Source organism: Triticum urartu, chromosome 6A, assembly GCF_056163025.1.
Source record: "Triticum urartu cultivar PI428250 chromosome 6A, HENAU_Tu73, whole genome shotgun sequence".
Classification (NCBI taxonomy): domain Eukaryota; kingdom Viridiplantae; phylum Streptophyta; class Magnoliopsida; order Poales; family Poaceae; genus Triticum; species Triticum urartu.
The window spans coordinates 539,152,512-539,224,600 of NC_141878.1; the positions used below are offsets into that span (position 1 = coordinate 539,152,512).

General features: G+C 44.7%; 3 protein-coding genes, 1 long non-coding RNA gene and 2 pseudogenes across 5 annotated transcripts in view; 3 read left to right on the forward strand and 3 right to left on the reverse strand.

Moving 5' to 3' along the window:
- Positions 1-5,741: 5,741 nt before the first annotated feature.
- On the reverse strand, positions 5,742-8,667 carry LOC147966145 (uncharacterized; annotated as a pseudogene).
- A 16,708-nt stretch (positions 8,668-25,375) lies between these two features.
- On the reverse strand, positions 25,376-28,333 carry LOC125543422 (uncharacterized). Its single transcript, XR_007298432.2, has 3 exons — positions 27,713-28,333; positions 26,940-26,990; positions 25,376-25,671 (listed from the first exon to the last, which is right to left on the reverse strand). It is a non-coding gene; the product is annotated as an uncharacterized LOC125543422 (long non-coding RNA).
- Positions 28,334-30,662: 2,329 nt separating this feature from the next.
- Positions 30,663-34,057, reverse strand: LOC147966146 (uncharacterized; annotated as a pseudogene).
- Positions 34,058-35,564: 1,507 nt separating this feature from the next.
- Positions 35,565-36,742, forward strand: LOC147966147 (putative inactive poly [ADP-ribose] polymerase SRO2). The gene is made up of 3 exons (XM_087530736.1): positions 35,565-35,751; positions 35,843-35,985; positions 36,671-36,742. The coding sequence occupies exons 1-3, from the start codon at positions 35,565-35,567 to the stop codon at positions 36,740-36,742; spliced, it is 402 nt and encodes a 133-aa protein (XP_087386862.1).
- An 18,304-nt stretch (positions 36,743-55,046) lies between these two features.
- Positions 55,047-55,679, forward strand: LOC147966148 (uncharacterized). The gene has a single exon (XM_087527914.1). The coding sequence runs from the start codon at positions 55,047-55,049 to the stop codon at positions 55,677-55,679; it is 633 nt and encodes a 210-aa protein (XP_087384040.1).
- A 15,075-nt stretch (positions 55,680-70,754) lies between these two features.
- The window catches only part of LOC125555953 (uncharacterized), a 3,472-nt gene continuing 2,137 nt past the window's right edge, over positions 70,755-72,089 (forward strand). The window contains exons 1-3 of one of the 2 annotated variants that reach the window (XM_087528679.1): positions 70,755-71,025; positions 71,247-71,434; positions 71,920-72,010. In XM_087528679.1, coding sequence (XP_087384805.1) covers positions 70,866-71,025; positions 71,247-71,434; positions 71,920-72,010 — 439 coding nt within the window. In that variant the 5' untranslated portion in view covers positions 70,755-70,865. The remainder of the gene's footprint in view (positions 71,026-71,246; positions 71,435-71,919; positions 72,011-72,089) is intronic. The other variant, XM_048718756.2, reaches the window with a different exon arrangement.

A 72,089-nucleotide genomic window follows, 5' to 3' on the forward strand; every position in this document is an offset into this window, starting at 1 on the left:
ATAAACTGAGCGGTCAACTTCACCAGAAGATATCAAATATATTGCCGTACTTGAATCAGATTCAATTGCAACAGGCAAATCAGACCTTTGTGTGGCAAGTGATAACCCTTCCATGATCCCACATAACTCAGCTTCTACTGGATCCCTCCAGGAAAATAGTGATCTGCACGCCGAAAAGATGATCTTGCCCTCAGAGTCACGAAGAATCATACCAGCACCAGCATCGTCGTTTGCTACAAACGAGCCATCAACATTCAATTTTACCCAGCCATGAGCAGGCGGTCTCCATCTAGGTTCAGAGATCGCTTGTTGTGGGGTGGTCGCCGCCCTGCCTTGCTGATCAAAAGATATGAACCCCTTGCCTTTCGTCGGGTCCATCTCTGAATTCATCTTGATACCAATTAGTCCATCCAAGTACCTCCTCATAAAGCTCATCGAGGATTCCATGACTGGCGTTGGCTTATGATGCACAATTTCATTACGAACATACCAACTCCTCCAAAAGATGAGCAACACTTTACTACGATCAATATCACATAAGGGGTCGAGCACATGAAGAAGCCATTCCTCACCGGTGTCCACGAAGGATTCAATTGCTGGCAATTTCCACACTTTAGCCATTTCTTTGTACAGATCCCACCCACGTTGGCATCTTAAGAATGGGTGGAAATTGTCTTCTACTTCCGTTCCACACATCGGACATCCGCTTACCAGTTCCAGACCAATTTTGTTCTTGTTCTTCCAGGTTGGAAGGGCATCCGTCGCCAGTCGCGAAGCAAAATTGCGGATCGTTGGTGGCACTTCACACTTCGAAATGAGTTTCCAGCACTTTTCCCACCTGAGCTCGTGTTCGGTAACGTAGTAATTTCAAAAAAATTCCTACGCACACGCAAGATCATGGTGATGCATAGCAACGAGAGGGGAGAGTGTGATCTACGTACCCTTGTAGATTGACAACAGAAGCGTTAGCACAACATGGTTGATGTAGTCGTACGTCTTCACGGCCCGACCGATCAAGCACCGAAACTACGGCACCTCCGAGTTCTAGCACACGTTCAGCTCGATGACGATCCCCGGACTCCGATCCAGCAAAGTGTCGGGGAAGAGTTCCGTCAGCACGACGGCGTGGTGATGATCTTGATGTACTACCGTCGCAGGGCTTCGCCTAAGCACCGCTACAATATTATCGAGGACTATGGTGGAAGGGGGCACCGCACACGGCTAAGAATATGATCACGTGGATCAACTTGTCTCTAGGGGTGCCCCCTGCCTCCGTATATAAAGGATCAAAGGGGGGGTGCGGCCGGCCAGGAGAGGGCGCGCCAGGAGGAGTCCTACTCCCTCCGGGAGTAGGATTCCCCCCTTTCCTGGTTGGAATAGGATACGGGAGGGGGGAAAGAGGAGAGAGAGAAGGAAGGGGGGGCGCCGCCCCCCTCTCCTTGTCCTATTCGTACTAAGGGGAGGGGCGCGCGGCCCAGCCCTGGCCACCTCTCCTCTCTTCCACTAAGGCCCACTAAGGCCCATATACCTCCCAGGGGGTTCCGGTAACCTCCCGGTACTCCGGTAAAATCCCGATTTCACCCGGAACACTTCCGATATTCAAATATAGGCTTCCAATATATCAATCTTTATGTCTCGACCATTTCGAGACTCCTAGTCATGTCCCCGATCCCATCCGGGACTCCGAACTCCTTCGGTACATCAAAACTCATAAACTCATAATATAACTGTCATCGAAACCTTAAGCGTGCGGACCCTACAGGTTCGAGAACAATGTAGACATGACCGAGACACGTCTCCGGTCAATAACCAATAGCGGAACCTGGATGATCATATTGGCTCCTACATATTCTACGAAGATCTTTATCGGTCAGACCGCATAACAACATACGTTGTTCCCTTTGTCATCGGTATGTTACTTGCCCGAGATTCGATCGTCGGTATCTTAATACCTAGTTCAATCTCGTTACCGGCAAGTCTCTTTACTCGTTCCGTAATACGTCATCTCACAACTAACTCATTAGTTGCAATGCTTGCAAGGCTTATGTGATGTGTATTACCGAGAGGGCCCAGAGATACCTCTCCGACAATCAGAGTGACAAATCCTAATCTCGAAATACGCCAACCCAACATGTACCTTTGGAGACACCTGTAGAGCACCTTTATAATCACCCAGTTACGTTGTGATGTTTGGTAGCACACAAAGTGTTCCTCCGATAAACGGGAGTTGCATAATCTCATAGTCATAGGAACATGTATAAGTCATGAAGAAAGCAATAGCAACATACTAAACGATTGGGTGCTAAGCTAATGGAATGGGTCATGTCAATCAGATCATTCACCTAATGATGTGATCCCGTTAATCAAATAACAACTCTTTGTCCATGGTTAGGAAACATAACCATCTTTGATTAATGAGCTAGTCTAGTAGAGGCATACTAGTGACACTCTGTTTGTCTATGTATTCACACATGTATTATGTTTCCGGCTAATATAATTCTAGCATGAATAATAAACATTTATCATGATATAAGGAAATAAATAATAACTTTATTATTGCCTCTAGGGCATATTTCCTTCAGCTCGAGGTACTGGTAGAAGCTAAGTTTGCACCATGAGCTTCCTGAATGGCAAACTGATATGCTAACTTGACTGTAAAAATTCCAAGTTTACCCAGTCCCCAAGAAATCGCGTCCTCCTCCAATCTAGGAGATGCCTGTATTTTCATGATCTCCATGACATCTGCACTCAAAAAATACTGTCGCGGTACCTCTACATTCCAAGACCCATTAGAATTAAGAAGGTCTGAAACAAAACGAATACGGCATCGGCCCTGTAGCGATATTGGTTTGTACGAAAAAGGCATTGGTATCCAGTTGTCCCTCCAAACCCGGATACTCTTACCATTTCCCACCCTCCATATCAGCCCTTTCTTCAACAGATCAAGACCATGGCTGATAGCTTGCCATGACGAGGATGCATTTCCTGTGAAGACCGTATCCTCCAGCTTGCCATATGGATAATACTTTGCTTTAAGCACCTGGGCGCATAGGCTCTCCGATTTACTTAGTAGTCGCCATGCTTGACGAGCCAACCAAGCTTGATTAAACATCCGGAAATCCCGAAAACCAACACCCCCTCTGTCTTTGGGTTGGAGAAGATGATTCCAACATTTCCAATGCACTTTACGCTTACCTTCCACTGACCCCCAATAAAAATTCCTCACCATTCTCGTGAGGTCATCACAAACCGAATACGGAAGTTTGAATACACCCATAATATAAGAAGGCAAGGACTGAGCCATTGATTTAATTAACACCTCACGGCTAGGTTGAGCTAGCAAGCCGTCACCCCACTGAATGAGGTGTTTTGTTAGACTTGCTTGGAGATTCTGAAATCTGCCCTTGGACATGCGGCCCTCCGGGGTCGGGAGGCCAAGATACTTCTCCTCAAACACCATACTGGTAACATTCAAAGCATCATGAACTTGAGCCTGAGCTACTGCAGGACAGGCGCCACCAAAAAATAAGGAGCAGTTGTTATAGTTTAGGTTCTGACCTGTAGCCGCACCATACATCTCCAATGTTGCCTTCACATTTTCAGCCTGGGCTCTTGAGGCCTCGAAGAATAACAAGGTATCATCAGCAAATAATAACTGGGATAACACCCAGAGCTCTTCTACAAACTTTAACCGGAGTGATTTCGCCCATGGCCACCTTGTTCTTCAGAATAGTAGAAAAACCATCCGCCACAAACAAAAATAAGAGAGGTGAGAGTGGGTCACCTTGCCGAAGACCACTTGACGATGCAAATGAATCTAAGAGGGTTTCGTTAAGTTTGACAGAATATCTTACCGACATGACACACGTCATTACCCAATCAATCCATCGATGAGAGAAACCCAGCTTTTACAACACCTGTTTCAAGAAAACCCAATCCACTCGATCGTATGCTTTTAACAGATCAAGTTTATATGCACACAAACTTTTTATAAGATCCTTCTCTTGTTTAATATAGTGAATACACTCAAAGGCCACTAGAGCATTATCAGCAATCATCCTCCCTAGAATAAAAGCACTCTGTTCTGAAGATATTAAGTTGTCTAACAAAGGCCTCAGCCAATTGACCAAGCATTTGGAAATAACCTTATATATAACATTACATAAGCTGATAGGCCTATAGTCAGACATCTTTGTGGGGTTGGGGATCTTAGGAATAAGAACAATAGACGTGGAGTTTACCCCTTCAGGCATAATCTGTTGAGGAACACAGTAATTTCAAAAAAAATCCTACGCACACGCAAGATCCATCTAGGTGATGCATAGGAACGAGCGGGGAGAGTGCGTCCACGTACCCTCGTAGACCGAAAGCGGAAGCGTTTAGTAACGCGGTTGATGTAGCCGAACGTCTTCGCGATCCAACCGATCCAAGTACCAAACGCACGACACCTCCGCGATCTGGACATGTTCAGCTCGGTGACGTCCCTCGTACTCTTGATCCAGATGAGTGCTACCTCTTGAGCACTTGCGTTGGTTTTCCCTTGAAGAGAAAGGAGTGGTGCAGCAAAGTAGTATAAGTATTTCCCTCAGTTTTTGAGAACCAAGGTATCAATCCAGTAGGAGGCTACGCACGAGTCCCTCGCACCTACACAAAACAAATAAATCCCCGCAACCAACGCGATAAGGGGTTGTCTATCCCTACACGGTCACTTACGAGAGTGAGATCTGATAGATATGATAAGATAATATTTTTGGTATTTTTTATGATAAAGATGCAAAGTAAAATAAAAGCAAAGAAAATAACTAAGTATTGGAAGATTAATATGATGGAAGATAGACCCGGGGGCCATAGGTTTCACTAGTGGCTTCTCTCAAGAGCATAAGTATTTTACGGTGGGTGGACGAATTACTGTTGAGCAATTGACAGAATCGAGCTTAGTTATGAGAGTATCTAGGTATGATCATGTATATAGGCATCACGTCCAAGACAAGTAGACCGACTCCTGCCTGCATCTACTACTATTACTCCACACAAGCATGCATCTAGAGTATTAAGTTCATAAAAACAGAGTAATGCTTTAAGCAAGATGACATGATGTAGAGGGATAAACTCATGCAATATGATGAAAATCCCATCTTGTTATCCTCAATGGCAACAATACAATACGTGCCTTGTTGCCCCTACTGTCACTGGGAAAGGACACCGCAAAATTGAACCCAAAGCTAAGCACTTCTCACATTGCAAGAAAGATCAATCTAGTAGGCCAAACCAAACTGATAATTCAAAGAGACTTGCAAAGATAACCAATCATACATAAAAGAATTCGGAGAAGATTCAAATATTGTTCATAGATAAACTGCCTCTATTCAAGCACCGGTTCAAGGGGGGATTTGGTGTGAGGGAGAAGAGGGGCGAGAAAAAACTGCCTCTGTTCTTGCCTTCGGTCGCCGCCAGGGAGAGGTTGGGGATGGGTGGGCAGGGGCAGAGCCAGGATGAAATGCGAGAGGGGGCAAAGATGTAGTATAATTTTTTTTCAGAGAACTATATACGAACTAATGGCTAGATCACTTAAAACCCCAACCACACAAGCACATATATAGTGTGTAAGAAGCAAAGTCATATATTTCACGAATATACTTACAAAAAGTTCATTCCCAAAGTAAATGTAAACTAACCACTTAAGGCACAAAAACTCGAGAAAATCAATATGTTGTTCCTTTTTATTCATACGCCCCAAATTTCTAAGCTTCAAGCTGGATGAAAAAGAAACATCTTTAAATATGAGAGAATGTAAATACTGATAAATAAATAAAATAAGCTTGAGAACATTACCTCCTTCCGTTTCATCCCACGTCGGCTTTTCGCATGAAAGCGTTTAACTATCACCTCATTAGTAATATTATCTAGCATTTCCTTTTCTACGAAGCAAATAAGGCTATTGCTCAAATAATCATCACCCGTCTTGTTACGTAAAGCATTCTTCACGAGCTTCATTGCGGAGAAGCATCTCTCAACAGTTGCAATGGCAACAGCAAGAGTCAGTACTAATTTCAAAAGTCGATAGACAAGAGGATAAGAAAAGTGCTTCTTCGCAGATACCATCAGTTTAGCCAGATCATTGATAGTTTCCAAGCTAGCAAATCTTGTATCATTGCGTACATTATCTATGTACAGGCAAAGCTCCTTCTCAATATGCTCCAACTCAGTATCACTAAAGTCATTAGGATAAAACTTAGCCAACTTCAACAACTTCTCATGATCATAGTGACTAAACTGACAGCTTGGGCTGAAAGCAGACATACGACAAAGCAACTCATTGTTTACCTCATTGAATCTGCGATTTAGTTCTTCTGCCAATAAATCCAAGACAGCAAAAAAATCAACTCTATAATGATGCTCATTATTAATGCCAGTCCTCTGCCTTGGCTTCTTTGGATTTACGTACTCCTTTTCCATGTCCACAACTGAGATATCATTCTTGTCGCAAAAAGAACATACCTTGCTCAGGAGAGAATTCCATCCATGTTGAGATCTAAGCTTATCTAGCTCTCGCTTAACAGATTCCACATATGATATAGCATTTACAATGTCCATATCCTTTCTCTAAAATGTTTTTGACAGCCCATTTGTTAAAGCTAATATAATCATCATCATGTGTAGAAAGAATGCAGAATCAAATGACCGGAAATATTTTAGAAGACCACTGGCTTGACGTTGCTTAGTAGCATCCGAGCCCTCTTCCTCCACATACTCTAGAACTTTTACCACCGAGGTAAACATCTTCGACAAACTTGACAAAGTGGTATAGTGAGAATTCCATCTTGTATCTCCTGGTCTTTGAAGAGAAAGCTCCTGGTTTAATCCGGACCCTGTAGCAATCTCTCCCTTACCAATTGCTTTCCTCACTTCTTCTCGATGGTTCTCTCTAAGTTTATCCTTTCTCTTGCAAGATGATCCAACGACATTCACCAATAATGATATCATATCAAAGAAATCTCCAACATCAAATATCTTTTTTGCAATGGCCACAACAACCAAGTTAAGTTTATGAGCAAAACAATGTATGTAATAAGCTGAGCTGTTCTCCCTCATAATCTTGGCTTGCAAACCATTAAACTCACCTGCCATATTACTGGCCCCATCATAACCTTGTCCTCTCACTTGTTGTAGACTCAAGCCAAGCTTTGCAATTATAAAATCAATTTTAGACTTGAGATAAGCAGATGTTGTTTCCTCCACATGAAGAACACCAACAAACCTCTCATTTGATAGACCACATGTATCTACATAGCGTAGAACCACTGCCATTTGCTATTTGTCGGAAACATCACGACATTCATCAACTAATAAGCTGAACACGCCATTGTCAAGCTCCTTCAAAATACAACTCAATACTTCTTCTGCAAAGCACTCAGTAATATCCTTCTGAATTGTTGAAGATAGTAACTGATTATTAAGTGGAGCATTTTTGAATGTTTTGGCTATAACATCATTGTGCATAATTGTATAATCCATCAGCTCCCTGTAGTTACCTTTATTTGTACTCTTTTGACTCATCATGGCCACGAAAAGGTTGTCCTTGATGCAACAAGTATCTGCATACATCAATTGCAGCATTTAACCAGATAAGATGCTCATTCTTCTCAAGGTCGGTCTGTTTATACAAGGCTACAGGAATTGATTGTTCTGTTCTCATTAGATCCTCACATTTCTTTAGTGCCTTGTTATGAAAACTATCACGATCGCCCACATGAGTTGCAAAACTCTCTATTGCCTTCTTCCAGTTGACAAAGCCATCAACCACAAATGCATCATGGCCAGGTTTGTTACCTTTAATGTTGTCCCTAAAGAAATAGCAGTACAAGCAATATGCCTCGTCCTCTACCTCACTGTACTCTAGCCAATTACGATGCAGATCCTACCATTCGGGATTAAAATACCGCTTACTCTTACCAATCCATCTCGGTTTAAACTTGGAGGGACAAGGTTGATATGCCCCCAATGCCAGGTAATTTCTCCTAATCTCCTCATGCTGATTGACATTAAAATCTGTAAGCCTCTTCCTTTTAGATGGATCCCGAGTAAGCTTGTCCAGATCAACTATTTCAGGCATACTACCAGTCGTCGACTTTGCAAAAAATCTCTCCATTAGCTTTCCTGTCAATGCCAAATAGTTGAACAGTAAATAAATCATAATACCAGAAGGTGAAATATCACCATAGGCTTTCTTCTACTCCAACGACTTCAAACTTGTTCATACAAAATTAGTAGATTTAGGCGTTTAGCAAGGTTCAGTCAACCTAATTATCAATTCATACATTACAAATTTACAATCTATATATGTACACAGGATATTTGATACATTTACTACTGAACAAAATAAAGATATAGAAATTAGAAGAAAAAGGCCAAGAAAACTGAACCTAGGGCTTACCTTGATTGATCAGCGCGACAGCGTCCACAGATTCTTTCCTGCCGGTGCAGAACGGCCGGACCCGAACGACGTGCACCGTGCGAAACTGCGAATCAAGGATGGCCGCCGGAGTGGCGTCGTGTAGTGTAGGTGCCGCGTACAACCGTGGACTACAAGCGTCGGCGGCTTCGATGCGTCAATCAGTCAAGGCGGCAGGCGGCGAACTCGTGATCTCCTGATTTCCCGAAGGCCATGTGCGTTTCCAGTGAATTGGGCAGCAGCCTGCTCGTATTCTATTTAGCTGGGCTGCTGGGCTAGCTATTATTTCCTATACATGGACGTGGGCTTGAAATATATGACAAAAAACTAAGAGTAGAGGGGGCAAACACCTTGAGCTGAGCGGGGGCAACATTGGACATATTGGGCCTGGTATAAAAGGGCCCAAAAAACGAGTGGGGGCATTCGCCCCCACAACCCAGTAAGTAGATTCGCCCCTGTGGGTGGGCTGGGCCCGCGCGTGGTGTTAACCTACCAGGGCCAGATGCCAGGGTCCTTGGCGTCTGGCCCCTTTGCCACGTCAGTAGGTCAACGGGCAGTCGGGCAGTGCGGGCCAGGGGCCAGACGCCATGGTACCTGGTGTCTGCTTCGGAACCCAGACGTCAGGAATGTTGGCGTCTCCTAAAGAGGTCAGAAATATTTTTTTTCAAAACGTCAAATCATGATTTTATTAGCTCTTTAGGTCGTAACAATAATTTTGTCCTAAGTGTAAACGCTCTCTGCATGCTTCAGTCAAGGGAGCTTAGCTAGCTCTCAGTGGACAGCTAGAGACAAGTGTAGTCAGTCTCCGTCCAACCGTTCCAACTGACTGTGGCCCGACCGGCAAATCGTTGAATGATCGGATATTGAAGGTGTCAGGTCTCTTAGGGCATGGCCGCCTCAGGGTGATGCCTCACATGCCATGTAGAATCGGATATGACGTAAAGTAGGTTCAGATAGGGAAGTGGGATCTTCTCCAGGAGGCGGATGCTTGAAGAGAAAAAGTGTGGTCCGGTGACAAAAGCTGAAAAGGTTGGAGTGAAAAGTAAAGATGCATGTGTACTAGAGTCCTTATTTTTTATTTCTTAATGATACCCACTAATGATAGCTTGCATTAGAGAGAAAAAATTAATGTAGATGCTTTAAATTATTTTTTATCATGGGGCATATGTATCCATATGTCATTATTATACATGCCCTTAAGGTCATACACTCACATTGACTGACAGCGTCACACGGTCAAAAGCGTCAGAATTCTCAAAAGAAAAAGTCAGGCCATCCCAAGACATCCAAAAGTAGTCATTTTCTACTATTAGTTTTTCACTTCTAACACTGGTCACTGGTCAAGCACCGGGGACAAGAAAGTAGCTAGTGCGTGCAGTGCAGGTTGTACTTGCATTATAAGGAGGTGGTTTTTTTTTCTACCATAAAGATTTAGCAAGTATACTTCACTGAACATTCTATGATTTAGCAAGTATCCTGCACATAAAATTCTATGACAAGCGCAACTAAGCCCAGTGACATGGTCTAGGCTGAGCTCTTCTTGTGTGTGTGTGTGTGTGTGTGTTTCCATTTTCTTGTGGCTTTCCATTTTCTTGTGACACGATCGAGTAGTTAACTCGAAGATTCACGACGCGTACTTGAGAGTTGAGACGCGAGTCCCAGTATACGCGTACCATGCAAAAGGAGAATAAATGTTACTACCACCAAACTGTTTTATCTATCTATAAAAGCTTGCTGCAGGCACTCCATCCATGGAAGGGCATAAAGCTAATTAAGGTTACAAGTCAGAACGACTTGGAGATTCACTCAGAGTAGACTCGAGTGGCTGCTCACACTGGCACAGTCCCACTGGACACTGAGCATGAGTTCACACTTCAACTTGGACTCAAGCTAAAGTCGTCGTCTCGTCGCCCCCGTTGAACTGCTAGCGAGGACCCTTTTCTACACGCTGTCAAGTCGCCGCGCGAGCCTTTCCGTGGTCTCGCATGCGCTTTCACTTGCTGCTCCTGTCATGAGACGCCGATGGAGACGCCAGTTTCTTTCTGCTACTAGTATAAATACAGGAGCGTTGGGTTGGAGGGGCACCAAACCCACAGCTCCTTCCGCCCCTTACCCAGTCGAAGCCAGCAGCCAGCTTGTTGCCATCGAGTTAAGTCGTGCGTTTCAGCGGAGAAGAAGAAGGATGCCTGACCACAACGGGGTGAAGAAGGGCATGTGGGACTTCCTCTGCGGCTGCTTCTCCCCCACCAGCACCAGAGATTGATCGAGATGATCGGTGGATCGAGCCGCGCGCCGCTAGGTACTGATGGTGATGGACCGTGTTGTGTTTGTCTTTGATGTAGAAGTACGTTGTTAGCTTAGCTGACCCTCAGTAAGGTAGCTAGGCATGGTTTGCTGATGCTGATGCATCCGTTTGTTCTCCAGTCGATTGGTAATCTTGTTTGTAGACTTGCAGATCAGTATCGTCGTGTGTTGTTTAGCTAGCTTCTTCTGCTCATCTTCTGTTTCTGTCGTGTAATGATAACTCACTCTTTTTCCGGCAGACATGTATTGGTTCAACTCGGTGCATTTCATGATATAAAACATGTTACTGTATTTACTTTTGTTTTGACTGCTAGAGCCACTACAAGAAATATGTTAACTTGTGACCTTTTCTTAGTGACCCTGAAAGAATTGGTCATAGATCTATGACCATTTCAGACCAATTGGTTAAAAGTTGTTCGGGGACTCCAAAACCTAAACTATAACGAAAATTTTGGTCAGAAAGGTCGTAATTTCCTTACACGAAATGATCATAAAGCAGATAGCACTGGTCTGCTGCCTTATTTCTAGCTGATCATGACCAATATAGATGGTCATAACCTTGTAAATTGTGGTGGGTTGCTATGACTAGGCGCCACCTCATCAGTTTTGCCTATGTGTCATGTCCATGTGGCAGTTTTTGCCCTAGGTTGTGAAGCAACCTATATTTCTGTCATTCCCAAAATTCCCAAAAAAATCTCATAAATTCTTTAGGTCGTATATTCATCAAATATGTAAAAATCCTTCCTTGCCTAGTTCAAAACTAATTCAACAATATTCATTTTCCTATTCTGTTCACAACAGCACTTTATGAAGGAAGTGCTATTTATATATTCTTGATTGTCCTTGGAATTTTTGGGCACTCTTTCCTATCCAAATTATTACCGCATGACAAAATTCAGCTCCACTTGCCTAGCAAATCTTCCTCGGCAAATTTCCAAAGTTTTTGTCCACCTAGAAGCATTGTGAAGGAAGTACCTTTTTTATATATCGAAATGACATGAAATTTATACAGTTCCTTCATATGCCCAAATTATCACCCTCCTCCAAATTGCAGCTCAGTCAAATCATCTATGTGAACCCAGGTTTAATTTATATTTTATGGCCAAATTGGCACGTTGCAAAGCAAGTGTTATCTAGACCCCTCCTATTACCCTCAAACTTTTCGGGCACTCTTCCATACCCAAATCATTGCCACATGATAATATTCAGCTCAATTTTCCTAGTAAATCTTTCTCAGGAAATTTTCAAAGTTTCTACCTCGAGAGAAGCTTTGTGAAGTAAGTACTATCTAGGCTTACCCAAATGATCTGAAAATTTACCAGCGCATGACCATACCTATGTAACTTACCTACACCAATTTTTAGCTCATTTCATTCATCTAATATCTCTCACTAGTTTTCCCAAGTTTCTGTCCATAGAAGAGAATTGTGAAGGAAGTACCACTTTGGCATGTCCAAATAGTATCCATTTTCTACAGTGCTTTCCTATGCCCAAATAACCATCCTCCACCAAATTCCAACTCAATCCATTCATTATTTTGAGCCCACCTTCAACATTCGTATTTATGTCCAGTGTGGTACTTTGTAAAGCAAGTACCACCTAGGCTCCTCCTTTTGAGGTGAAAATTTGTGAAGACGGTCTTCTTAGTAACTGATCATCCTCAGCCAAAACTCACACCCATTAGCCATGTGCATTTCCCGTACCGCAAATCAAACACTTGGCTGCTTATTCATGTTTGAGCATCGATCGGTCTCCTCGTGAGAATCTTATGTTGTGATTTTCTTCCTAGCACCTACCTGGGGAGTGCCCAACCCACTAGACATGCCTAGGCCGCCCAGAACACATGGCAACGCCACGGTCACGCGGTGACCACGCGGCGGGCATGTGAGCTTACGCGCTCTAGAGTTGGGGCCCTCGGCCACCGTCCAAACCTCGATGTCTCACCATCAAACTATGTATTTACGATTAAATAGATACTTATTTACCTAGAAATGATTTTTGGAAAAAATAAATAGCAAACTATGAGGCAGCTGCAGTTCAAATTTGACCCGCTTCCAGCTGAATCGGCGGGAATTTGTCTTTTTCACCAGAGGTGGATCAAAACTTTTGGCACCCAACCATTTTGTCAATTGTGCACTAAATATGTCCTAATATTTTATAAAATTGATTAGGTCCAATTTTGCAACGAATATATGGTAGGTCCTTCACAAAAAAAACTCATTTCAGGCACTCAGAAAATGGAAAATGGTTTTTTCGTCCAAAAAAAATGAAAACTTCCTTAGGCAACATTGTTTGGAATTCTAATATGCACCCTTGTGCACAATATGAGATCATTTGAACAAACTATGCCATGAATGTGGCCATAAGATTGAGCGTTTGGCTTGAAATCCATGAATCTTCACACATGATAGCTCATTTCTGAGAACACTTTTTTAAAATAATTACCGTATTACAGGTTTATTATTTTTTCTGGAAACTTGGTCACATATAATGACACAATGCGAAGATTTTCCAATTTTTTGATTTTTTTTTGAATTTTTTATGCCCGTTTCAAAATGCGGTCAAAACAGCGGGCTTGACCGTTGTAGCTAGTGGTTGAATCTTGGAAAAAATTTGATATTTCTCTGATTAAATAGATACTTATGTACCTAGAAATGATTTTTGGAAAAAATAAATAGCAAACTATGAGGCAGCTGCAGTTCAAATTTGACCCGTTTCCTGCTGAAACGGCGGAAATTTGTCTTTTTACCAGAGGTGGATCAAAACTTTTAACACCTAACCATTTGGTCAATTGTGCATTAAATATGGCCTAGTATTTTATAAAATTGATTTGGTAAAATTTTACAAAAAATATTTGGTAGGTTCTTTACAAAAAAACTTATTTTAAGCACTCAAAAAATGGAAAATTGTTTTTTCATGCAAAAGAAATAAAAACTCCCTTTGTCATTGTTGTTTGCCAATCTAAGATGTAAAGTTGTGCAAAATATGGCATCATTTGAACAAATATTTGATAGGTCTTTCATAAAAAAACTCATTTTGAGCATTGAAGAGTGAAATGAAAAATTTGTATGTAATCAATCATGACCAATTTATATGGTCAAAAAATCTGCAAATTGTTTGATGCGCTCTGATTGGTCCATAGGCATATCACGCGGATCATGCCTCAACCACCGTTGGATGCTTCTGGATCCAACGGCAGCCCTCACCCCCTCACCCTCTCACCCAAACCCTAACTTCCACGATCCACTCTCCCCCTCTCGTCCCACAGCCGCCACCCCCCAACCCTACGTCTCAATCTCTGGATCCCCAACCACCCAGCCGCCACCATCCTCCGTCCTCTCCCCCAACCCCGATAGCCGACAACCCCTCTCTCCCCTTCTCTCCCACGGCCGCGGTCGAATCCGCGCTCGTCCCTTCCAGATCGCAGCCTCCACCTCCTCCCTTCCAGATCGTGGCCGCCACCTCCCTCCGACGGAGCTCCCCGCCGTCCATGGCCTCCCCCATGCGCTCCCCAGATCCGTCTCGATCCGCCTCCCCCTCGACTCGAGCCGCCTCCACCCACCTCCTCCCTCTCACTCCGCCGCCCGCCCGCACGTGCCCGACCGTCCTCTCCCCCGCGACGAGCGCCGCGCCAAGGAGCGGGGAGGGCAGCCAGGCGGCCGGAATGCCCGCGTAGAAGCGCCCGCACCCGTCGCTCGACGCGGACGACGGCCACGTCCAGGAGGAGGAGGTTGTCGCTGTCGCCGGGGCCGTCGGCTCTGGCATGGAGGGCGGCGGCGCTAGCGTCCAGAGGGCGGCCAACAGGTGGACGGCCTCCAAAATCCTACCCACCTCCACCCCGCCAGCCATGGCGCCGCCCCCACCTCCGGTAAGCACCCCCTCCCCCCGACCCAGCCTCCTACCCCGCACTGGCCCTAACCCCGTCCCCTTTCCTCCCCCCTGCAGCTGTAGGCCAGCAGCAGCGCCGGCTCCACAAGGTGGCGGCCGACGGCGACCTCGTCCGCTTCAAGAGTACGCCCGCGCCTCCCTCTCCCCATGCTGGTTTTCTGCTTCGGTGTTTGTTTGTGCTCGATCCTGATTTGGGCGTGATTTTTTTTCCCGTCGGGCATCGCGAGCGCGCTGGACGGCGGGAAGGGCCGCGTCAAGGAGGCGGTGGAGGCCGCCAAGGACGGATGATCCGGGGCGCTTCACGCCGCTGCCGGCCACGGGAGGATGCTGGTGTGCGTCTACCTGGTCGAGAAGCTTCGCGTGAATGTCAATGCCGGAGACAACAAAGGTGCTTTGTTCGGCCTCCTCCTCTGTTTTCGCAAACTGCAGAACACCAGCGTGCCTACAAATTGAAATTGGTGCCTCACAAGCGACACAATCAGTAGGATGAAACAGACTGCACTGATGCTTTATTTTTGCTGCATCAATCATAGCGCCACATGTGTGTTCTCTTCATTTTAGGAGTAGGAAGTGATGCCCCTTGCTTGTTTAGAAGCATCTGATGTCTGTCACCAACTTGATCTAGTTTTATTAGTATGTAGTTTGAACTAGCCTGTGTCAAGTTTTATTAGTATGTACTGGAGTAGTAGTTTGAACCATCTTCAGTGGAGATGGCACCTACATACGTATAAACTAGAAACCAGGAATGACCTATTCCAAAAAATACCGGAAAATGGGCTTGTGTTTCGGTCTTTATGCCCAACTCCAGCCTGTGTTTCAGTAATGCACAACACTATTTGCTATGACCAAGCTGCAAAGCATCTGCATCACAAAACCGCTAGCTGCATGCATGTACATGCATCTTCTGAAATAGAGTGATTGGTTTGAATACAAGTGCAGAATATATGCAAATGGGTGCTAGCTGTACATATTAATTGACTCTGTCCAGTGTCGATTTCTTCAGTGTACTACTGCTAGTGTTGACTGAAAATGGATTCATTCCTTCTTACGCACTGCACTGTACTGTAGTATAGGTCATTTTCGAATTAATACTTCAAAATTTATTAGTATTGGAGGATTGATTGTTTTCAAATCAATACTCCTGGGCATCATTCATGGATGTCTAGTAGTCGACATACTTCTGGTTCCATTTAGTGTATGCAGGTAGCAGCAACTTAAGTGTAATGGAGTTGTTTTGTTACTCTATGCCTACTTTGTTAGAGTTAGCATCATCTCCTTGTCGTTTATAGCATAAACGCCTTCACTATTCTTGCTCTGAACCTCTGATCCTCATACTGATTGTATTTGTCTTGATGGAATTACAGGCAACATGGTGACTCTAGTGCAGGCAGCGTTGGCCATCCTCTTCAAGGCTGTGTTTAGGTGATTCCTCGGGTAGCCATGACACTACTCTGGCCGATTTGCCAGGCAGAAGCCCATAATGTGGACTCCTCCATGGAAGGTACAATGCTATTGACTTCATTTCTACAAAGAAATCTTAGGCAATGCTTATTCTTAGCTGCAAATGCAGTGCTGCTTCTTTAGAATCTATCATTCGTTATGGAATTCATTATAGAATTTGGTGCGTTGTACCATCAGTCACAGCTGCTGAGTTAGCCAGTTAGGTAGTAGTACATGACAGTGAACGGCTCAAAAGTATTTCTGTGTTTGATGCATGGCCTATCTTAATTCGTGCTTATACATTCTGTTCTGTTTTACCTAACTTATATTGGAAGCTGATTATTCTATAAGATGGATCTAACCATCATTAAGTGCACAAGTTTTCAGGACAATTCGCAACTGCATTTAAAAGTTCCAGTGGGAGTTATACATGTTTTCTCATGATATTGGAAGCTGATTATTCTGTTTTTACAATGTTTTGCAGAGTTCAACTTCTCAGAGTGCCGGAGACTCGCAAGACTATCTTACGTAAAGAGCAGGCTATGGCCTTTGCACGTGCAGTAGCTGCTGGGTTTGATATAGACAACCTGATATATTTGATCTCGTTCGCAGAGCATTTTGGTGCTTCATGCTTGATGTAAGTACGACCTTCTTATGGACAAAGTAGTATCATGCTTGATGTATCGGATCTTTCCTTTGGATATGGCTTATATTCCTCTAGCTGATGTGAACCTGAGGCTGTTGATTAATTTGCGCTGGCCTCCTGATTCGTTCTGGCTAGTGCTAGTTTGTTGCTGGTTGTGCTAGTATGAAGCTTCCGGCTGAGTTGAAGCAAGTCAAAGTGTAGTACTATTTCTAAGTAGGAAAAATCAATTAAGCTAGTTGCATTAGTAAAAGGCGTGGGTGAGGCTTCCTTTGCTTCGGCCAATAGCACATCGAATAGTAACATCACATGTTGGCCCAGTCATATGAGAATGCAATTAGGAGAAAGTTATATCAGCAAGTTACTGTACGTGTTAGAGAAATCAGTGTTGATTTATTTGTTGTTCTTTTTTTTCTTTCTAATTTTTGCATGAGAGCAAACTGGTGTAGCTAGCTGGACTATGCAGCCATGAATCAGGAAGTAGCATATTCAGTTTTGCTATTAGAAAATAAATGTATTAAAAACTTTAAATTTGTCTGTTAGAGATAGCAGTATTGATTGTACCTGTTAAACAAGCATCTATTCTTCCTGGAATGTTTGTCTATCAGCTAGTATGATGGCATATTAACATCTTTCTCAGGGTGCTAGAGTCACATACTCTTGGGTTCCATGTTAAAACAAACTGATGGCTATATATCTTAGTAATATTAAACAAAGCTATATGGCTTATCTTTCGAGTTTTCCAATGCCATCTAATCACTTCTATTTTGTTCCTAAACATTTTGTTCTGTAACATGCAGATGCTGGGCTTTCATGTTTCTTCGTGAGCATCAAGACAAAGAAGTGGAGGAAGAATAGTTCTAGCTCATTGGAGCTAGTTCTGAGAGTAATGAAGCCCTGTGTGTTAAATGATCTGATTGTACACTTGTGGAGCTTGTTATCTGATTGTAAACTTGATGCTGATCACACTTGTGGAGCTTGTTATCTGATTGTAAACTTGATGCTTGTTATCTGATGTAACACTTTGATGGTTGATAATATTTGAAGTATTATGTGTGTTTTGTGTGCCAATTTAAATACTAGGTATTTATTTGCGTTCAATTAAAAAATTGAAGAATATTTCCCTCACGGCTAGGACCCAGTACTAGAACCTGACAATGGGGATGCACCTGACTAGTGAACCCACTTTATAAAAAAAAGAAAAAATAAAACTATTGAGACAAAAGGCCATGGCCCAAAACTAAAAAGGCTGCAATGTTGGGCTTGGTCCATGAAGCTGACAAAAAATTCATAAGAAAAAAATACATTAAATGGGCTGAATTAATGGGCTCGGCCCATATAAACACCGAAATGGACCGGGCTGAATCTTGTGCCACATCAGCTTGCCACGCTGGATGCCTACGTGGCCTGGGGAGGTTGCTAGTGACCAAAACGCCACAGTAGACGTATTTTGGTCATAAACGTCTACGACCATTCTAGAAGAAAGATCGCTATAGTCAGTTTATGACGGCCAGCTTTTGACCTTATGTTTTTGTCACAAAAAGGTCACAAATAGAAATTTGTGACCATTCAGTGACCAATAGTGGTGGTCACAAGTTGACATATTTCTTGTAGTGAGCATTGCCGCTCTGTATATGTCTCACGTCGGATCGCCGGTGACGGCCGGTCCCTTTGCGAGCGACATGGATTTGTTGCGCCTGCACTACACGCGCGTAGCCTCTGGTCACGACCTTCGCAAACGTGAACACGAGAGTCTCAGATGCTCAGTTAAACCATTTATATTGGCGGGAGTTGCTTGGCAACTGGGTTCTGTTTCACGCTATTTTTCCATTGATGTCAGACAAGAAAATGACACCTTCTATACTTCAGTTTCCGTGCGACTTGGATTGGATCCACACCAGGAAGGCTGGAACATTCCATATACCTACCTACCTGGTCGCCGGCGGTACTAGCTAGGTAGTTCAAGTTAACTGATTGGACACAAAACGACTGGCAGACGGTGACCGTCGGCCACACGACCTCGCACCCTTGCTTGCCTGTAAATTGCGCCGTACATGCACTGGACTGAACGGCTGGAGCTAGCCACACAAATAGAAAAGGCAAAACACAAACACGTTGACTTGCAGAAGGAAAATGCAGGCTGCATACACCTGAGAAGCTCGATCGATACACTTTTCGTGGGTTTTCCCCGGCTAAAAGTGTGGATGCACACACGTTCGTAAATAGATACAAGCAGTGCAGAAAAGGCCGAAAGCAAACGAACATTACAGAACTGGAGAAACAGAAGACAAAAACCCCAGAAGCCCAGCGCCCGCCGGACGTACTTACTATGCATTTACCTGATTTCACCCCTGAAAATGGCGTGAAAATGTCTCTACCACGCGGCCGCGCGCCTATTTATACACGTAACACGTCCTCCAGTCGAAGTGTTCATCTGCCACGCTGCGTCCACGATCCCCTTCCCCCTCCATGAAGCATTCTCTTGTCTGTCCCTCCATGGAGAAGGGGCACGACGTTGAAGATGGGAAGAAGAAGAAGAAGAAGCAGAGCAAGAAGCCAAGTCCGAGGCGTGGCGGAGTCATGCAGAGCATCGCCAAACTGCTCTGCTTCTGCGGTGCTTCTGCGGAAGGCTAGAAGAAGGCCATGGAGCAGCTGAAGCTGGCACGCACGATAATTACGGTTCTCTATTTGTGCATGCATGTGTGTGTACCGTGGGAAAAAAATTCTGTGGGTACGGGTTGTAAACTCCTCTCCGTGCGTACCCAGCGCAAAAATGCTACACTTACGGGGCTGGGGTTACAGAACAAAGTTACGGGACGACATGTGTCAATAAAATCAACTGCACACCCTGCATTTAACCGTGGGGCCAGGCCCATGATTAATCCCTATGCCACCAGCTCAGCCCCGTAAGAGTTTTCCGTACAAATTTCCCGTAAGTGTAGTATCTCTCGTACCCAGCGTGAGATCAAGCCACATGGTCCACCTCGCCATCCGACGATCCGCTCCCGTGCGTTGGCTTCCTCAGCTCGAGCAACTCCTATCGGCTCCAGGAAACAAGCCGCAGCCTCTGAAACTTCGGCTCGGGGACTGGCCGCAGGACCGGCCGCATGATCCCTAATCCATCTAGACCAGAGTCGCCGTCGCATCCTTTGCCGCAATCTCCGCCGCCGCCGCTGCAGTCTTCTCCGTCGTTCTTCACCAGCTGATCGTCCGCTTCCGCTGTCATCTCCTTCGTCCGCCGCCTGCCCCTATTCTGAGTTTCTGACACGGGATAGAGGGAGTGCGGCCGGCAGCCAAACGACGCAGGTACGTCTCCAATCCCCCTTTTCTTCTGCTCGCCGCTGCTCATATTCTCTCATGTTGATTTCTTTTTATTTCTCATGTCAATCTATTTTGTTCTAGTGGAAGTGGTCAGCATTAACAGTTAATTAATCACTGTTCAGTATCTTAGCTGCCAGGAACCGTTGATGTCAGCAGAACAATCGTTGGTCTCACCGTGTACAATGTCTCCTCCACGTTTATCCCGGTCAAGCTGCGATGGCATGGATAATACATACATATACTTCACTGTCTAAACTCAACAAACTTGCTAATTCATTCTTTGCAGAAGGAAGTAGGAACCACTTCGGCATAGGAAAAAATGAGACTGACAGGAAACCATTGGAGATGATGGAATGTTTCCTGATTGCTTCTTGTTCGAGTACATCCACAAGGCGCGAGAAGCAGGGAATAATTCAAAAATGGTCTCTTTCTGTCAATTGATTTCACGCTAATGAATGTTGATGTTGTGATTTTCTCTAATTCACGGCGCGTGAGCTATGGTTTGATAATGTAAGATAACTTGGGATCTGTACAAGCAGCCAGAAGGGGCTTTGTTGATCAAGTGTTAACATCTAGAACAAGCTGAAGCTTTAGCTATAAGACATGCTCTCAACTTTGCAGCAGAAGCATGTTTTCAGAAAATGGAAATTGCATCAGAATGCTTGACATTGATCAACAAGATGAAGGGCGCAGAGCAAGACAACTCCCATAGTAGTTAGCGTCATAATTGATGATATCATATGTATAACCGTGATATTTGTTCTGTATATTTCGTCACGTAAATATGTCTTGTAAGGAAGCAGCTAATGTTTTGGAAAAATCAACCAGACATGATGTAGCTTCCTGCTGGTATAATGAGTACCCTGAGATTGCGAGGACCAATTTATGCAAATAACAGAATTTCAATGGATGAAAGCTAATGAAATATCCATCTGACCCCTTTCAGAAAACTGCATGTGTTATCTAGATGTCTTTATAAATGTGTAGTTAAAAATTTCTGATTTTTTCTCTTGTTTCTCAGATTTGCTGCCGGAAGAAGAACCACCATGGTCATCCTTGGAGGCCACGGTGTCAGATTCCGCCATGGCCACTCCCAACCTTCTCCACAGTAGTGTCGTTTCAGACCTGCGGCAGCCCGATCCGCGGCTGCCGTTTCGATCCGTTCATGGGATGAGAGGACGCGTTCGGCGTGCGACGGAGATGACTACGGTTTCGTCCGCTGCACTGAGCGCCGAGCCGGCGAGCTGGGCCGCTAGTCCCATCGTGTAGATGACATTGTTCCGGTCGCTCAGCCATCAGAAATCCACGATCAAATCCCCGCTGCACCGAAGAAGCAGAAACAGCAATCCTCATGCGTATCTGTTCAGATTTCAGAATCAATCACTGCGTAACTCACGGGAGCCGGGATTGACTAGTTTTGGAGCCGAACGCTGGGCTACCGAGTCGAGCGAACGAACGGAACGAGCATCTGAGGAGAGGATCGTCGGATGGCGAGGTGGACCACGTGGCGTGATCTCACACTGGATACGCACAGAGAGGAGTTTACAACCCGTACGCACAATTTTTTTTCCGTACCGTGTGGTCTTCTTTCCTCTTTTTGTGCATTAGTTGCTGTTGTCGAGGACCCTCTGGAGCTACTACTACTACTGTTATGATGGATTGTCACTGTGTTTGAATTTTATATACTTCATGTAACACATGTAATCCGAACGGCATTGGTAATGTCTTGGTTGGTCACTTCCAGTAGCATGTTTGTTGTATTTATGTTGCTCCCATACTCTGTTCAGCAATGGATTGATTTGAACTGGCCTACGACCACTGGACTAAGAGTCAGCCCACGAGTCCTACAACCATGGCACCTGAATCCATCATTTGCACCGACGTGTCTTGCTATTCATTCTTTTCTTTTTTTGCAAATCGGAAGCAAGCTGGGGGAGGGTTACGGGTGTCCGGACCGCCGACACATAGGATCTCTGGCACCCCCGGCCCACTCAAATCCATCTCCCTTCACTTTTCTGCACTCCATCCTTGCTCCCCCTTATTTTGAATCCACACCCTCCTCGTCCTCCGCTACTCAGGCATCCTCAAACGTCCACAGCCCCATGAACGCGCATGCCCGCCTTGGGCAATGCCCCCGTCCCCAGGATCCCTCGGCAGCCAGGTACCCTTTGTCCCCCTGTGGACGACGTCCATGGTGGACACCATGCTAGACAGGTATTCAGCCGAATGCCATTGAGTTTTTGTGTTGAAATTTTTGTTGCTCTCTAGAGTAATTGTCTAGTCTACCACTAGTGACAACTATGCTATTAGTTAGCAATCAAGGCCATCATCCATAGCCGAAGGGTTATTACCTTTAAAAGGAAAAAGAAAAAATTTAGCACACAACTCACATGACAATTGCATTTTTTTATCGTATGCAAGAACAAGTGCATAATAGTGGAAATTTGACAGACTTTCGAAAAAAGGAACGCGTTTATGGCATTGGTATTACCCTTAAAGAAGAAATAAAATTAAACCAAAAATAAAACAAAAATAAAAAATGAAGTTTTCCGATAAAGAATGAACTAGTGACACTGAAATTACCTTTACGGAGAGAGAAAATAAAAAATGATAAAAATTCCACATAATGTACCTAGACATTGCAATTTTTTATAATATGCAAGAGTAAGTATATAATTGTGAAATTTCATAAAAAAATTATAAGAAGGAATTAATTAGTGGCATTGATATTAATGTGAAGGAAGAAAGAAAATGAAATAAAAACTACAACTAAATAAAAATAATGAGGTTTTCTAGGAAAGAAATAATTAGAAGCATTGGTATTGCCCTTTAAGAACAACGAAAACAAGAAAAAAAAACTTGAATAAAACTTGCACACAACTTTGCACTGAAATTGCAATTTTTAATATGCAAAAAATAAGCATATGATCATGCAATTTTCATGCTCACATACTGTATTGTATTTGTGTGTATACATTTCTGTTCATCCAACATGCCAAAAATATCCATTAAAAATGAGTAAAAATAAAAAGAAAGAAAACATATATAATAGTTCAATTAAATTTCACATGAGGATGATGATTAAAGGCGGAGGCAGACCTATAATATGTGTAGTTTTCTAAATGAAGAAAATAAAATAAAAACTAAAAAAATCAAAATAATGAAGTTTTCTAAGAAAGAATGAATTAGTGGCATACCCTGTAAGAAGAAAAAAGAAAAATGAAACAAATAATGCCATGCCAACACTGTCATGTTGCCTAGAACTCTGCGCCCGACGACTGAGCTCCTGTGTCTATCACCCTCCCGAGCATTTTCATGTGTCCCTTGCCTCTCCATGCCTTCGAGAAACTCCTCGTGCAGTGTTGCTTCACTTCCCTCTCCACTAGGCCTTAAAACTACATGAAACGCATCCACCAAGCTCCATTGATGCAGCTCTACTGACATCCATGTCTCCTATAAATAGGACCCCGGACAGAGCCTTATAGCCCTTCATTCTCAGACTTGGAGCCTCTCTGTATCTAATCGCATTCTTCGAGCAATTGCTCCCTGACTTTGAGATCCTCCACAGCATCCGACAAAGCGTGCATCACCATGAGAGCAGCGTAGGCTCGCTTCTTCTCTCCTTTCTCTCTATTTCATTAATGTGCATCTTCCTATCGCCTTTGCATGTTCAAAGTTGTAGCCAGTACGGGTTAACGACGACAACCAAGCTTTGATGCTGCTCTATATATACCGCTTCTTCTGGCGCCTATGATCTCAAGAGCAAATAATCTCCATTGACACTCACTTCATCTCCTTCCTCTCGATGTGCGTAACACCGTTGTTCACCGCCTCGTCCCTTGTGGCGTCCACAACCCTGAAGTTGAGCCATGCGACACCCATCTCCAGCGATCTTCTGTCCTCTTTGGTGAGATTTTGACCTCATAATTTCTCATGTGTCCGATCTTCCGTCTGTGGCTAGGATAAGATCAATTAAAACCCGCAAACGGTTGTGCTCTCCTGGCCGTTGATCCTTAGATCAACGCTTCCAGTTAAATAACTTAACCAAACACATACCGTCCAATTAGATTGTGCCACGTTTCACTGCTTATATTTTCATTTTTTTTGATGATTTTTTTGTAAAGTTCAAATATTCATACGTTCATTTTGTTTGGCCAAATTTGAAATTTTTGATATCCCTATGATCCTTGGGAAGTCTGCAATTCAAATATATCCTTTGATCACCCATTTGAACATTTGAAATAATCCAAACATAAAATATGCATTTGGGAATATTAAGCCATATCTTTTTGTCAATAAGTCCTATCAAAATATTTCTAGTGATTTTATGGACAAAAATCAAATTTGAACTAGAGGTATATTAAAAAATGCCCAATATTGGTAAATGCATACCATATAGTCTACATGTCATTTAATGATACCATGAAAGTTTAATAGGTTTCAGACAACGTTCATTTTTTCTAAAAATTAGAAACAATCAATTTTACACAATTATAATTAAGCTCGTGTGTTTGAATTTTCAAATATACATATTTGAAAGTACCAAACTTTTGTTTCCATAGACCTAAATATATGCTAACTACCTTATTTAGGATCTTTCTTCCAATCGTTGGAAAATTTAAATGTATTTATGGTTCAAATTTCAAGCATTTATTGAATTAGAAATAAATTTATTAATAAATTTTCCAAAATATAGCAAAAAATGAAACCTATAAAGTTCAAACCATTTTTCACACAATACCAATAATAAGATAACACACTAAAATCTAAAAAAATACCTACAAATTGGAGTAGTTGCGGGCAAGCCTTATGTGATTGCCACTTGTGAAGTAACTACGAGTGGCGGGCATGTGCAAGTTGCACACCACTAATAATTATGGCCAAGATCTAACCTTCACTACAAGAAACTTGTTAATACATAACAGTCCTTGTCCGTCACAGATCAGCCAAAATCCGTCATGCGTCCAAATCCTTGACGGATTTGAAATCCGTCATGTATATCGCATTATAATTTGACACTGTACCTTCCATGACAGATCTTGGCCGTCATGGATCTGCCCCAAGCCCGCCAAGCCCAAACTAGGCCATGACGGAACAAACTGTCACCGATTTGCATGACGTGGATGCAACATGGACCTGACAAGGCGTCTACGTGGATCTGACGTGGATACGAACATGGCCCATGTTGTAACCAGCCCAATTAAGGATTTGGCCCAATAATTTTGGTGTACAGTCCAACCGATAGCTGTTTATCTTTGTCATGTCCTGTTTTTTTAGTCCAACCCATAGGCCTTTTTTGTACAGCCTGTTTTCTCGATACAACACAATTTACAACACGACAACCAAATCATATATTCCTTAAAAAATAGCAATTGTTTACATGACAATACCGATTTCCAACAATCTAATCTGATTTGAAAAAGCAAAGCTTAATATCAAAACATCACAAGCATATCTAGAAAGCCCTATAAGTATTTTTTTAAGAGTGAGTTACATGACTTGAAAGAAAATGCACTACTAGCTGATTTTTTTCTCCAACACCAACGATTGTAGGCAGCTAACCGGACCCAAGAAATCCTGCTAAAAATCTTCAATCTCCAGTAACACGGATTAACTGCCAAACCTGTGTAGAATCAGAAGACAATCAAAATTATAATAAGTTATAAAAGTAAGCTCCCAAATGAATCCAAAGAGTAATAATATTAGTTGATTTTCCAAGCAATCATTCGTGGACACACCACTACTATACTAAGGTACCACGTAAATGTGGGCAACACGCGTGAAAACAAGCAAAATTAGTCCAAAGAAAAGTGTGTCGAATGAAAGTATAATCAAGTTAGCCTACAAGTGATGAGTAACAAACACACATCACAGAACTAAAAGTGTAGTAGCAGCAGCAGTTGGTTCAGCCATTGGTTCTGGACCAAACAAACAGTAAGTGCATGGGGCTAACCAGGCTAAAAGCTCTCTATTTTATGGCCTAGCAAACAAACATGAGATTTCTCAAAGAAGAAAGCAAACAAACATGATACAGACAAGTACTTGGTTTTTTTTTGTTGTGAGAGGAAGTTGTGCACCTGTACAGGTATTTAGTTTATATGGATCAAACATTTCTGCACTCTAAAAGAAATGTGAACAAAAGTGAGAGACAGGCACTTAGTTTTTTTGTGAGAGGAAGCTGTGTGTGCGTGAACACGTACTTGGTTTTGGTTTTTCTGGATCAAAGTTTCTGTACAAGCGACCAGCTGAAAATTATGTAAAGAAAATTCAGCCAGCATAGACACTGTACCACACCATTCCTTAACAAACAAGAATGTCAGTAAAGAAGTGACAGACTAACTTCAAGATAATTAACACAAACTGGGCATAAGCATAGGATAAGTTCAAATCAAAATATGTTATGTTGTGGACTATATTAACTCAATGTTTAAATCAAAATCGGCACCGGAGGATTTTTCATCTAACTTGATGCTTATGCTGCAGGTTCATCTCAAAGTGCCAACAAATACAGTACTAAACAATACTTGCTTGCCAAGTGAACTTCGAATGGCATGCAAAATATTAACAAAGAATATGATACAGCTTCACTGAGAGATCTCCCACACTAATAGTTTATTTGTGGAGTACTAAGCGGTATACTTGTTATTACATGAAAAATTCAAAATCTGTAGAAGCAGAATCAGAACCCATGAACAACAAGAGATAGCAACTCTAGTAGAGTATCAATAAAATGCATAATATCAGGGACATTGTACAATGCAGATTTTATGCGCACAAAAATATCTGTACAGTTATAATTGTACTGGAACCACACAACAATCCACACCTTGAACAGCTCAAAGTCTACAGCCTGAATAATTCACATGAAGAATGGAAGGGTATCAAGCTCACCCTGTTCTGCTCGAGGACCGTGGCATCGGCGTCGATCAGGTGGGAGATGCACTGACTATAATGTGCAAAGCAAAGATATTAGTGTGACAATTGGATATGCGGTCTCATTTCATTATTACTGCAATGCAAATGTTGTCTCAACTGAACCAAATTCTTAAAGAACTATGCCTTCCCAAAAGTCTAAATTTACTAACTGAATTCTTAAAGAATTGATTCAATTGCATACTAACTGAACTAAGAAGGAACAATTTACAATGGGTAGCCGCACATTACTTTCCCTTTCTTCATGATGTACCTGAGGTTTCTCATGCATAAAGTAACAAGTATCTATTTACTACTTGGAATGAATGAACTAGCATTAGAAACCTGAAGTTGTGCAACACCGACCATCCTTTGGATATTGTAAAAAGAACATATTTTCCATCTTTGCATTGGTAATACTAAAACAAATATATTAGACACCATATTACTTGTCCTTGAAATGTGCCAACTAAAATGAAATACCTAGGCATCACCTGCCCTGGATGTCCTGTTCTCAATCATGCAAAGTACAAACTTACAGAATTCATGTGATATCTATCTGGTTAACCTTAGCTATGCTATCAGGAATCAAAAGTGACCAATCACAAGCGAATGTTGCAAATAAATTTTGAGAATACAAATTCCAACAGTACACATGATTGTTATCAGTTCCACCAATACTCATGAACAGCACACGAAATAAGATAAGCAGGAGATGTCGTAGCGGAGAGAGCAGAGGTACAAGTGCTCACTGAAGAAGATCGTAGGCGATGCAGCGGCCGCAGTGCAGGTTGGCTACCACCGTCGCGCGGCAGAGGAGGCCATCACATGATGCACGGGATGCACGGCCGCGCCGGAGACGCGACAGAGGAGGTCGGGGTCAACGCCATACAGACCAGCGCGCGCGAGCGCACCTAGCTAGGGGGCGTCACCCAGGGGTGGAGAGGGCGCGGTGTCCGACGGGGAGGAGCCGCCGAAGACGAGCCGGTGATGGACGTGACGCCGCAGCCGAAACCCTAGCCATAGGCGAGGGGTTGTGGGCGAGCGCCGGAGACCAGAAGTGGCGGATCCAGCCGGACCAGAGGATGGAGGGGTCGGAGACTAGCTCGTCTGTGTGCTGCGAGCTGGTGGACGTCGCCGGAATCGATGGTGTTGGTCGCGGCGTGAGGGTCGCATGAGACAGAGAGTTGGGTCGCGAGAGGAGTGGATGGGTGGGGGATGCAGCGGATCTGACAGCTGCCGGAGCTGTGATCTGAGAGAAGGGGAGTGGGAGGGCCGGCGGTGAGCTGTGGGAGGAGCCATGGGAAGAGGTGGTGGGTGGCGGCGGTGGGGAATCGGGAGGGGGCTGTGTGGATGAGGGAAAGAGGAGAGGGACCGAGGGGGAGAGCATTAGGGTTAGCACTTTATATGGTGGTCGGTTAGGCGGGCTTTAGCGGGCTTAGGCGGGCTTGCGGGGCTGTACCAGGCTGTCCATGACAGTTTTTGAAATTGTCATGGCGAATCCGTCATGGATTAACAGGTTTTTTATAGTGCTTGGCCCAGGTCTGCAGTTATGGATGGTTTTAAATGCCCGTCGTTGTTAAGTAAACTAAAATTACATGGCTAGTTTAGAACCCGCCATTGGTATCTACCTGAGTACCAATGGAAGGGTCCCAACTCTGCCTGCCACTAATGTGACCCTACCTATAAGCATTTTTCTAGCAGTGTGATCATGACATTATTTAATGGTGACATTCGACCATCGGATGTTGTCCTCGATTCTATGTGGTTTGGGTTCATATATATGATGTACTGTTGAGGCATATATCGGTCATGGGATGTGCACTTGGCACAAAGCTTTGTCATGTTTGGGAGATTGATATGGGGGCATAAGGTCAGGGCCTAAATGGATTTTAGTGAGTGTGTTGACGTACCACTTGACCGCCATCTTGAGGTTAAATCTATGAATGAGAGATAGTCCACTTAATCTAGGAATGTGTACATGGTTTACCATAAAAGACATATCAATTGCCAAGATGAAGCGCCACCACATACGGGGGAGACCTTTCACCGAACGACACTAGGGTCAAGGAAAACACTTTGCGAGAATTGGAAAAGAGGGCCAAATGTGTTGTAAACTAACACCGTGTCCTGTAAGATTGTATTGAAGCGTCTCAATGCCCATACACAGGCACCCATGGTATATATATTGATAGATGTCTTGGGTTACAAGCTTAGGTTGTTGGAGATCAACTGTGAGGAGATTACATACTAGGAGCGACGTATAAGGGGACCCTCTCATTTGCCCTAGTTTTAGCGCACACCACGTAGAAGTTTTCGAACATTTACCGCTGTGATCACCACCATCGTCATAATGCGCGGAGTCTCCCTGACTCGTCGGGTCCCCCTCTATATATTGTAATCCTCTATATTCCCCGCATATAAAGAAAAGAGAAGGCATGAAATAGCGCTTTTATCTATATTGGAGTCCTGAACCTGGGTATATCATGTGTAAGTATTCTATGTCCAGGACCCCCTAACTTCCTGACGTGACTTTCACACGACTAAGTATTCTATCGTACTCCCTCTTTGTACCGTTGTTAGGACTGACATAAAAATCCCTCAACACACACCAATATGGAAGATAATGATATGTGTGACCACGGTGAGGTATTAGGTGAAATTCAATGGGAATCTCATGGATTCATTTTCCCCTTCTAGATGCCTTTGACAAGGTGGTCCTTTGTCCGCCATTTTATTTTGTTGTAGCTAGTGGCTTGCTGGCTTTGTTGCATCATGGACTATCACCTTGGATATGTTCTGCTAAAGGACCTCAGGCATCCCTCCGCTGAATTACCGTTGCGAAGCGGCCAACCAACCTATTTAGATTAGAACGAAACAACACAGACTAAACCAATCAACAAACTTCAATCTGTGGTTGGATGGTTAGAGAGACTGGTATACCCAGCCCACCATGGTTCAAATCCTGACGCTCGCATTTATTCCTGAATTTATTTCAGAATTTCCGACGATGCGCATTCAGTGTGAGTAGACGTTTCCGTCGACGACGAGGCACCTATGGTGACTTCGTAAATCTCAAAATGATATGGCGGCTCAGTCTTTCGGAGGTGCTCATAGGGGTAGGATGTGCGTGCGTGCGCTCATAGGGATGAGTGTATACATGTGTATATGAACGCTTATGTCTGTACTGATGTTAAAAAAAGCTTTTCTAAAAAAAGGTCACAAACACTTGGATCACACGAACACAACGGAGCGAGCCTATGTAACTCGTACCATCTTCCATGATGTTACTGTCGTGTATAGCCATGCTGCAGCCCGACAGAATTGACGAAAAAGTTGTTGCATGTGCTCTCAATAATTTGAGAGAAACTATCTTGACTTTCTTTGCGCTATGCCGTTAAAGCGACCTAATTTATTTGACTCTTCCTGCTGGGTGACATTTTTCTGGCCTACTAAGAACATCTCTAGCAAACCCGTATATCTCGCGAGCCCGCAAATTCTGGCGAGTATACGGGTTCGGCCCAATTTTCTGGTCAGAACAGAGCCCGTACACTTGTCCGGCCCGTAAAATTTTTTACCGCGGCCCGCAACCCTCCCCCCCAACCCCCCCAAAGCGGTATGTCTACGGGTTTGCAGGGTAGATACGGGTCGAAACCCTTCCCCCCCGCCACCGCGTATTGCCGCAATTCCCCACTTCCCTCCTCACATTTCTCGCCATCGGGGAGCCCCATTTCGCCTCCGGCCGCCATGTGGAGCCCCGGCCACAGCTCCGGCGGTTGCCGTGACCCCGAGCGCATGCGGCGTGTTCGCACGGACGACGCAGGGAAGCGCGCGGCGAAGAAGTGGACGAACAGGGGCCTCGAGCCGACAGTCGTACTCCTTCGTCGCGGGACGAAGGAGTACGTCCGTCAACACAGGCGTACGCCCTTCTCCGCCGCGGGCTCCTCGTCTGCCGCGTGGCTCACCCCCGCAGCGAGCTCTTCCTCTTCCGGCGCGGCGCTTCTCCCGGTGAAGAGGGAGTGGTCGGAGGAGCCGAAGGAGCGCGACCTCGTCGCCGTCAAATAGGAGCCCGAGGAGATCAAGCGATGAGGTGTCGTCGGGCCCCAAGGCTTCGTGGCTGATGTTGACGCGGTCGCCGCTGTCATTGCCGAACGAAGCTTGCACGAGGAGGTGGAGCGCTGGCGCCACGATGAGGAGCTCGAAGACCTCATGCTCCAGTAGGCAGTCGCGGCGAACCTTGCCGCCAAGGAGAAGGACGACGAGTGGCGGCGCATCCGCTAGGAGCAGAGGCAGAAGTTCATCGACCTCGTCAGCTCCGACGAGGAGGACTGAGCTCCTCCACCGCGTCGTCCTCGGCCGCGAGCTCGCCGCCGTGAGATCCCCCACCCCCCTCTAGTAGTAGTAGTAGTAGTAGTAGAATGTAGTATGTAGACCATGTAGTATGTGATGAACTAGTGTGTGAACCTTGCCGCCAAGGAGAAGGACGACGAGTGGCGGCGCATCCGCTAGGAGCATAGGCAGAAGTTCATCGACCTTGTCAGCTCCGACGAGGAGGACTGAGCTCCTCCATCGCATCGTCCTCGGCCGCGAGCTCGCCGCCGTGAGAATCCCCCCCCCCCCCCCCCCCAGTAGTAGTAGAATGTAGTATGTAGACCATATATTATGTGATGAACTAGTGTGTGCTCATGTAGTATGTAATGAACTAGTGTGGTTGCAATTCTCCCGTGAAACTTTTTTTCAATTATGCAGTTTCATACATGGGGTCTGCTCTGCCACGCACGATTTCGACCCGCAAAATAGATCTTGGTCGAACTGTAAACGCGTTTTGCGGGTTGGCGTTTTACGGAGTCTGCTAGAGATGCTCTAAGGCTAGCCCTCAAAAGTCATATTATTTGGCAATACCAATCACTTGGCTGGGTTTGGTCTCACTATGTTCTTCTTCGATACATGCACTCTTTTAGTTAGATATATGAATTAGTAAAGCGAAACATATAAAAGTTGTGTAGGCCAATAATGAAGTATTCTTCTCAAATCTTTACAAAGTGCAGAACTGATATGGTAGTAATAATACTCCACAACTCACAACAACGAAATGACGACAACGTATGCCCATATTTTCCTGCTCCATTTCATGTGGTGGCAAGGATGCAGGCGAGAACAATCTCCAACTTTCTAGATGCAACAACAATTAGGCCTAGCAAAAACGACATCAATACAAACGAAGATGTAAAGGGGTGACCATAGCAACTCGCCAATAAAATCGGCAGTAAAAGAAGAATAAGCACATGTACAGGGAAATCACGGATCGGCAACTAAATCAATTTTTGGAGCAAGATTAATGTAGCAGAATCATCTAAGTAATTTCATGAAGCATCGTTCAATTTCAGAGATGTATCCAGGATTATGACCGATCAATGGGTTGGGTAGGAAAAAGGAATACACATGCTACTCCCTCCATTTGAAATATACAACTTTCCGGAAAGCATGTGGTCTCACTTCTCTATCTTTGTACTAATTAATAGTAATAAAATAAAATTTGGCCTTGTTAGATGAGAATTGGATAAGATTTGTTACAAAAATAGTTTTAGAATAAGCTTTAAAATTTACTTGCTTACATATTTGTGAAAAACTTAAAGGTCAAACATTAAACATTGTGCAAAGTCCACACTTTAGAAAATACTATACAGTGTATGTGGTAGATAAGTGTCGCGAAAAGAAGTACGGCAACTGAGAGGGATCATGAGCATAATTACCCCGTCTCGGAACTCTTTCACCTTCCATGTGAGTGATAGTTTATCCAGATAGCACATTTGCCCCTTGTTCCTACAAGTTAAATTGGTTAGAAAAGTACGTACATTATTATCAGGCATTAAGTAGGTAATGCATACCAGTGATCACGTGAGCAACATGTAAAGACATGGAGAATAAGACTACATGGTCCTTGTTCCAGACCGCTTGTGCTGCATTCATCGGTTGCTAGAGACCAACTGCTAGTATTGAGGCAGTATTGCATAAAATGTTGCTCTCGTGGATGGCGATAGACAATAGTATCGCCTACAATGGTAGGCAGTGCCTTAGAGGAGACACACAAATTGCGCCCTCCCACGAAGATGGATTTGTCTCCGATGCTTTTAACCCGGATAAACCTATTTAAAACAACATCTGCAAGCTTGTAAACTGCGAGGTGTGTCAACGAAATGTCGTTGTGCCCGACCACTAAGATCTCCGAGTCGCATTCTACTAAATAGACAGGGTAGCATAGTTTCTCCCTTGGAAACGTGACGATCAACTTCGGTGGATCATGCGAGTGTGCCTCAATCTGAAAAATCTGTGATAAATAAGTATTTTCCATATTCATAGTCTGATGCACCAGGTATTGCTTGCCTCGGAACGACAACGGTCCATAATGACTTGGAAGTTTCTAATGCATTAGAAAAGTCCATTTAGTATCCTGGGAGGTGGCAACAGCCGCATACATCAGGTGAATGAAGATAACCATCACCCTCACGACTCCGGCATCAATAGAAACAGAAGCGGATATGCGTCTCAGCTGTGGCAGGTTCGCATATGGATGACTCATGTGCAAGTTATGAGACGCTAGTGGTGGGAGCTCAACAATATCACCGGTGAAGGGGTGGAGGAGGCGGATGGCCGTGTCCTCGTCTCGCTGGAGGAGCAGGAGGCCCTCGACCGAGTCAAGAACACAGTGATCCTTGAACAGCGGGAGCCGGACGCGAACTAAAACCCCAGAGTCAAGGTTGAAGAAGCGTGTGTGTTCACCGAGCCTTTCATGGCCAGGATAAAGCCCGTGGCCCTCAGCGAACATCATCCAGCGGCGCGGGTGAAAACGTGGATCAATGATGCCACGGCCACACGGAGACTTGGTGGCAGACCGCCAATTGGTGCAGGCAGCACGGAAGCGGACATAGTCCGTCAGGTCGCCGGACAGCAAGCGCCAGCCAACAAGGCGAACCAGATCTTCTGGCAGCGATGCCCATGGAGACCCGCTGGCCGCCGCTAGCAAAGGTGGCATCTTACGGCTACAGATCGACGATCCGATCCTGCAAGAGACGTGCAACTTTTGTTAGTGTACAAAACAAGCACTAGATCGAGAAGGGCAACAAAAATCAATACTAGTAGAATGCATGGTAGAAGAAGACGTGCGTACGTGCTTAGGGATCTAAACTTTACGGCGAGAGGTTCACGGCCGGCGGCAGGAAGAATGTTGGATGCATCAAAAACTTTACCTCGCGTATAAGAAGAAGTCTTTTCTTTTGTATAAGAAGAAGCAGCAGCTTTGCGTGGGTTTAGGGAAACAAGCTACCAATACGATTCGCGTACGATCTATATAGGATGGGGAAAAAAAAGTCCAGCGCGAACGCTCGCGCGCCACCGATTTCCCTAGGGCCTAGGGGCCCACCCAATGCGTGGCCCAATCAGACAGCCAGTGTTTGCTACAGCTTGCGAATGGGCCGGCCCATGAACAGCAGGTCAGTGCGAAAATGTATTCATGACAGGAAAAAACAAACGCAAATGAAGCTGCGGATTCAAACCCGCACCATTATGCTCCTGCGCATGGTTGCCTAACCAGTACACCAATACAGCCCTTCCGAAAAGATTGCAACGCGAAATGTCTAACAACTATATTTTAGCCGCGCTCTTTAGAAAAATGGGATTTCTTTTGAAAAGAAATCTGAACAAATTTTGAATGCCCACAGATTTTAAAAAACATCACGAATTAGAAGAAAAAAAATCATGTTTTCAAAAAGTTCATAAAAAATGGGAAAAGTTCATCAGTTTTCAAAAAAGTTCATCGATTTTGAAAAAACATTCATCGACTTTTGAAAAAGTTCATCGTTTTTGAAAAAAAGTTCATCAACTTTGAAAAAGTTCATTGAATTTGAAAAAAGTTCATCAAATTTGAAAAAAAGTTTATCAAATTTGCGAAAACTTCATTGATTTTGGAAAAAGGTCACCGAATTTTAATAAAAGTTCATGGAATTTGAAAAGGTTCATCAAAATTTGAATAAAAATCATAAAAATATGAAAAATAGTTCACCGAATTTGGAAAAAAGTTTATTGAATTTGAAAAAAGTTCATCGAAATTGGAAAAAATTTCATGGAATTTCAAAAAAGTTCATCAAAATTTGAAAACAGTTCACCGAATTTGACAAGCCAACTCATTGAATTTGAAAAAGTTCATCAAAAATTGAAAACCGTTCATCAATTTTGCAAAAAAAATCATGAAGAAAGAAAGTTTCTCGAATTAGAAAAAGAAAGAAAGAAGAAAAAAAGAAAGGAGAAGAAGAAAAGAAGCAAAACATGCACATAATCACAACATGTGAAGTGGTCTGGTGGTTGTCGCGACTTACACAAGCCAGCTTGTTGCGGGCTCGAATCCCAGATCTCGCGCTCTTTTCTTGCTTCTTAGAAACAGAAAAATGGGCCGGCCCAGACGTGACGAGGGGTGTGCGCCCGTTAGTAGAATGAACAGTATCGGGCGCAAAAGGCGCCGAATAGGATTTGGCGCTACAGGCAGTTTCTACGGAAAGTGCTTACGGAGATGAGAACGGCGAGGCGCATATCGTGTTGTGACGTGTTCTGATGGGCTGGCCAGAGCCCATCCCAGCCGGGTCCTCCAAGCTCCACCCCAGCAGTGACAATTACGACAGTGCCGCCGACAACATGCAGAACCCACAGTGGTATGTTGTTCGGGGCAAGGACATGAACACGAGGATCCTCCCAGAGTATGTCGTCATCTTCAAGTGTCCTAGCCTCCATCAGATGCAAGGTTAGTGAGTGCTCTGTCTGAATTGGTGCTGTAATTGTTCCCAAACGTGCCTGGATCTCATGTTATTATTCGTTGAAATTTTGGGTTTCAGGATCATCCGGAGTGACCTACATGCTAAAGAAGCCGCCTTCGCCGGTGGCTCGTGACATGTTTCCGACGCTTCTAGCAGAGATCCAGCGGTTCGTGCCATCTTCCAAGCTGCAGATATTGCAGGGGACCTACAATCGCTTCAAGGTAAATTGGTGGGGGGATGCCTATTAGTATAGGATGTGCGAATATAATAGCAATTACGGAAAGAAATCTAGAGAATTGGTCTCTAGCAGGGGGACACTTGAGAATGGAAAACGGGGGAAGGGAGATGAGTTTGCGTGTCTTTTTTTATATATAGAAAAAGAGAGTGTGTGTTTTATCTATAAGTGAAGTGTGTACATGAAGTGCTTTTTATTGGCTAAGCCTAAATAATTAAAAAAAAATCTTCCCAACCAAGCAACAAACTCTATTGATAAAAATCAACATAGTAAAAATAGTTAAAAAATGTACATAGTTTTATATATATTCACACTTTTAAAAAACTGGTCAAAATTTCCTTAAAGATCCAATTTTTTGAAAAAAAATGCATTTCCAAATGTTCACAAAAATAAAAAGTATTCACAATATTTAAAAAATGTTCAAATAATGTTCTCCCTAAAAAACATTCGAGTTTTAATAAAACATTCACTTTTAAAAACAAATAAATATTCATGTTTTTCAAAAAAAGTAAAAAACAAAAATTGATTCACAAACTATATGAGGGAACTTAGCAGTTTGTGCAATATGCTATGGATCATCGTGTCCATCAAGAGCAATCCCTATTGTTTGTGGTACATATATTCATCTCTGTTGAATCTGGAACTTGATAACTAATTTGCCCCGTGTATAGGTAGACAACGATCAATATGAGAGGGTGCTCAGCTACATATTGATCCTTGTCAATTCAGTACAAATTTACTGAATTTACAGATGGAGGTTGTTGAGAGAACTTTAGCTAACAATTATATGTCCTCGGTGGTGTACAAGCAAACACTAAATCGTTGCAGTGTACAAAGTCCCTGAGTAATTCCCGGCGCTACAAGTTTTAAAATAAAAAGATGCGGGTCTCTACCATATTGAGCCTCCACTTTAGAATTTGATTTCAACTATAGGACAGTCGGTTGCTTTTGGTAATTTATGTCACTAATTCTTGGTCCTTTGTGTGAGCTATGTTTTACTTGCACTTTTGCTTCTTATTTACAGATTGGTATGGTGTCAGGTTTACTTGCCTACAATTTTGGTTCCACTTGGTACTCTGCTGTCAGCATATCTGTAGTATCAGGATATTGTTACTACTCCCTCCATTCTAAAATATAATGCACCCGCGCTTTCCAAGGTTCAACTTTGATCATAAATTTAACCAACGAGACCGACTATGGCGGGAGCAAAATTTATATAATTGAACTAATCTTCCAACAGATAAAGAACGCTAAGAGGGCTTTTTAACGTGCAAACTTCAGACTCTGGAAAAAATGTTAAACTATGGTGCATAAGGTCACATGGATAAGGTTTTGCGAGTTGCTACGCCCGTTGCAACGCACGGGCATTTGTACTAGTATGAATTAGTAAAGTGAAACATATAACAATTGTGTAGGCCAATGATAAAGTGTTCTTGTCAAATCTTTACAAAGTGCAGAACTGATATGGTAGTAATAACACTCCACAACTCACAACAATGAAATGACGACAACGTATGCCCATATTTTCGCGCTCCATTTCATGTGGTGGCAAGGATGCAGGCGAGAAAAATCTCCAACTTTCTGGATGCAACAACAATTAGGCCTAGCAATACAAACGAAGATGTAAAGGGGTGACCATAGCAACTCGCCAATAAAATCGGCAGGAAAAGAAGAATAAGCACATGTACAGGGAAATCACGGACCGGCAACTAAATCAATTCTCGGAGCAAGATTAATCTAGCAGAATCATCTAAGTCATTTCACGAAGCATCGTTCAATTTCAGAGATGTATCCAGGATTATGACCGATCAATGGGTTGGGTAGGAAAAAGGAATACACATGCTACTGCCTCATCATGTCACTGCGAATGAACAATATATTTTACAATAAATTATATGTCTTTAAGTATATCACACTCTTAATCCAAATAGTAATGTTTCATACAACCAAAATAATTGAAATAACTGCAACTGATTGCCATAGCAACTTAAAACACGCAAGGTGTCATCTCTAGTTTCAACTATTAATCATGATGTTACTATTTATTCTAGAAGCATGTCATCTAGGAGTCATTTTGCCTACATAAATATCCTACTTGATTATTTATTTATTTTTTGAAACTAGAAATATCCAACTTAACAATTCGCCACCAAGTGGCTTGTTATTTGCGGGGCATTGAGTTGCTTGGTGAGAGCGATATAATCATATTCAAGTAACTGCCGCTGCTTTAGAATCTCGGAGTTGAGATGGACCTATATAGGTAGTATAATCTATTCTTTATTCCGATATTAGTCTATTGCGAATATATTTTTGTAGCTAAGATCAGGCCAGGTGAGCCGCACGGGTTCTTTGGCACCAGATTCTTCACATGGTGCCATTGTTTGTGCATAGAAACACACAGAAATGCTCTTATTTCACGACATGAGGGTGCTCGTTTTCACCAAACCAAACGTGTTACTGTAATTAGATCGGCGGTTGATGTAGCACCACGCACGCACACGAATAGATCAACGGTCCTGGATTAATCGGGTTGGTACTACGTCCTTGCACACACTATCCAAAGTGTGAGCTGATAAAAATAATGTTTAAACAGTTCCGAGAATGTGAAACTGATGCGTAGCTAAGCTTGCTTGATCATTTAGGAAGTAGGTTAATTAGTTGTTGAGACAGAGAAAAGCTTGCTTAATTAGGCCGAATAGTTGTGGCGACAAGATGACCGGGTTGTTCAAAGGCTAGCGGATCACTGCACATTACTCGCCATCTTTTCTTTTTGACCGTCGAGAGGCGAGGCCGAGTCCCAGTATACGCGTACCGCGCAGAAGGAGAATAAATGTTACCACCAAATTGCTTTATTATCTAAAAGCTTGTTGCACACAATCCATGGACAGACATAAAATTAACTAAGGTTAAAAGTCAGAACGACTCCAAGATTCGCAGTGCGTACTTGAGACTGAGTGAGTGATCATACTGACACAGTCACACGCGGGTCACGAGGCTCAGTTCACACTTTAATTTGGAAGTCGTCGCCCCGGTTGATAGCTAAGACCTGTTCCACACACTGTCAGGTCAACTCCGATGCGCTTTCATTTTCAGTTAACTCTGTCCTCTGCTAGCTGTTCTGAGACACCGATCGAGACGCCAGTTTGTGCTGTTATAAATACAGGGCCCGTTGGATGGAGGGGCACCAAACGCACAACTTCTCTTGCTCCTTGCTCAGTTTTAGCTAGCTTTCAAACACTTGCTACTTCGACCATCGAGGTCGAGCTCCGTCGTGTCAGGGAGAAGAAGGATGGCTGACCACAACGGGGTGAAGAAGAGCATGTGGGACTTCTTCTGCGGCTGCTTCTCCTCCTCCGGCACCACGGATTGATTGAGATCGGTCGATCGAGAGCTGCGCGACGTTAGATACTGATGGCTGTGATGTATACATTGTTAGCTTAGCTGGCCGTCAGTCAGGTAGCTAGGCATGGTTTGCTCATGCAACTGTGTGTTTCCCGTTGATTAGCAAGTAGGTGTGTTGTTTAGCTAGGTTAATTCTTCTCATCTTCTGTTTCTCTCCTGTATCAATTCACTCTTTTTTCTGGCAAATCTCATGTATTAGTTTAACTTGCTCCATATCAACATACGTACCTATTAATAAAGTATGAAGTGTTTCTGCCCGTGTGCCGTTATACATTTTATAAAAAGCGCCCTAGTGTTTTTTAATTAACCCATGGTCCAGAATTAAGTCCCTCTTCTTTCTCTCTATCTGTTAGGGTTCGGCTCAATTTATGTATCCACTGTCGCACGCACATGGGTGTTGTTTAGTATTTCGTGTTCAACTGCAATAGGCTCAGTTCACTCTGTTTTCAGCCTGTTTAGGTCCTTGATCTTTATTATGTACAGAGAATATATGAAACAATCATTCTATAACTTTGCAGCCATAAGTCAAATTAAAATAATTTTTATATGTATTTTACCAGAAAAATGCTTAGTTTTCAATCATGCTATTAGTCGTTCTTGCTAACTAATACATTTCTTGTGTCTTGTCTGTTGGCATCATATTTCTTGTGTCTTATTTGTTGTCCTTTGTGTGGCTGGCATATTGAGCCCCTCTATTTTTATTACCTTAATTCATGTTTGGATCATATAACTGTCACAATAATTTCAGGTTATCTCTCTATTTGAAATATATATAACATGTTGTATTTGCTTTTTTTTTTTGTTTGCTGACCACAACAGGGTGAAGAAGAAGAAGGATGGCTGACCACAACGGGGTGAAGAAGAGCATGTGGGACCTCCTCCGCGGCTGCTTCTCCTCCTCTGGCACCAAAGATTAGTTGACATGATCTGTCTGTCGATCGAGCTGCGCGTCGTTAGGTACTGATGGACGTATTGTGTTTATCTGTGTGATACTAGTACCTTGTTAGCTTAGCTGGCCCTCAGTCAGGTAGCTAGGCATGGTTTGGTGATGCATCTGTGGGTTTCCACTTGATTAGCAGTCTTGCTTGCAGCCTTGCAGGTCAGCAGGTAGGTGTATTCTTTAGCTAGGTTAGTCTCACATCTTCTGTTTGTGTCGTGTATTTGCTGAAATATGAGATGGGCTCTAGGCCCATATAGCAATTTCCGAAAAATCTCTAAGGGCCCATGTGGGTTATATGGCACTAGGTGTAGTGGGAAGTTTAGTCCCACCCCGCTAGTGGAAGGAGAGTTAGAGTGGTTTATAAGAGTTTCTCTTCTACATGCTATTGGAGCTTGAGAAGAGAAGAGGCCCTCGCGCACTTCTCCTCCGCCGCCCGCCTCGTCACGACGCGCCGCGGGTTGCGGGATTGAGCCGAGCCGAGCTCACACCTACGCGCTTATTTTTGCCAGTCACTAACGGAGACTCGGACGTGGGTCGAGCCTATGCCTCTCCACCCGCTGCGTCTATATAAGTGTGCGGTGCCTCCTAACCCTAGCCGCCACAAACAGATCACATCTGCTCCATGCGCACGCCCACCGTCGTTCCCTTGCTGCTGCTGCCGCTGGTGACTCCATCCCGTCCGCCGCGTACACGGTCGACGGGAGAGCAGGTCTCCGAAACCACGCCCTTCTGGTTCCTGTACGGGGTGAAGGGCGAATAGGTTTTTGGGCAGCGATTACGCGACTGCTCGCTTCCGATCGTCTACTTCCTCTACGTTTGCGTCGCCTTCATCATCACCATGTCCACCGACGCCGAACGTGCTGCCGCCGAGAAAGCTGAAGCCGACAAGAAGGCTGCCGCTGCCGCCACCAAAGCCGCGGCCTCTGCATGGCCTACTGGAGGGTATAACTCGTTTATCCCGCTCTTACTGTTTTCTGTTTTAGCCATGCTACCGTTATACGTAGATCTTTCTGCAATTAGCGTAGTATGTGCTAGCTTGACTGAATATCAGTATGTGTTTATTTGTGTCAATGTCGTGCTAGTGATTTACTCGTGGATTAATTTAATCGAGAAATTGCCTATTTACTCAACAATCCAAAAACCTATTATGTGTAGGAATTTTTCGGCAAGTGGCTTTGCCGCTGCACTGAAACCGGATAAGTTTACCGGTACATACTTTAAGCGTTGGTAGACTAAGACCACGTTATGGCTCGCGGCTATGAACGTGTTCTGGGTCACCGGTGTCTCCACGGGAACGATTGCTCCTGAACAGGAGAAGGCGTTCAAGGAAGCTACCGTTGTGTTTCTCAGAGCAGTTCTTAGCGTGATCGGAGATAAACTGGTCGATGCATATTTATATGTGCATGTCGCCAAGGACTTGTGGGAGGCGCTCGAATCTAAATTCGGGGCCGCCGATGCAGGGAGCGAGATGTATATTATAGAGCAGTTTCATGATTACAAGATGGTTGAAAACCGTCCTGTATTGGAGCAGGCTCATGAGATAATATGCATCGTTAAGGAGCTTGAACTTCTTAAGTGCGAGTTACCAGGCAAGTTTGTCGCGGGCTGCATAATCGCTAAGCTCCCTAATTCCTGAAGGAACTTTGCCACCACTCTGAAACATCAGAGGCGTGAATTCTCTATGGAGGATGTCATTGGCCATCTGAGTGTTGAGCAAAATTCGAGGGCAAAAGACTCGCATGGAAAAGGGACCGAAGGAACTTCTGTCGCCAACATGGTGAACCAGAGGAGCCATAACTCCCACAAGCCCAAGGGAAAGAACAGTGTCCAATAGAATACCGACTTTAAGAAGAAGGGTAAGAAGACCTTTAAGAAGAACAAGAAGGATGAGGGCTGCTTTACTTGTGGTTCGGTTGAATATTGGGCCAACAAGTGCCCAAACAAGTACAAGAAGTCAGGACAGGACTCCAAGTCTGTCAACATGATTGTGGGCAACAATGAGAATGGTGCATCTGGATACGGTAATTTATTTACTGTTTTTTCAGTGTTTCAACCCAAAAATTGGTGGGTGGACACAGGTGCAGGTGTTCATGTGTGTGCTGACATTTCATTGTTCACTTCTTACCAGGCCACAAGTCACGGGTCCGTATTGATGGGGAATGGCGCGAGTGCTTCTTTTCATGGTGTTGGCACGGTCGATCTGAAGTTTACTTCGGGAAGGATTGTGCAGCTGAAGAACGTGCAGCATGTCCCTGCCATCAAGAAGAACCTCGTTAGTGGCTCCCTTCTATGTAGAGAAGGGTTTTAGTTGGTTTTCGAGTCTAATAAATTAGTTGTTATGAAATATGGACTCTGTTGGAAAAGGTTATGAGAGCGGAGGGATGTTCCGCCTTTCCCTCGCAGATTTTTGTAATAAAGTCATGAACCATATTCATTCGAATGTTAATGAATCTGAAGTTTGACATTCACGTCTTTGTCACATTAGTTTCGGTGTTATGACGCGGCTAGCCAAGTTGGATTTAATCCCGAGTTTCACCTTAGCCAAAGGTTCTAAGTGCCTTTCATGTGTGCAAGCTAAGCAACCTCGCAAGCCTCACAAGGCCGCGGAGGAGAGACACTTGGCACCATTAAAACTCATACATTCAGATCTTTGTGAGATGAATGGTGTGTTGACTAAAGGTGGAAAGAAATACTTCATGACATTGATAGATGACTCCACTAGATATTGCTATGTGTATCTGTTAAACACTAAAGATGAGGCTCTACACTACTTTAAAATCTATAAGGCAGAAGTTGAGAAACAACTTGAAAAGAAAATTAAATGAGTCCGGTCAGATCGTGGTGGAGAGTACTTCTCGAGTGAGTTTGATTCTTTCTATGCGGAACATGGCATTATTCATGAGAGGACGCCTCCCTATTCACCCCAGTCAAACGGGGTTGCCGAGCGGAAAAACCGTACTCTAACTGATTTGGTTAATGCCATGTTAGATATATCGGGTTTATCCAAGGCATGGTGGGAGGAGGCTATATTGACGGCATGTCATGTCCTGAATAAAGTTCCGACAAAGGATAATGAGATCACTCCCTATGAGAAATGGGCAAAGAGAAGGACAACACTCTCGTACTTGCATACTTGGGGCTGTTTGACGAAAGTCAATGTGCCGATCCTCAAAAAGCGTAAGCTTGGACTAAAGATTGTGGACTGCGTTAATTTGGGTTACGCTAAGAACAGCGTTGGCTATAGATTTCCAGTAGTGAAATCTGAGATACCTGACCAGAAGGTCGGTACAATTATGGAGTCTAAGGATGCTACATTCTTCGAGGATATTTTTCCTATGAGAGATATGCAAAGCACTTCTAGACAGGAATCTGAGGAGACTCCTGAACCTGCCATTCCTATGGAATATTATGAACAAACACATTATGAAAATCCTGAGGAGGATGACGAGGAAACCCTTGGTAGGGGCAAGAGACAAAGGACTGTAAAGACCTTTGGTGATGATTTCTTCGTGTACCTCGTGGATGATACTCCCACTTCTATTTCAGAAGCGTATGCCTCTCCAGAAGCTGACTACTGGAAGGATGCGGTCCGTAGCGAGATGGATTCCATCATGGCTAACGGGACATGGGAGATCACTGATCGTCCCTATGGTTGCAAACCACTGGGTGTAAGTGGGTGTTCAAAAAGAAGCTTAGGCCCGATGGTACTATTGAAAAGTACAAGGCTAGGCTTGTGGCCAAGGGCTATGCCCAGCAAGAAGAGGAAGATTTCTTCGATACTTATTCACCTGTGGCTAGACTGACCACCATTCGAGTATTACTCTCGTTGGCGGCCTCGCACGGTCTTCTCGTCCATCAGATGGATGTTAAGACGGCTTTTTTAAATGGAGAGCTAAAGGAGGAAATCTACATGCAACAGCCTGATGGCTTTGTGATAGATGGTCACGAAAGAAAGGTGTGTAGGTTGATAAAATCTTTATATGGCCTGAAACAAGCACCTAAGAAATGGCATGATAAGTTTAATACAACTCTGACATCTGTTGGTTTCGTTGTTAATGAGGCTGACAAATGTGTATACTATCGCCATGGTGGGGGCGAAGGAGTTATACCGTGCTTGTATGTTGATGACATACTGATATTCAGAACAAACCTCAAAGTCATTGAGGAGGTCAAATCGTTTATATCTCAGAACTTTGAGATGAAAAACCTTGGTGTGGCTGATGTTATCTTAAACATCAAGCTACTGAGAGATAATGAGGGTGGAATTACACTTCTGCAATCCCATTATGTTGAGAAGGTGTTGAGTCGTTTTGGATATTCGGACTGCACGCCATCTCAAATACCATATGATCCTAGTGTGTTGATTCGAAAGTCCAAAGGCACGGCTAAAGATCAATTGAGATACTCTCAAATCAATGGTTCACTGATGTACCTAGCGAGCGCAACGAGGCCTGACATCGCGTTTGCTGTGAGCAAACTGAGCCGGTTTGGTCATCGATGGTGAGGGGGTCGCTGGATCCCGCACCTGTGGATTGTTTTAGCTTGATGTTTTAGGCCCCAAGAAGCTTAGGGTTTTGGATCGTTCGACGTCTTTGCTTTGGCGGCTGCGACGACGATGCTGAATAAAGAAGCTCCTGATTCTTCTCCGGTGAGGCGATCGTCTCTATTGTCGGTGAAGGATCTGGGAACCATCATGTTCAAATGGGGATGTTGTGACGTCGGCGGCATGCTTGTGGTGGACATGTGTCCTCGGGCTCCGCCGTTGCGACGACGTCTGCTCCAACGTCGGCGCGGAGCTTGGGAGGTAGTCGAGGAGCGGATGCAGATTGTGATCTGCATCGACGACGTTTGGAAGAAGGAACGTGTGCTGGGCTCGTGGTTCGTGAATGGCAGATATGGTTTCCCCCTCCGACGTCTTAGTCATGTGGGGGTGCCAGATCTGGAGTTTAATGGCGTGTCCGGGGTGTTTCCCCGGTCTAATTCGTTCAACGTAATGGTTTCGTCTTTGCCGAGCCACCTTGGAGGTCCGCAAAGCTGCATATCAGAGATGGAGCCGCGTCGAGTTCGGGTGAGAAGGTGACTCATCATTTTTCTCTTTTGGTGGCTGCTATGGTGGTGCCGAAGGCAGGTGACGGGCGTTGGTGTCTATTGGAAAATAGAGGGGCTCAATATCTTGTCTATTGGATTCATATTTCTTGTTTCTTGTCTGTTGTCCTTTGTGTGGCTGGCATATCGAGGCCCTCTATTTTTATTACCTTAATTCATGTTTGGATCATATAAATGTCACAATAATTTAAGGCTGTCTCTCTTTTTGAAAATAATTTATAACATGTTGTATTTGCTTTTTTTTTCATTTGCTATAGCATTCTGGCTTTGTGTCTCCTCTAAGCATTCTTATTTCTGAAGAAATTTCTCAAAACGGGTAATAATAAGAGAGATAAAAATGAATGGTAGAAAAAGCCCCTCTTGATATTTAAAAAGAATTAAAGAATAAAATACCAAAATATTGCTATAGTATATATAACCTTTGGAATAACATTTCCCGGTAGAAAATTAAACAAATGGATTCTACTGTAGTAGATAGAGCTCATGGAATAGTATTACCATGTAAAAAAAACTAAAACTAAAAAGATTATAACATGTTTTATTTGCTTTTTTCGTTCGCTATAGGATTATGGTTTCGTGTCTCCTCTAAGTATTCTTGTTTCTGAAGAAATGGCTTGGAATGGGTGATAATAAGAGAGATAAAAATGAACGGCGGAAAAAGGCCCTCTTGATATTTAAAAATAAACAAAGAATAAAGAGAATATCTAGAACTTATCTAGATGAGACGTAATTTGGTCTCATTCACCTGGAAAACAAGAACGGATACAACCCACGTCAGCACACACGCATCTTATAGCACCACATCCAATGGTTATAAAAGGTGAATGAGACCAAATTAAATCTCATCTAGATGAGTTCTAGCAAAACTGAAGAATAAAATGCAAACAGGTTGCTATGGTATATATAATATATGGAATAATATTTCCTGATAGAAAATTAAACAAAAGGATAAAGATACCAAAACTCTAATATAGTAGACTGAATTTATGGAATAATATTACCCTAATAAAAAAATAAACAGAGCCACTATAAAAAATGCAATATTCAGAACTTGCACACAAGTTATACAAAACTTGCACAATTCCATTTTATGCAAGAACACTTCTAAAGTAATGCATTTTAAGAACGGATACGAATTAAGTAGACCACCCAACAAATGTGATTAGTTGTGTCGCATGATCTTTAGGTTACAACCACTGCTTTTTTGGCACCTCTCTCTCTAAAAAAAATCGAACATGGGTTCCACTTTTGTTTGCTAACAATAAAATAACATTGTCAGGGGCTTGATGCATCACACTTATGTCGCATGAATATATGAGAAATTGGAGGGCCAAAAAGTTGAGATAAAAATAAACAAGTACCAAGAAATAGCAAAGGTGAGAATAAATAAACAAAAACTATATATATATATATATGTGTGTGTGTGTGTGTGTGTGTGTGTTATAGATTGAATTTTTGTTTGGAGTTACCTGATAGAAAGAAAAAAAACTTGTAGGAATAAAAAGAACTAAAAGAACCCAAGTTAAAAAAAAATTGCAAACATATTATATAGAACTTGCAATGTTTCCCAATGTTTTTTTTCTTGAAACGGAGCATTGTTCGGTAATGTGCAAGGAGAAGTAAAAGGTAGTGCAACTCTAAGGCATCGATATAATGTTATGCGAGTAAGTCTATTATTTATAACCAATGCATTAAAAAATAAAAAATCATGTTGGAGATTAATATTCGATCAATATATCAAAAATGAATCGATGGAATCATGCCTCACATGGATGGTACCGCCTTCCGTAGCGCAGATGTAAGCGCACACATAGTCAGACAACCGCGCACTCTATACTAGTAAACTGCGTGTGCCTCCCAGGTTAGTTTAGATAACCAAAGTACGACGGAGTACTGATATATCATACTCCCTCCGTCCCAAAATAAGTGTTTTCACTTTAGTATAACTTTGCACTAATTTTAGTACAAAATTAAGACACTTATTTTGGGACGGAGAAAGTACTATAATAGGCTAAGGTGTATACTCCTTCCGTTCCTAAATATAAGTTTTTTTAGAGATTTCAATGCGAACAACGTATAAAGTAAAATGAGTAAATCTACACTCTAAAATATATCTACATACATTCGTAACTGATCAAGTGAGTGAATTGCCTTGCAACTGATCAAGCCCTGTTTCAGGTTGTTTTCTCTTTTGAAGTCACGTCGGAAAATGACGTCCGTCTGTCCACTTGTTCACTTTCGGCGTGGCTTGGATCCATCCAAAAGGCTGGAACATTCCATAAACCTACCTGGTCGCCGGCGGCACTAGCTCGCTAGTTGCAGTCAAGTGATTGTACGCGAAATGATCGGCAGACGGTGACCGAAAATGGACGGACATTTTCTTCCGCAGGGGACACGCCCGTACGTTTTTGGAGAAAAAGGCCGAAAGGATTTAGAGAATGCAACGGCGGTGCAACTGGGGACATCAGCGTGAAGTTACAGAGCTGGAGGAGCAGACAAGAAACCCAGCGCCCAGTCACACGTACGTACTTACCATGCATTTGCCTGATTTTAACCCCGAAAATGGCGTGAAAATGGCTGGCCGTGCAGTTCTTCCAAGAGGCATGGGTGTATTTATACGTCTCCCCTGCCGAGTGTTGGTGCCGTGAAGTGTTTTTGGCTCTGATCCTCCTCCTCAACAGATCATTCTCGCCAGTAATATCTGTTGTCTCTCTGTCTCCATGGAGAAGGGGCACGGTGCTGAAGAAGGGAAGGCGAAGCAGAGCAAGCCGCCGGCGAGGCGCGGCGGCGTCATGAAGCGCATCGCGAAGCTCCTCTGCTTTTGCGGTGCTCCCGCGGAAGCTTAGAAGAGCTTACAAGGTGCACGGTGCTCCCGCGTCACGAAGCACGTCTGTATGATCACGGTCCGCTATGTCTGTGTACTGTACAGTGTGTGGGCTTCTTTTCTCTCCCTACTTGTTTGTGCATTGGTGTTGTCGAGGACAGTAGATTACATCTGATTCTACTACTACTACTACTACTGTTGTAATGGATCGTCACTGTGTTGGGAAGTTATGTGGTTCGTGTCACACTGTCACACATGTAATCCGCGCAGCATTGGTAATGTAATATTTGGTCATCGTTTCGTAACACATATTGTACTTATGTTGCTCTTCGCACTCCTCTTTAGCAACCGAGTGATACGAATTGGCACGCAACCATGCTATTGGATTCAGAGTCTTTCCTTAAAACACTCGATTAAGAGCCGGTCAACCATATAAGAGCATCTGTATTTCGATTTTTATGATGAAGACAGTGACAAAGAACGGCATGGTGGCTGAGGTCTAAGGCCTTGTAATGGCAGATCGAGTCTTCGTGGCGATGAGGACTCTGCTTGGTGATTCGTGATTCGTAGCAGTGGCATCGGCAAATGGGGGCGGCAACACAAGCGGAGTACAGAGTCTTAACTTTCAGGGCGAAAACCCAAGGTCTGGCCTTAATTGATTGAGTCTGGCAGTTCTTGGAGGCATCGCGTTTGACGAATTTGTACTTCAGGTGTTGTCTAGGTGGTGGTTCTACCTACAAGGAATTGATCAGTATAGCGGGGTTTCTTTATTCTTGTTTTTTTGTGTTTTGGTTGTGTGCATCCTTAATGTCTTTACGACATTACGTTGTTGCAGAGGCTTGATGTAATTGGTATTTTCACGATATTAATATATTCCATTATTAAAAGGTAAGAGCATCTTCAACGCTACCTTATTATTGGGTACAAGGCGTTTTTAGGGCATGAAGGGGCAAAAAAAAAAGTCCTCCAATAGCAGCCCAATACCAATTTTTTTTGCAAAAAAAAGGGCAGCCCAAAAAGTGGCTCTGCATTCGGCAAATATGCGGCAACCGCAAAAGCGCAAGGCTGCCACAAATCGTCTGTGCTCAGCCGTTTTTCACCCGCCTCCAGCCGGAACATGTCTGACCCGCACGCCCACCGCCGCCGCAGTCGCTAATCCGCCACCGTAGGCCACCACTGCCGCTCCACCGCATGCCCCGAAGTACTTCCCAACCGTACTACTCCTCCTCTAGCCGACCACGGCCTCGCTGCCTGCCCTGATTTGGCCTCCGCCCGTGTCGATTCGTCGCCGTAGTGGCCATGGCCATTCGTCTATGCCCCTACTTGGTGACCTAGCATCCGACGGAGCACCATAGCCGGTAGCCCCACTGTCGCGGCCGAGCGGAGGTCCGGTGACATTTGAGCGGCAACGGCGCGGCGTCTCTGACTTCTGGATGCATAGATGCCTTCCCCACGTTGAGGAGAACTTCCAGTGGTCGTTTCCCACCCCCTCCAGGAAGCCGCAAGCCATCGACGACTCGTCGGCCGGATTGCTCCTCCTCGCACACTAGTTGTTTAATGGAATATCTACAAACGTAAAAAAATTGTTTGTGTTTTTTCTATGCATTTGTAGAACGGACTGTCCTTGTAGAACTATACTTGATAGATAGTTTCATCCGTACTTGAATTCATGTGACTCCAACTATTACAATGATTCCTTGTTAGATGGGGAAATTTGATTTCACCGGGGAGGGAGATATTGCTATGATTGTGATGATGCACAAGAACAAGAAGCTGAAGCACGGAGGTTCGGTTTTTGGTCATGAGTTTCTATGGAGAGAACGGTAAGAGGCGGGCGACCGATTGTGGCACAACTACTTTGCCACAATACCTCCCTATCTAGAGAGGCACTTTCGACACTGGTTTAGGATGTCCACGAGCTTGTTTCCTCACATTTGCAATGTTGTGAAACAACATGATCAATCCTTCGCTCAAAGGAGGAACTGTGCCAGAGCTCTTGGACATAACATTGAGCAATAGGTCACTGCCGCATTGTTGCATGATGACATAAGGTATTCCGATGGATTCCATTGATGACAACTTGGCAATGGGAGAGAGAGAGAGAGTACTTCAATCTTCTTCGTCAAACAATTTACAAAGGCAGCCGTGAAAGTGTTTGGTCCAGAGTATTTGAGATAACCCAATGCTAACCCAATGCTCAAGACACGGCGAGACTTCTGCTAATGAACCAGGTCGAAGACCGCCTCCTCCACCTTGCCGTCGCACTCCTTGCCGGCGGCTGCCACCTCTGCCACCAGCTGGTGGTACCGCTAGCGGGCAAGGCGGATGTCGTGGGTGGTGCGGTACAACTCGAGCAGCGCCTCCTGCTTAGCCATGTCCCCGTCCGGCGTGACCGCCTTGCCGTCAGCGAGTTGCTCCTCCGTCTGCAGATTCTTCTGGAGGAGGTGGTGGTTGTAGGCGGCATCGGCCTGCGCCTCATGGAACTGCTCCTCTCGCGTTGGGAGGCTAGTCCGTACAATAAATCCCAACAAACCTCTCCCCTGGCCTCTTTGCCTTCTCATACCCCCGCACCCCCCCCCCCCAATTGCTCTGACACGCCCACCACCCCTCGCTCTACGGCAATCAGGGGCGGAGCTAGGATTTGGACATAGGAGGGGCCAAGCAAAGTTGAAAAAAAAAATACCGCTTCATTGCTATATAGTATAGACATGTGGTAGTTACATTTGAATTAGTTATATAATCTCGATGATTTTCAATAACATAAAGTATATTAACAATTTCATTAGAAGAGAATCAGTTGTGAATTCCTTTCGAAGCAAGTTTTCATGCAATGCTCAAGCAAGTCGTCTATCGTTTTACTTTGAAAACATGCCCTCAACAATTAAGTTGAAATAATATTTCTGGTGTTTGGCGACCCTTTTCTCTTGATAAATATAAATCATAAAAATGACAAGAATTGAAATTTGATGTACAAATGTGATAGATATAAGGTGGGAACTGAGCGAGATGAGCAAGCAGTTGTTAGTTGTGCTAATCTTGGCTAGTTGGCCGGAGAATTAACGAGCTCACGATCACGCCGACGTCGCGTCTGATCTAATCCGGAATTGATCACCAAAATTTGCAGGAAGGGTGTGAAGTAGCAAGGATGTATGGCGGAGCCAATTTCCTTGATCGTTTGTTCAGTTGCTAAATTATGCAGATCCAATATCCTAATGCAATCACTGTGATTAATAGATTAATTCACTATTTTACAGACAACACTAACGCACCATACTAGGATAGTAGGATTTAATAATTCATAATAGGAAAAATGTATTTGGCAACCCTGTGCCCTATTGCAAAATCGCCACACCACCTGGATGACGTCAATTGCAAATCCGACGGACGCAAAACGTTCTAGCGAGTAGTTTCGATTTGTCTATCGCTGGTGTGTGGGCCATCTCTTCGTCGCCCGCTTCGCTCGAACCGTCTCCCATGTTGTGCGATTGACTTAACTATCCCCTCCCCCACCACTCGCCTCATTTACTCTGTAACGGCACGCCCACTTCTCTGTCGCTCCGCGCGCGCTCTCTCTCCGTCGACGGCGAGCGGCGGCGGCTTCTCCGGCCGATTCTCGACACTGGTCTTCTGTTCCACCGGTGAGTATCGACTCAATCGCCCTCACATCCCAGTAGTTCGTGCGCCTCAAATCGTCTGGTAACCGCGCGCCCGCTTCTCTGTCGCTCCGCCCCCGCTCTCTCTCTGTGACGGCGAGCGGCGGCGCCTTCTCCGGCCGATTCTCGGCGCTAGTATTCTGTTCCACCGGTGAACATCGACTCAATCGCCCTCACATCCGCCTCCAGTAGTTCGTGCTCTGTTTCTCGACGCCATTAGTGACGGGATGTTCGTCGGGATGGTCACATGTTAGAACAGACGAGAAATGTGCCCAATGCGTTCAATTTGTGGTGCAGATGCTATTTGTTAGGCCCTGTTTCGCATGCACATCGTTCCAGTGATTAATTTGCCGTTTTCGATTTCATGGCTAGTTGCCGTAATTTTTGAACTGATCCCCTCTGCCACACGGCTCGATTCTGATTTCTAGGGTTTTCTCTAGATGCAAAACCATTATGTATACATTCATGATTCGCCATCAGTGAAGTATACATTCATGATTCTGATTTCTAGGGTTTTCTCTAAATGCTACACGGCTCGATTTCCCTGATCTTTGTTAGCACTATCAGTCGTGTCCTGTTTTCATGATGCATTTTGTGTTCCTTTTGTGTTTCTAACTGATGGATGTGCCATCATTTAGCTCACATGAACTTTAATTGTGAATATTATCATCAGTGGTGTGAATAATTTATCAGGAGTCCACTGTAAAATTTATCATGTCACTGAATACTTAGTTCTGTGATGTCCAATATATGTGTTTGTGTATAAGTTGTTGCCATCCCTAATTTGCATAAGTTATCTTGCCCGATTCATACTTTTTATCGGTGTATTATAAGCAAACAAAAATTCAGGTATTCAATATCTAGTAGAAGCACACATGTCCTTGTCATTCTCTGTTGTGGATGAGTTATCTTGTTTGTATGTTCACAAGTTACCAATGTATCATAAGAATATGTGTGTGACTATTAATTCAACTTTTTTCTCTTTTGTTATTTTTGTGTGTCAGGTCACAATGCCAAGGAAGCGCAAATTAGATGATGACTTTGAGGAGGTGAACCCCTTAAAGAAGCATAAGCCTCCCGCAGATCGGAATAGGGCTTCTCCTAGTGCTCTTGTGACTGCCTGTAAGGATATGTCAGATGAGAGAATGGCTGTGATCGATGACATGGATTTCACTAGTCTACAGAATATCAAGTGTGATAATCTGTTCAATCGGCTTTCTAATGGCTTGCTGGTCTATACGACCCTGATTCCCGTGAGGTTGTTGTACCTGGTCGCGGAAGGTTACCGGTCAATGAAGAGTCTGTGCATCGTATAATGGGTGTGCCCCGAGGTGATATTGCGGTGGATTTCAAGGTTCCTACAGATGCACAGCTTGAGCTTGCAGGAGATCTTTTTGGTGATCTTGGACATGCTCATAAAACTGTGGATGTATTAAACCTTATTTTGAGCACGTCTGTATGATCACGGTCCGCTATGTGTGTGTGTGTGTGTGTGTACTTTACAATGTGTGGGCTTCTTTTCTCTCCTTACTGGTTTGTGCATTGGTGTCGTCGAGGACCGTAGATCACATCTCGTAGTACTACTACTGTTGTAATGGATCGTTTTTTTTAAACAGAGTTGTAATGGATATTCACTGTATTTGAAATTTATATCTAGTTCATGTCACATTGTCACACATGTAATCCGGACAGCATTGGTAATGTAATATTTGGTCATTGTTTCGTAACACATATTGTGCTTATGTTGCCCTTCACACTTTGTTTAGCAACCGAGTGATTCAAACTGGCACACAACCATGCTACCGGATTCAGAATTTTTCCTTAAAACACTCGATTAAGAGCCAGTCGACCATGTAAGAGCATCTGTATTTCGATTTTTATGGTGAAGACAGTGAAAAAGAACAGCATGGTGGCTGAGGTCTAAGGCCTTGTAATGGCAGATCGAGTCTTCGTGGCGATGAGGACTCTGCTTGGTGATTCGTGATTCGTAGCAGTGGCATCGGCAAGTGAGGCGGCAACACAAGCGGAGTACAGAGTCTTAACTTTCAGGGCGAAAACCCAAGGTCTGGGCTTAATTGATTGAGTCTAGCAATGACCTTATTGAATGCATTGTTTTGGAAGCATGGATCTTCTCCAAGATGAAAACCTAAGATATAGGATCGGGCGATGACGGTGCTTGTGCATTGTTTTCTTCTTAGAGGCATCGCTTTTGACGAATTTGGACTTCAGGTGTTGTCTAGGTGGTGGTTCCAGTTACAAGGAATTGATCATTGTAACATGATCTTATTATTATTATTTGTTATGTGCATCCCCAATGTCTTTACGACATTGCGTTGTTGCAGAGACTTGATGTAATTGGTATCTTCATGATATTAATATATTTTCTTTATCGAAAAGGTAAGAACATCTTCAGCCGCTGCCTTACTATTGGGTACAGGGCGTTTTTAGGGCATGAAGGGGCAAAAAAGCAGTCCTCCAACAGCAGCCCAATACCATTTTTTGCAAAATAAAATAAAATGGGCAGCCAACAAATGGCTCTGCATGCGGCAAATATGTGGCACACGGGCGGCAGCCACAAAAGTGCGAGGTTACCACAAATCGCTTGTGCGCAACCGTTTTTCACCCGCCTCCAGCCAGAACCTATCTGACCTGCACGCCCACGACACTGTTTGTGCTTTCATCGAGTCATCTCGTATGATGGTTTCAAGAGCTTGTTGATGTATTTTTGCCTCCCAGTGGATATATCAATTATGGATTGTCTAGTGGGTTGGCACGATATAGAAGAGGTCTTCTGCGGCGATGGCTTGGGTTGGCCCTTCTGTGTTTGTTGAGTCTCACTACTCTACTAGTGTGTTTTGTAGAGCATGAGTTTTTGGTGTAAGGGCATCTTCAGCCGTTCGGCCCCCCAAGGCGCCTAAATAGAGCGGCCTGGGGGCGTGCCGGCGCTAGTTCGGCCCTGGGGGCGACCTAGTTTCCAATCACGCCCCCAAGCGTCGGTCCCAGGATGCGGGAAATTTAAACTTGGTCGTTTCCGCTCTCAAAAGATGCCACAAATCCGGCGATCAGACGTAGTCTGGCGTTACAAAAAACAAAGCGCTGCACGTCGCAAGTTCGCGTGCGTAATGATTCACTCGGCGGGGTCGGCTCCAGGCGTTGGCGGAGTCGGCGTGCGCGGGCTCGGCGGTGTCGGAGCTGCTTCGGTGCTGGGCTGTGTCGGCGCGGCTTCGGCACTGCTGGGCGGCGATGTAGAGGCGTCGTTCGGGCTTGGCGTCCGTGCGGTCGTGGGCGCGGGAGCTTGCGTCGTCGGCGTCGTCGGCGTTGCCGTCTGCATCTGGTTCAGGATGAGGCCGTGCTCCACCATGTACCACGCCCTGAGCTGCTCGTCGTTGCTCTGGAGCATGTCCGTCCCGCCCATCAGAAAAGCCATGTCGGTGTTCCTCTTCTTTGTGGCGACGTTCGTTCGGAGCAGGTCGAGCTTGATGGCGCTGTTCTTCATCAGCGACGACCACCGCGCCTCGGTCTTCTCTTCACGTAGGACGGCCCGGGCCTGGGCGTCGGCGAGGCAATGCTCGATGGACTCCTGCACTCGTGCGGTTGCCGCATCGGCATTTTCCTCCTTCTTTGCCAATTTGTGGCCGTCCGGCCGCCCCTCTGACGCGCCCGGAGTCGTCGCGTCCGGCTTGTATGTCTCCTTGGCCTTGTCGAGGGTACGTCGGACTTCCGCCCACTTCTCGCACTTGTCAATGCGCTTGTAGACGTGAAGGTGATTGAAGTCGTCGTCTTGGTTGTCGCGCCGATACATGGTGAACATACGCAGCAGCTGCGCGGAGGATCAAACAGTTGGCGGGCGGCGGGCGTTGACGACGAAGAGATGCGGGCGAACGGCGTACGTACCTGATCCTCAACGCTGGCGCCGCTCTCCGGGCGAGCCGCGACCTCCTCGACGATTCCATGCCATTTGTTGCACGCCAACTGGATACGCCCCCAATGGTTCGCCATCGCCTTGGAGCCGCGCTGCATGTAGACGCCTTTGAAGTACGGGTCGACGAGCTTCCGCTCGTCGAACTCGGCCTTGATGCGGTCCCAGTACGTCTCGAAGCTCTGGTTCATGCCGGTGGTCGGGTTGAGGCAGACGACTTTCCATGCTTCGGCGAGGCATTCCTCCTCCTTGGATGTCCACTTGATGCGTGCTTCGCCTGTCCTAGCCGCCCGCTTCTTCTTCTGGCGCCCCTTCGTCGGATTAGGAGCTGGCTCCTCCTCCTCCTCGTCCTCGTCCTCCTCCTCGGGTTCCTGCGCTTCGTGCGCGTCCTCGCCGTAGATGTAGCCGAGCTCGGCCTCCATGTCGCCGCTGAGATCCACTACCTCGTCCTGGGTGGCGAACCCGGGAGACGCGGCGGCCGCGGTCGATCCTGTCGCGATGATCTCGTCCATGTCGGCTCCTGTGTCGTCCGTGTCGCCGAGGTGTGAGAAGGGCAGCGACCCACGGCGGAGATGGGGCGTCGGTGTGGACGCGTAGGCGGCGGGCGGCGAGTAGTTGTATGGAGGGTACTGCACGCCGACGAAGGCGGGCGAGGGTGTGCGCGTCGCGGGGTGGCCATGGGGGAAGGTCACGTTTGGGTTGAAACCCCCGTGCGCGTCGCCGTCGGCGTAGCCGGACGACGACGATCCCCATGGAGATTCGACGCCTTGCTGTCCCCGGGGCGCGTACTGGGCGTGGCTGACGACGGGTGGATTCATCATCCCCGCGTGGTCGACCGATGAGGAAGACGCCACCGCACGCGCCGCGTTGTCGCGGGCCTTCTTGGCAATGGCCCTGTTCCGCCGGTCGGTGATGACTGCATCGCGTCGCTGAACTTCCACCCTCCACTCGGCGTTCGACATGCCCGGTGGTTTCGATGGCGGCGCCCTCGGCTTCCTCTGCTTCGGCTGGGCCACGGTGCCAGTCATGGTTGCCGCCGCGCGCGGCATGGCGTACTTCTTCGGCGGCATGGCGGCGACTGGAAAGCGAGCTGGAGGGGGTTTGGCGGGAGAAAGAGAGGGAATGGCGGGAGGAAGGCGAGTGAGCGGAGGAGATGCGAGGGAAAAGCGTCAAGAAGCGGCGGGAAAAGGCCCTCGGGTCGCCACCAGGGCGGGCCGACGCACATTTTCCGCTTGTGCTGGCTCTCCAAGCGCCCCCAGGGCGCCGGGTTCGGCCTGGGTCCGCCGGCACCAGTTTTGGTCCGAGTCGGCGAAAAACGAGTTTCTGGGGGCACAATTGAGCCGTTTTGTGGCGCCAGCGCGATAAAATCGCCTGGGAAGGGCCTGTTGGGGGCGCGGCTGGAGATACCCTAAGTTCATGGCCTCTACATACAGATCTAACTTGCCTTTCACTTATTTCCTCTCCGTTGTCGAAAAAATATCATAAAGGTTTATTTTTTTCTCATTCTTCTGGTTAGGACCTCTCAATTCCATCTTCTTAGTATGACCACTGAATTTCATAAGAAGGATTTGAGCCAACAAAACCTAGTTGGCGTCAACTATCGGGTGCCACGCCCGCACGCGAGCGACTTGGGAAGGCCCGGCCTACCGTTTGATGTTGCAGCTTTTTTGTTTTTGTTTGTTTTTTCTATTGTACATTTGTTCCTTTTTATTCATATTTCTTTATTCCTTTTTTTCTTCTTATTAGTTTTCCTTTTGGTTTTTTGTTTGGGTTTTTTAAGTTACTTTTCCAAAGAAAAGTTCCCACTTTTATAAAATGTTTGGAATTCCATTGTTTTCCTTAAATTTTTATAAAATTTTGTTTCAAAAATACACGGAAAATTAATATAATGTTGATGCTTTCAAATTTTGTTCAGAATTAAAATAATTCATAAATTGTTAAAAATTACAAAAAAAATCCCCCGCTTTAAAGATTTCATCACAAATTAAAAGACGTTTGCTTTTAAAAAAAATCCAGAATTTTTCATAGAATTTTTCATGTTTTCTAAAAAAGCTAGGATTTGTATTTTATTTTTTATTTTTTATACTCGATGAACAATTCTTTAATAAACAATGGACATTTTGTTAGTACAAACTGAACGTTTTTGTAATATACACTGAAGATTGTTTTTAAACACACTAAACTTTTTTAGAATATAGTGAACTTTTGTTATTATACAATGAACATATTTTTTTGGTATACATTGAACAATGTTTCTAATAATTAGTAAATTTCTTAATTATACAATGACAATATTTTTGGTATACGCTATTTGTTTCAAATTTGTTAGTATTTCTGGAAAATTGGAACATTTTTTTGAACTGTAAAACATTTCTTCAAATTTATTAATTTTATTTTTTAAAATTTTGAACAATTTTTCAAATTCAACTAAATCTGAAAACATTATGAAGATTTTGCGGAAGCAAAATTTTCAAAATACTAAACATTTTTCCAAAATAAAATAAACAGAAATATGAAACAACAAACTCACGGATAAGTTGGGCGGCCATTGACTCTTGCTTCAGCGTCGTCTTGACATTTCGAGCCGGAGAGGGCATTAATTGTGGAATCATGAAGGGCTGGCCTATTATTTATGGCCCATCAAACTCGTTGTGAGGCTTCGTTAAGGTGAAGGCCTATAAGTAACCATGCGCCCGCTCAGTCCGAAAGACCTATCAGTAACTTTTAAAAAAAAATTACTTATAGGATTTTAAAGAAATTTTTGATACATTTTCTAGAACATCTGCAATTTTTAGAAAAATTAAAAAAAAATAAAAATCCGTACAATTTTCGAAATTTGGAGCATCTAAAAAAATGGTGAACATCTGTACATTTTTTGAATATGTTGAATTTTTTAATTATGTGATTTTGAAAATTGCGGTAGCTGAAGCTGGTAAATGGGTCGGTTCAGATCCCTGCCTGCTATGCGAATCGCACCCTATTTGACACAGAACGCATCAAACAGGGAGTTTCAAACATCATTTGTAATTCAGTACATTTTTTTAAATCTGACACATTTTTTCAAATATGTGAATAGTTTTTTCTAATGGAAAACTTTTAACTTCGAAGTACCGTTTTTAATTCATGACCGCTTTTTTTATAAACATATAAAATTTAGAACATTTTTCCACAATGAAAAAAAACATTTTCTTAATTGGGCTGAGACATTAGGACTTACTTCAGCGTCGCCTTGACTTTTAGAGCCATAGAGGGCATTAATTGTGGAATCTTGTACGGGTGGCCTTTTATTTATTGCCCATGAAGCTCCTCCTGCTGCTCTGTTAAAGGTGGAAGGCGCATAATTAAATGTGTACCCTTTTTTCTCAAAAAAAAAAGAGTAAATGTGTACTCGGTAGGCCCAGAAGACCAAACCGTGAGTCCACCTGTTTAGCGAAATCACTAACTGAAGGTTAGCCCTTGCAAATGTCACTCTCACTTTCCCAGATTGCAACAAGTGCACCACTTGTTATCACCTGCGAGTTTATCCTTTTTCCGTAGATTCTTTTCTTTAAACATCTCTTAAACCGTGTGTCCAAATTCCGAATCGTTTTCATCTTTTAATTTCTCGCATCGCTATCTTCGAAACTAGATCCCATGTTAATAGATTTAAAAAAAATACGAAAAAAACCCAAAAAAAATTAAACAAAAAATCTGAGTCAGAAGCACGGTTTTTTCTCCTCTTTTTTCCCTTTTCAAAGAGGTACAATTGTACCTCTCGTAAAACAAATATGTGCATCCATAAGAAGCAAATATATGCATCTCACGGAAGCAAAATAAACACGGATTTTTGTATCATTTCCGAGAGGCACGGTTGTGCTTCTCGTGGTAGCAAACATGTGTCTCCATGAGAAGTAAGTCTCTGCATCCTGTGGAAGCCAAAAAAAAATATGTTTTTTCCTTTGTGAGATGTCTCTCATGGAAGCAAACATATGCCTCCACGAGAAGAAAATCTATGCCTCCTGTGGGAAACTAAAGTTGTGCCTCCACGAGAAGAAAAATAATTTACACGCAAAAATAAATTTTTTTTGACTTTTTTAATTCAAAACCGAGGGAAAATCAGGCAAAAAACGGAAAAGAAACCATGTTAAATAAGAAAACACGTACAGAAAAATTAAAACTAAATCTTGAGGGAGTGCCCAACACGCGACACGTAGGCCATCACAAATGCCCTTGCGGGGCTCCTCACGGGGTTACCCCTTGGTTAGTTGCTCTACCTACTTAGTGACTTGCGGAGGGGATAGCACACAAACATGCGGCCCCTCACCTGTGGAAGATTATAGAAGATTCCAAAAACCTGTGGGAAACCTTTGGATCACCGCCGGGGCAAAGAAGTTAGGGTATTTTTTATTGCGAGAATAATTGGCATGCCGTATCTTGAGTGTGTGTTGTAACAAACTCTTCTCTCCTTATTTAATATATGAAGCAAATCTTTTGCCTTCGTTTAAAAGAAAAATCTGTGGGAAACAAACAGGAAATGGTTGGGAGAGGCATGTGTTCGCTGACTATGCACCGACCTACGCGATAATTAGGATCCGTCATAAGAGAGCAATTCCCCGTCCGCTTACTGTATCGCTCATTGCGGGCGTTAAGGCGGCAATCGCGCAATACGCCAGGAAGATGGGCCCGACCATTATAACAGAAGCATGCAATTGTGACAACTGGTTTTAGAAACCAAGTTTTGGTGCTTGCATTATTTCTGAATTTATTTCAGGATTTTCGGCGATGCGCTTTTAGTGGGAGGAATCATTCCGGTCGATAACGAGGCATCTATGATGACTTCGTAAATCTCAAAATAATATGTCGACTCAGTCCCTCGAAGGTGCTCATAAGGGTAGGTTACGCGTATGTGCGTTTATATGTGTGAGTGTATGTGCATATGTATGAGCGCTTGTGTTTGTACTGCGTTAAAAAAAGGAACCAAGGTTCCCGACTGGTTTTGATAACGCTCTAGAATGTTCCTCAACTATTTTTCTTTTCCTGGTTTTTCATTTTTTCCTTCCCCTTTTTCCTTTGTTTAAAAAATCACAAATTAAAAAAAAACATTTTCAGAATTTCTAAACATATTGAGAGGGATTTAACAAAAAATTCTGGAATTTGAAAAAGAGGCTATTCCTGTTTTTCAAATTTTGTTCACATATTCAAAAATTGTTCTTAATTTAAACAATTATTCATTTTGGAAAAAAGTACATATTCCAAAAATTATTGCAATAATTTTCAAAAATAAAATATTTGGGGAATCTAAAAATCATATTTTTCAAAACTTGTTCCAAATTTCAAAAAATATTCTCATTTTCAAAATTTTCTCACATTTTCAAAAAAACTTTCTTGATTTTTTTAGAAAATTCACATTTTCAAAAAATATTGGAAATTTCATAAATTATGTTTCATTTTTTAGAAATTGTTCACAAATTCCAAAAATGTTCAAAAGTTGTAGAAAATTGTTCATGTTTAAAAATAATTTGTATTCAACATTTTGAGTTCATTCTTCAATATAATTAACACTTTTTAGACTAATAAACTTTTTAGTTCATGTTTTCTAAAAAAATCATAAACTTTTTCCAAAATTTTTAACTTTTCAAAATCATAAATCATTCATCAAATTTTTTAGTTTGTGAGAAAAGGAAGGAAAAAACTCGGATTAATAGGTGAGCGACTGCAGCCGGTAGCCAGAGCGGGGCACCCTAATTGGCTGGCCCACCATGCTAGAGATCTAGTGGGGGCTTTAGGTGACGCGAGTTGTCTTGCCCGCAACAAGCAATACTTAGCAGCGCCCTCTCACAAGTACCAGCCTGCGGTCGGCGTGGTATTTCGCCTTATCAAACCAACGACCCCGCGAACCCAGCCTACCGGTTATATAACCCACTCTAGGTGTTGGAGTAGGTTTTCTCTTGTTGTACGTACGTGGTGACATGTACTAACATTTTGCTAGTCAAATATATGGTCAAAGTTTGACTCAAAATACAAAGGAGGCTAATAGTACTCTGCAGATCCAAATGAGGCTTTCGCAGCGCATAATATCGGCTTGGAGGCTTCCTCGTGAAGCCAGTCACGGCCCATAACTAGCATTTGACGGGCCAAAGAATTTATAGGGATCTTTCAACAATTCATAGTAAATCCAGCATCTATCCACTCACCTTTTTATTACGAGGTTCATCGCTGAGTTAGATCAGATTAGAGAAACTACACAACAACCAGCTTCATCTTCGGTTGTTAAAAGGAATAGATGGGTCCCTCCACCGATGGATTTTGTTAAATTGAATGTTGATGCGGGTGTATAAAATAGATCATAACAGAGACACCGCGGCAGCCATTTGTCGAGACAGAGACGGTTCTTGCCTGGGCTCTTCAGTGCTTGTGATCCAAGGGATGGTTGATGCGGCTACTTTAGAAGCAATAGCATGCAAGGATGCTTTGTCACTTGCAGAAAACCTGGGGTTGCAGCATCTTCATATTGCATCTAACTGCAAGGCAGTGGTCAATGGAATCCGGGATGGTGCTGGCGGTGTCTTTGGAGGGATCATTAGGGAAATAAAACAAAGAGAAAGATCTTTTATTTCCTGTAATTTTGTGCATGAATTTCAAGCAACTAAGTATAAAGCTCATAAGATAGCTAGGCTTGGTACTGCCCTACCTCAGGGGAGACATATTTGGTTGGGTATACCCCATGATGCTTTTCTAATACCTGTAAATGTTGACACAAATCAATAAAGTCTGGTTGTCTTTGCTAAAAATAAACAATTGATAGTTGCTATGTCTCAAAAAAATTTCATAGTTGCTTCAGATGTAAAACAGGTGGTGGAGGACTTAAGAAAGGGCAGTCCAGGGAAAAACGGTGCCATTATTCAAGAGATAAAATTAAGATCTTTTGTTTTTATTGTAACTTTATTTTTATGAGTCGTAGTGTCAATGTTGACAGCGGCGGAGCTATGTTGCTTCCTGCAGGTGCCATGGCCCCCCAGCCTTGAGAAAAATATACAGGGATTTTTTTGAGAGGGGTTAAATTAAGATAATATAGTTTTCTGACCCCTCCAAACATCCTTATGTTATGCTTAGCCCCCTCAAAACATCTTGTCTAGCTCCGCCAGTGAATGTTGAAGCACATAGTTTAGCAAGATTTTCTCTTTCTCTAGCGACACGTGTGGGTTGACCAACCATGTGACTGTATCCTACTCCATGTGGCTTTTAATGAATAAAGTTAGTCTTAACCCTAAAAAAATACAAACAATTCATCCATTCCTCCCGTTTTCCGAAAACAAGTCGGCAACCCATGGCATGAAGTATCTACCATGTCTGTGGGGGTAAAAGCCCCATTATATTTGAACGGCGGGAGCAAACAGACTGGTTCAGGCTCCAAAGCTCAGCTCGCGACGCTTCGATTGGTGTACTCACTCGCCGTGCTTTTCGTCTCACGTCTTCGTCCTCAAGCGTCCGACTCTTCGCGCCAAATCGGTCGGTTCGCCATGGCCATGCATCGCCACTCGGTCTGGTGTCTCTCCCACCAGCCTCGCACTCGCACGTGCCACGGCTCAGTCCGCATGCAGAAACCGTTTCGTTTGCAGGCTCGGTTTTCACCGCGATCGCCCACCCGCGCAAGACAAGCTGACAGGTGAACCGCGCGCGATTTCACCCTGCCGATCGCCGGTCACCGATCGCCCTCCGGCAGCAGCCGGCAGCCGCGGCGGCGACGTGCGCGCGCCGTACTACCACCACTGTAGCTGCACCGTTGCCGTCGATCGCCTTTGCCGTCAATGCGGAGCTCGCGCCCCACGCGGTTGACCGGTGTGCAGTGCGGCCGGGGCCGCCCGGTGCCGAAAAGGAAACCGAGGATGGGGCTCATGTGTCGCCCCCTCGCCGTGCCGCGTCCTCCGATTGCGTGATATGCCACTGTGGAGCGTCGAGAGGGGCCAATCATTGTAAGGACGTCCATGGCGACCAGCAGTGGCATTCGAAACCTCTTAACTTTTTATGATGTTGTAGACAGGGACCCCGTTGGGTGGCCCTGCAAATTCAATCCTCGGTGCTGTGGCTTCAGCGCTTGCCAACAGTTGACCTGGAATGATACGATGCGATGCGGTAGCCGACATGTTTTGAAATTTGTCCGGGCGCAAGTGCTTTGGCTGCTGGTCGAGCTCAGATAGAGTCGGATTCCGAGTCCTTTTCATGAATTTTGCAAGCTTGTAGTAGCTCTAACCTCTAAGAGCATGCCATTCCGACTTGCTGCCATCTGTCCCATGCACACTTGCAGCATCTAATTAAGATGAGCAGCATCATGCCAAAGAACAGATTACTTGTGCTGTAAACGAGCAACAAGCTCATCATCGTGCAGCAGTACAACAGCATAGTGGAGTTGGTGAGAACCAGATGCTTAGGCCGTTAAGGGGACACTGTTCTTCGGCCAGTGTGCCGTGGCTGTGTCAATGTCAAAAGGGCAGCGTGCTCTACTGCTCATGGGAGGTGAAAGTGTTCGCACAGGAGCACACCAATAATTTATCGCACTGGAATGCGCGAATATCTTGGCAAAATAACCCTACTGCACGCCCTCGCTGGCGCTGATGTGTTTTGAATTGGGATCTCTGAAATTTCTGACTCTCCGGCTTGCCACCTCGAGCTTCGGATCAGTTCGAGGAGCGGGGCATACAGACGCCCACGTATATGTAATGTGCTCGCCGGCCGCCATGGACGAGCTGATCTCCCCGTGCTCTGCCCACATGGATCAACGATTGCATGGTGATCAAAGCAACGGTCGATTTTTAGGCAACTCGTATATGCCCCACTATTTTCTTTAGAAAAAAAATTAATCTACTCATCAAACATCGTGATAATACAAAGAACAATAGAAGTAACTGAAATTACACAAGGTTCATAAATCATCTAGCGACAACCACAAGCACTGGAGCAAGCCGAAGGTGCGTCACCGTCATCGTCCCTCCTCATCGAAGCCGGGCAATTCTTGATGTATGTTGTAGTAAACAGTTAAAAAGTCATCCTGCTAAGACCCCAAATGACCATCGCGCACGAATAGCAACTGTCACCGATGATGCGAAGCGTAGATCGGAAGAACTACACAAGCACAAACGAACGAATATGGAATCCATTTAGACCCACCGAAGACAAACACCGGCCGAGTCCCACGAGATTCGCTGGAGGCACACCTCCATACGCCCTTCGATGACGCTAAACGCACCGCTGGACAAGGGCTAGGCGAGGAGAACCTTATTCCATCTTCAGGGAGTCCCCACCGCCCCAGCCTCTGAGCAGGACATAAACCCCAAACATACTCAGGAAAAAACACCTAAAAATAGAGTTGGAGCCCTCCCACCGGCGAGGGTTGGGACCCACCGACCACCACGTCTCCATGGCTGTAAGGCTGGAGGAAGCAAGGAAGATCGGCGGCAGCGCCCTCGGGAGGTGTGGAAACCATAGTTGCTAGAGTCGCTCGTGGGGAGAAGGAAAATGATTCGTGAGATGCCCTAATATTTACAGTGGTATCATACATTATTACTTAAAATTATTTCTTTTTAGAAACCTTGAATACAAGTGCATGTTTCGTTGTTAATACATCCTCCTTTCGGAAAAAAATGAATTTCTAGATTTATCCTAAGCCACACTCTGTTTGCTTTGATCAAGTTTGTAGAAAAACATACTAATATCCACAACATCAAATATATATTGTATGAATATATAATTTATGATGAATGTAATGTGAAAGTAATTTGGGTTGTATATGTCGGAATATTCTTTTATAGACTTGGTCAAACCTAAATAAAATGACTTAAGACAAACCTAGAACATTAATTATTTGGAACAGAGGAAGTATTTAGTGAAGGAGAATAACTAATATTCTCGAAAAAATGTCTGCGCCCAGCTTTAAATTAGAGAAGCCCTTACAACTAACAGTACAACACAACACTATCACAGTAAAGAAAGAAAAGCATTGACATGATATAAGGGTGCTCAGGAGCAACAACAAATCCTAAAAGACAAAAACAAAGAGTCACTGAGGCCTTCCAACATGATCGGAGGACCGATGCAGAGAAGGAGGCCAACTCGGGGAGGATACTAGAAATCAATGGAGGCCATGCCTTTGCCATCACCTGGGCGTCCGGCACAACATCACCATCCAGTTCCATCGCTGAAGGGACCCCCTCTGCTCCCTCGCCATGGCTCGAAGGGCAGTGCACCGTCAAACGATGGGAAGGCTCACCCTAGAGCCTAGATAGACACCGACGCCAAGACCCAATGGGAGGCATCCGAACATAACCAATGATCTAGTGTAACATGTAAAACAATGATGAACAATGGTCAAGTCACAAATATCATGTCAGCTATATATGATCATGTAAAACAAATGACAATGGAAACATAAGTCATGTAAAGTAAAAAAAATGGAAGTTGCAAGGCAATATATCTTGAAATAGCTATGAATATGCCATAATAGGTAGGCAGGCATGTATCCTGCGCATGTATAGGATGCACGGTTACACAGGGCCCCACGAGTTTGGGACCCCACTTTTATCAATTCAGCTAACACTACTCTGTAGTACTCCCTCCGTCCCACAATATAAGACATTTTTGCAAGCTATGCTAGCTTGCAAAAATGTCTTTGTTGGGAAACATGGTAGAAAACGAAAAAAATATCGCCATACGATCACGATGCCCTTACGAAATCTGTCCGGACACAACATTTTGTTGCTGATGATGAGCTGGACTTGAAAAATGAAAATTCCAACTTCTTTTTCGTGCATTGGAGCAAAAGAAGATGGTATCTCGAGAGTGTTGACACTACCACTGAGCATCTCGAAAGATCCGTCAATGACAGAAGGATCAAGTGGTCTGATCGAAGCAACCCCAATAGAAGGATGAGACTTGCCTGGTCCTCGCTTGTGCGCCCATCCGTGCTCCCGCATACGTGGCTTGATTTGATTGGAACAAATTAAGACCCGGCCCTATCCCCTTAAAATCAAAGGGGGGAGAGGGAGGGGGGGGAAGATGATTAGATTAGAAAGGAAAAAAGAAAAAAGATAACCGTAGGATGAGGTGGAAGCACGGATGAGAGCATGAAGAGGGAACATGCAAGCCAGATCCTCAATAGAAAGGCCATGTCACCTCTCACAATGATAATTAGTTGAAAGGACTATTTAGAATGAAAGGAACGTCCAGATCTTTCGCCACAAGAGCAGGCACTCGAAGGTCTGCTTAAGCAAAATTGAGGACGAGGTCAAACTATGGATCACCGCTGGCGCAAAATAAACTGGGAATAATTGTATCAGGAGAGTAATTCCTTTTGTTTCCGGGACTTGTAACGAAACCCTTTTCTCCTCTTCAGCAATATATGATGCAATTCTTTTACCTTCATTTTAATAAAAAGATTAGCGATAGGTGAAACGAAGCAAGAGCCTGTTTCGATATTAGCAATCAATGCAATTCATTTATCACTTCAGAAACAAAGCAGACATAGATTATAAGATCATCTTCAGCCACGTACCTCTAATTCGACCTCTTAAATGTCCACGAACGCGCCCGGCCAGTGACCGGGCGGATCCGTTTTGAGCCCCTATTTTTTCATCCACTCGCCACACTTCTCATATAAGAGTATGTCCGGTCGATTGCACGTGATTGGTGGAGAAGAGGAGAGAGAAAGAAAAGAATAAATAAAGAAAGAGAAAGGTGGTCGGGGTTAGGGTCGCGTCATACGTGACGGACTGACCGGGCGTGTCCGACGGGTCCGCGAACCCTCATATCATCCTCATATTTAAGATGGATATGAGTGGTGCCGATCAGTCCGGGCGTTCGAGATGGTTATGAGAGGTCCAATTGAATCGCGTTTTTGTGACCGGTCACTAACTGAACAGTCTGTCCGGATGTTTGAGACAGATATGAAAGGTTGAAACTAATGTACAAAGCTCGGTACAACAGTGGCGGCAGGGGATGCCTAATTACTCGAGTTACTAGTGGCCATCGGTGGAGATGATGAGCGCTACAGGCTTGGGTTAAGACCATAAGGCGACACTGTTCTTTCGGCTGATATAGCGTGACTGTGCGAGTGTGAAAAGTCGTGCGTTCTACAGCTAGTACTGCTCATCGCAAAAGGCATTGCGTGGTGAAAGTTGTCAATAATCTCGTGCCAATTCCCACAAACATTCTCTGGAAAGAAGAATCTCCGGACATCTCGGCGAGCGGTAAAGAATGCTCTACCCCGTCGGCCTCCTACGTCGTAGCCCAGGCAACAATGCATTAACCTTCTCTGCTGGAGGCTAAATTTCATGTTTTGGTCTTTTTCTGAAATCTATTTGAGATTTGATCCTAGTTTGAAATTTTTTCGAGATCTGATCTTTTTGCTACCGCCAGGGACCATGACAGCCTACCGCCAAGGTTCCTGGCGGTAGGGTTGCATGCCCTACTGTCAAAAACCTCTTAAGTATTGAACACAGTGCGTGCATGCTCGTGCCTACCGCCAAGCACCGCCGCCAGCCTGGTTGGCGGTAGCGATGTTTTCTACCGTCAAAGCCCCTGGCGGTAGGCTGTTAGACCCTATCGCCATGGACTCTGACGGTAGCAAAAGAATGAGATCTTAAATTTTTTTGAAACTAAGGTCAAATCTCAAATAGATTTTAAAAAAGATCAAAACACGAAAATTTGCGTCCGCTGGACTGACTCTCCCCGGCGCCCAACGTCCTTCCAAAAATCGGGATTCGCGAGTGACTCCAAGAACAACTGTGAGCGGCTCCCCAGAAACAACAGCAAAAGGCACTACATGTACAGCCCGGGGTAGACACGATCGCCGGCTCACCCGTCACCGGTCACCACCCATGCACGGAGCACATGGGGGCACAACGCACCTAGATAATCTAGAGCACCGCACAGCGCGCAAGAAGGCCTTTCCCCCCGGCCGCGCTACCGCTGCCCCTCCTCCACATAGGTCGCCACCACTAGTTACCAGTCAGTCCTCTAGCGCCAACGCATCGCCCAATCATCAACTGGGCAGGTAAAGGCTTCCCCATGGCAAGGCAGCAAGATAGATACTCCTACTCCACTGCGCCAACGTTTTCACCGAGACGCGTATGCGCAGCAGCTTTGCAGGAGCCAGCGCAGCGAAGAGCCCGAGTGGTCACGGCAGCCGAGCTAGATCGATAGGAGTAGATCGATATGGAGATGACCGGCGAGCGGTGAAATTTAGCTCCTTTTTGCGCGTGTTTGCATTGACCGCTCGCGAAAAGAATCGATGATTGTGTGAGTGAGTGAGTAAATATTAGGGGGTGGAAAAGGGATATCGACGAGCTCTCTGCGGCCTCGACACGGGGGAAAAGCGGGATCGGTCGGCTTATGGATGCGCGTCAGTGCTAAGTACTATATATACTGTTTCGGTCCCGTTTTTTGACCTCCTTTAGGGGGCTCGTTCTGTCCCAGGATGGTTTGGTCACTCTTTTCCTTTGGACCGCGCTTTGCCGATCCATTCATCTCGATGCAAGTTAAGATGTACGAGTAATTCAGACTTGAGAGTTCAGAGCGCTCTTCTTTTGATCCTTCCCTCGCTTCGATAGATTGACTGATCATGGATAGTACAATCAATCCATCATCCATCTTTAAAGTGGTAACAAAATCTACAATGGCAGAAGGCCAATCTTTCTATGTCACAACAGAAAAGAAAAGAAAAATCCTAGATCTCCCTTAAATCCGAACCCTTTGGCACCACCGTAAAACACATTTTTCAGAAGCAATCTCCACCGAAAGACCAAAAAATCTTCGGCCCGTTTTGCTCTCTGGACTAGATTCAGGAAAATTTCGTAGCATGCATGTTGATAGCCATAGCACTCCTACTACTACCACCACTTCTGCAACGTTTCAAACAATCCAAGCAAGCTTGTGGTCCGTCCGATCCGACGATCATTATTGGCGATGGATATGTGAACCCCAGCAACAACAAAGTAGCTGGGCCGCCAAGTACTCCGGAGTACATGGATCCATGATGAGATCGTCGCAGTGGCTGTACTAGGATCGCAGCTGCTGCTGCCCAAAACTTATCCTCAAGCAAAGAAGAGAGGGGGAAAAAAGAAAAAATGTAACGAAACAAATATCCCTGGCCTCCTCCTCCCAAAGATTTTCATGGAACGACGCTAAAGCCACTGTCGCTGTCCCCGCCCGCTGCAGCACGAGGATACGACCAAAACTCCAAACAGTGCGCACGCTGTGCTATGCTCGCAACTTTCCTTCTTTTTACCCCTGCCCGGCACATTTAACTCCACCCTCACGTGAACAGTGTCGGCCGCGGCGTCACAAAGGACGAGCTGAACGTGGCCTGCCGCAAAATCCCTCTAAAATGACCCATCACACAACCTATATATACACTGTAGATCTTGCATTTCAAAATATTTCAGATTCACTTTACAATTTTTGGCGATGTTCATTCGGTGGGAGACGGCCTCTCATTGTCTATGAAATGCATGTGCATGCGTTCGTAGGGTTGAGTGTAAAGAAAAACAGTCTAGTAGCTTCTTTGCGAGAGGAAATCGTTTCGTATTTGCATGATTTTTAATCGAACTCGCTTTCCGCTTTCGATCAGCTCGAAAACTTTTGCACGCACCCGATGGGTCCGTAAACATCCGTCCACCGATGACGATGGAAAAGGCCAATCAAACGCAACGAATCACGAGGAACGGGCCAACATGCATCAACCCTTTTCCCCTTTTCTCTTTTGCTCGCCCGTTTATTATCATTATTCCTTCTTTTCCCATTGACCGCTTGCCCGCTTCTTCCGAGCAAAAACACGATCCAAACCGCTTTGTATGGAGGCGCCGTCGCCCAAGTTGAAATGGACGCGGCTTTTGGTTTGGCGCATGCCACGAAAGCAGCGGCCCAGGGAGAAAGCCCGGCCTATTTAAGCCCCGGCGCCGGCCGCGTGGGAGGGAGGAGTGGCGAGGGCGAGGCCACATCACTCACTCCACTCCACGACTCCACTCCCGGCCACCTCACCCGGACGCCGCCCATGGCGCTCCAGAGCCGCCACCACCACCACGACGGCCGCCGCGTAGTAGCCCCGCCCGCTCTCCCGGACCGGGGCTGGGAGTGGGAGTGGGACTGGGAGGAGCTGGTGCGGTGCCAGCTCGGCGACGGCATTCATGGCGCGCTCCCGGGCTTGCCCTCGTGTAAGAAACCTACTCCTTCACTGCGTGCCATGCCACGCGCGCGAGACTGGTCTAGTCTACCGCCACACGCATACGCACGTCGGTACGTGCGTGCGTGCGTGCCCGTGATGGTGCTGACCTTGCGCGTGTGGCACTGTGGCTGGTCTAGTCTAGACCAACTCTAGAGGCATTGGCTGTGGGGTGTGGCGGTATTTACTGAGCCTTGGATGTTTGCGGCGCAGTAGGTGGCGGGGGGGAGGAGTCGCCGGTGTCGTCGTCGGAGGCGTCGACCGGCGGCGGCGGGGGCGGCTACCTGGAGGACGCCATCGCGCAGTGGGGCGACCGGAGCAAGCGGCAGAGGACGGCTGCGGGGGAGGGTCCGCCGCGGTGCCCGGCCATGGCGAGCGAGGACCTGCAGTGCCTTCTTCAGGTGAGCTCTCGCCCCACTCCCCATGGCCGATGATGATCTCTAGCGACGCAGTAGTAGGATTGTCCACTCGCCATGGCTCGGCGCTGGAGCTAGATGCTCGAGTATTCGCTAATCACTACTGAAAATTTTGCTGCATCATCACCTCATCAGCAACATTGGCCGTGCGACGAACATTGAAATTTTAACCCGAACCCTGAGTAGCTATTCTGCTTGCTTTATTATTATTAGGTGTCTGCTGTCACGTCGTCTAGAGTACACATATTCTCTAATTACTAATCCTGGGTAACTACTTTAGACAACAAGCACAGTAATTAAAGGTTGTAACCTCACCGTCACTGTCACGCTAATGGACACGAAAAAGAAAGTACTACTGGTTCAGTCGTGTCCGTGTCTCCTCGCAGAGAGCGGCATGCTGTCCTGCTCCACCCTTTCTCTAACCCGTCGTCTTGTGCTTGTCTCTTGCTCGGCACGGCGCAAAAACGCAGAGCTTCTGGGATCCCAGCAGCGGCGAGGGAGCGCTCCTCCATGACCTCAGCACCATGGCCCCGGCCCCGGAGACCAGCGGCTTTGTCTCAGGTGATGATCGCACGCCCTCTTTTTTCTTTCAGCTCATTTCGTCGCACACACACACGCACAGAGCTTAAGCTAGCACTAC

What these genes read in the sequence shown, in the direction of transcription:
- LOC147966147 (XM_087530736.1), top strand. Translation starts at nt 35,565, where the DNA reads ATGGGCTGGCCAGAGCCCATCCCAGCCGGGTCCTCCAAGCTCCACCCC. An exon ending in TAGCCTCCATCAGATGCAAG is followed by an intron (nt 35,752 to 35,842) that starts GTTAGTGAGTGC and finishes TTTGGGTTTCAG; the next exon opens with GATCATCCGGAGTGACCTAC. An exon ending in GGACCTACAATCGCTTCAAG is followed by an intron (nt 35,986 to 36,670) that starts GTAAATTGGTGG and finishes CCCCGTGTATAG; the next exon opens with GTAGACAACGATCAATATGA.
- LOC147966148 (XM_087527914.1), top strand. Translation starts at nt 55,047, where the DNA reads ATGATTCACTCGGCGGGGTCGGCTCCAGGCGTTGGCGGAGTCGGCGTG.